This window comes from Brachyhypopomus gauderio, chromosome 12 (genome assembly GCF_052324685.1).
Source record: "Brachyhypopomus gauderio isolate BG-103 chromosome 12, BGAUD_0.2, whole genome shotgun sequence".
Taxonomy (NCBI): Eukaryota; Metazoa; Chordata; class Actinopteri; order Gymnotiformes; family Hypopomidae; genus Brachyhypopomus; species Brachyhypopomus gauderio.
In genome coordinates this window covers 359986-432074 of record NC_135222.1, presented here as the reverse complement: position 1 = coordinate 432074, position 72089 = coordinate 359986, and the positions used below count along the sequence as shown (strand labels likewise).

Genomic DNA, 72089 nt, shown 5'->3' with positions numbered 1-72089 from the left:
CATTACTGTTTTCTTCTGGGATTGTCGTATAGTATGTTAACTTATTCCTCCTTCCTGCTTAGGGTGAGGCTTGGTGAAGCTTCTGCAAGGCTTCTAATATAGTTCATAATCACATGTGCATTCACCACTGGCTTTATTGAAAATTGCCTAAACATTTGTTAACTGTCCTCCAGATTTCCATCAGCAGTCTGAGAGAACTGCAGGTGGTTCAGATATTTTTGGATGACAAATCATTTTTGACCAGGGCTGAAAGACATGTGCTTTCGTATCAAAATCATGATGTAGAAAAAGGCAGTTTTATTAATAGCAAAATATGCTATTTTAATTACTTGTTATTAATAGTATTATCAAGATTAACAAGACTCCGTTTGTGCCTGATATTCTGTACTCTATAAACGTTCCATAATCACTCTATAATAATTCAATCTACATAAACAGTAGTGGTAATTACATCATTCCGTCATTTTCTTTTCATGTAGGAACAAGATACGTTTGTAATTATGTTTGTTACGTATCTGATACTTTGTAGACAATGAACACACATTGCTAGCAGACTTACACAACATCGTCACAACGCATAGATAGCCATGGCAGTTTAGCACGGGTGAGGGAAATAATAATTTTTAAAAGATTCTTGAACCTTCTCAAATCGTTCAGCCCTACTTTGAACCCAGCAGTGACTCGGGTCAGCACACTACCAGGCCGTTATCACGCCAGCAGGCCAGTGACACTGAGAACACCCTGCCTCTCAAAGAGGGTCTGGTCAACAGACGTCCTGCAGTCAAAACTATGAAGTAAACAAAAACCACCTCTAAAGTGTACTTATTAGGTTCACATAAAGAAGTGGACAGTGTAAGTGAAGGGCAGGGGGTTTTAATAAAGCAGTGGTAAATGTATGGCATACTTATGTTATTGCTGATAAAAAATAAGCATTTGCAATGTCTCCTTTAACCAACTGTTGTAATATACACTATATTTTTACATGACTGCAGTAGACAGTTAGGATTTCTAAACCAAAATGCATGTTCGCCTCAGCTAGCTTTTTTAAGTCTTTTCTGACATAATGGGGAAAAAAAAAAAATCAAATTACAACTTTTGTTTAGAACCGTTTGTGCCTTCAGGTTTGACAACAGGTTTGATTTTTTTTATTTACTTTTGTTTTTTTTCTGATCTGTGATCGTGACAGGATATTGCTTCTAACGTGTTCGATACTACCTAATTACAGAGAGATCAGGATTTCTGCAAAACACAGACATTTACAGTGTGCATCCACTGTAGGGTGTACATCCCCTACACCGTGTTCATACGAGGGACTTGCTGGAAGCAAACTGGTCTGGTCAACGTGAACAAGAGTCACTCCCGTGAACATGTGTTCGTGCGTGTGTGTGCACATAGATGTGTGTTCGTGTGTGACCACAACACACATCATCCAACAGGACTGCGTTTTACAGCTTGTGTACTGGGATGTTTTGAATTATGTGCTTCTATTAAGTCACACTAACATTTTTTCCATTCAACATTTTGCAAATAGAGCATTTAATATATTTCAGTCTTTGGGATAAGATGGTAGACACATGGTGTTATGGTCAGCCACTTCTATAAGGCTCTGTGGTCATAACCTAGCCACAACATTAATACTCTGATGCCAAACATTGCTCGGTGTGTACAGGAAGTCTACAGTCACTAGCCACTGGCCGGGTTCTTGCTGTGCTGATGAGGGGTGTCCAATCAGGAGTATTGTCCAAGTCATGCTCAAACGAGCACAGAGACATGCCGTCTATACAAGTTGTGAAGGGTCTTGTTTTTTGTCTGATTGTAGCAAAAGAGAAATATCCATGAGTAATAATATATTCACCAACCAAAAGGACTACATTCCTCTTTATGTGTGTCGATTACACCAGTTTATCAGCAAAACTCTGCTGCATTCTCTGACCATCAGTACTGCTGTCAAATATAGATAGATATGTTAATACGTGCATAATCTGGTCATTTACACTGGATTGGTATGTACTTTTAGTAAAGCACCCCTCTACAGCGCTACTCAATGACATCCAAAACACATAAACAAACCTTGGAAAAATGCTCTCATTTCTCTGCATAAACCCCTACTGCTCTAGAAGCTCTGAAAAGTTATTGAGGTTATTGAGGCTTATTAAAGAGCATTACAACACACTGCTACTTACAGTAATTATAATTCCACTACTGTGTAGGTACTGACATGAAAGAGGTTCCTCCCCTAATGTTAACCTCTCATGTCTACTAATACAATACCTAATGGAGTAGGTGACAATGGAAGCTATGAATGGTATGAACATGACCAGGTGTAAGGTGTTTGATATAATAGACCTCCCACACCCTATAAAGAACCTGGCCTCCTGATCTGAAAGGGCTTTGCGGGAGCCCTATTCAGAGAGCGAGTCTTGCGGCATGGGAGGGCTGTGGTCCTTTCAGCCGCAGAGTGGATCTGGAGGAATCAAAAGGGCGCATGAGAAGGACCGACCTGCCCATTGTGCCGTCAGGTGAAATCACTCCACATGGACGTGGCCCCCGTCACGTGCTCTGGTTGGCCACTGCAGATCAGGTCAGGTTAACAAAGATGCCCACCGGGGTTTTAGAAGACAGACAGGTATCAAGTTTCAATTTGTACATGCTACATACAAAATCTCTGGGTCTTTGTCAAAGAGGGAAGAGACTTTCAGGACTGAGGTGGGGACATTTTCCTAAATTCCAAGGTTTGAGGTTGAGGCTTGCTGGCACTTTACAGAGAGGAGAATCAAAGTTGCAGAAAATTAAAAAGAACTTAATAGCCTATGTTACAACATGCAATCTGCTATATTAATCCAATTTTCTGCCTGCACTCTCTATCTGATTGTCAATCTGATAGTCAAAGGCTTATTCCTCCTGTCTTCTTACCCCCCACAACAGTGCAGGAATTCAGTCCTCTCTCTTTCCCTCCTTCTCCTTGGCTTTAAGGTAAGGCCATGTGTTTATGCCAGTCTTCTGCTCCAAAAGCACAGAAACAAAATGAGGAGCCTGTAATTATCATTGTTGCTCTACTGTCCTGTCAGTTCCTTCGCCAGAGAGACCAGAGTGATCTCTTGGCAGCTCTGGAGCTAAAGATCAAAGCCATGGACCTTTGATCCACATCAGACCCCCCCCCCCAACCCCCAACCCCCAACCCCTCTCCGAAAACCTCTCTGTGGAAAATCAAGGTAAAATGCTTCCACAAAAGGAGTGCAGAGAGAGACACGCAGTGCCCTTGCGAACATGTCCTCCACCAGCTTTAGGACTGCGTGTCTGGAGGCCTTCTCAGGTGCTGCGTAGAGCAGTGTTTTGGTTCACCTGGGTGATGGCTTCGTTGGTTAAACGGATCGTTGAGATATTCACTCTCTTGAGTACTGCATGGAGAGGTGTTGGTGATGTCATTAGCAGATGGGGGTATCATACATGTGCTATTGACCTTTACTGATGTCCTAGGCCCTTGGCCGGTACAGATGAAGGCATTACCTCTGAGAAACAGCTCATTTATTGACCTTGCTAAGTTGTGACCGCTTGGACACCAAAGCCAAAAATTTGACAGGCTTACAGTATGCTTGGATGCAGCTAAATGTCATTCTGGGCATTAGGTTAGGTAACTACCTCCTATGCAAACTTCACATTGGCCTCCATCCACTTTACTGGAACCAAGACAGGCTCCCTGAACGACTGTTCCAACATCAATTTTCCTGAACGACTGTTCCAATGTCAATTTTCTTTCTTTTTTTTTGGGGGGGGGGGGGTTACCTTGTTTCATTTCTTAGGACAAAAGGCTGGACGTGCATGCTGATTTGTGAATAGGGGGACATAAAGGTGAGTTTGTTCTGAAGCATTTATAGAAGTGGCTTGTCTTAGTGAGCTCCAGCACAGGAAAGTGGCAGACACCCTGAGAGACCCAGAGGCCCTGAGAAACGTGAGGACCACCGGAGATCATTAGTGAGGCTCTCGCTCTGAGAGACCCACTAATCCTCCTATTTGTTCAGGCCCATTCAAAGTTCTATGAATTTAGGATTAGTTGTTTTGTTACAAAAACAGACAAAGTTACTCTGTTGAATAGCTTTGCCTGTGGGGGTGAACCTCGTTCTCTTCTCCTCTCTCCTCTTCTCCTCTCTCCTCTTCTCCTCCCTCCTCTTCTCTATCAACAAGATCAACATTTGCAACTAATAACCAGCCAACCTGTTTGGTCCCTTTGAATATAAATCATGTTTGACTCACATGGACGAGCATTGTCCAAATTGTCCTCCGGTTTTTAAGGCACTTATCGGTTTCTCTTTGAAACCAGTCCAGTTCTGTAAGTAATCAAATATTCCTTTGCCTTCGATGTCCTTGCTTCATTTTCTGCATTTAATTGTGGCCAGTGTACATTTAGTCAGGGTTTAATATGTCCGCTACATGTAGTGGGCATTTTTGCAGTCTATGAGAGGCACAGTTTAACTCCTGTGCAGGAAAATTCCGATGAGCACTTAAAAACGAGTTGTTGAATGACACACACAAAAAAGAATGAAATTCCCAAGCCCCAGAAGGACTGTCCTGCCCATGGTCCCTGTTTCGGCCTTGGCAGACGGGGGGTGAGGGGGAGGGGGGGGTGTGTCTCACATCTATCACAACAGGCCTTGTCATCACGCCACGGATTACTGCGTGCTGTCTGAAGCGACTGGACGCACATGAGAAGCAGCGGCTCTCTGCAGCAAGCGCGCCCCGCACAACCCCGGTGCTCCCCGACTGAGGTATGCGGCACCGCCACCGAGCTCACGGCAGCCTTCGACCCCAAGCCGCCGTTTCCCAGCATGCCTGTGGGCAGATCGCACGAATGGAGTGGGCCTCGGAGGCCAGGTCGGTAGGCAGAGAGGGGCCCACGCGCTCTCCCTCCACCGCTGGAGAGCCCAGGTCAGCTGAAGAAGGCCAGGTTCTTGGCGGCTGTCCCAGGCCACATCGTGAGGTTGTCTTTGGCTTTTGGGGGATTGGAAAAGGTAGTCAGGATGGGTTCAGGTGAAAAAAAGAGTGCAAAAAAACTGAGAGTGTGTGTGTGTGTGTGTGTGTGTGTGTGTGTGTGTGTGTGTATGCCTGTGTGTAGAGATTTCTGTTAGGTCTACATGGTCTCTGTCTTTTGTCATCATTTGGCCTGTGATATTTTCCTACTGCTACAACAGTGGCACACACCAGCTCTTGTGGCTTAGAGATTTCTGGGGTGTTTTCATTCTTGGGTGTTGTGTTTTTCACCCTACATGCTTAAAGGTGGGTTTTCATGTTTTCATCAACCTCACACATTTGGTACTGTGTTGATTTGTTTTGGATTCCTTCCAAGGTATCTATAACACATCCACAAAGAAATAGCAACTTCAGCTCAAACTGTCAAACAATTTATATAATGCAGACTTAGCAAATTGTTGAACTAAACAATGGCAATAATTATGACAAATTAATGGGTATGACAGCAAATAAATATTTCAGCCTTATTTTTTAGATTAGAGTAGATTAGATGCAACTTTATTGTCATTACACATGTACAGGCACAAGGCAACGAAATGCAGTTTAGCATCTAACCACACGTGCAATAAGTAGCAAGTGCAGGATGTTCAGTATCTACATTATGAAGTATGTAGATAATCTACATTATAAAGTATGTAGAGAATCTACATTATGAAGTATGTACAGAACCTACATTATGAAGTATGTAGAGAATCTACATTATGAAGTATGTACAGAACCTACATTATGAAGTATGTAGAGAATCTACATTATGAAGTATGTAGAGAATCTACATTATGAAGTATGTAAAGAACCTACATATGAAGTATGTACAGAATCTGCATTATGAAGTATGTACAGAATCTACATTATGAAGTATGTACAGAATCTACATTATGACGTGTGTACAGTATTTACATTGTGAAGTATGTAAGGAATGCAGGAAGAGGTATGTACAAAGTAGACATCTGATATATTATTGAGTGTACATTATAATCAATCATACATTTACTATAGTACTATGAACAAGTATGTAGCACGGAAGAGATAGTACTCTTAGGGCTCTTGTAATGTTTACTGGCAACTTATCAGACATCCCAGTTTCTGATCTAGTCAGCTCATCAGACACCCCAGTGTCTGATCCAAATAATTCATTAGACATCCCAGTGTCTGATCCAGTCAACTCATCAGACATTCCAGAGTCTGATACAGAGCCTAATCCAGTCAACTCATCATACATCCCAAACTCTGATCCAGTCAAGACGAAGAGCCTCTCCTAATCTATACTGCTGTCCAGTTATAGTATTAGAGGGTCCTCCGTGTGCATGGAAAGTGTTTGAAGATCAAGGGGTCAATAGATGTCACAGAAACAAAAAAATAATGTTAAGGAGCTTTACACACCTGTAGTTTGAATCTACTGCGAGCAATATTAATTTATTAATTTATCTGGGATATTTTCAGGATACGTTTTTCAGGAATACGTTTACAAAAAGCATTATAGCTCAAAGATGACTTCAATTTTAAAGCAAAGAAATGTCAGTTCAAATGATCTCAATTTGTTATGCTTTTGTAAAACTCGTGTTCGTGGTGATCAAAGCCCTACAAAACCAATCAATCATTGTTAAATTAAAACTCATTAAATTTCATTTTCATTCCAAGGCGTGACAAGCAAGTAGCCTACTCCTTGCTACTTCTGTGGCCCCATCTATTGGTTGAATGGGTGTATTACAATTGTGTATTACATTGCTGACTATATCATAGTCGGCTGACAATACTGTTTATAATAATTAGAGAATTGGTGTGAGAATTAGTGAGTAGAGAATTAGTGATTAGAGTCCTCTGGTTTGTACAGTGGAAGGACCTTCATTATGAAGGTAAATCTGTTGCAAAACTTGAAAACGTGAAGGACATGATTTGAGAACTTGTAAAACTAAATCTGCACTGTATTTTTAATTTGAGAGCTTTGTTAACCAGCTGGTTAATTTCCCTTCACATTTTCTTAAGACAGGCCAACTCTATTATAATGTGTCTGGACAATATTAGTGTAGCTAGCAATCTAGCTAAGATAAAGTCATAACAACATTATTAACAGAGAATAATCAGGGATAATTTCTCTAAATCAATATTTTTTTAAGCGCTTCAGTTTGAAGTTGTGATGAATGCGTGTAGAAAAATACAAGTGCATCTTTAAGTTTAGAAGTTCTCAAATTAAAAATACAAGCACAAATTTCGTTTTACATGTTCTCAAATCATGTCCTTCACGCTCTCAAGTTTTGCCACCGATTTACCTTCAAACTTCATTTTCACAATCAGAAATGTCCCACATACCATTTATATGCCTTTTACAGCATTTGGCATTCGCTCATACCTAGAGAAACGTGCACATTGATCAGTATGATGCTGCTACCTGGGCGGGTGGGGGGTGGCGGCGAGTGTAAGCTGTCGGGGGGGGGGGGGGGGGGGGGGGTGGCTAGTGTAAAATGGAGACAAATTGAGTATTATATCGCGATCGATTCTTAGTGTTGACTTGTAACTCCCGCGGTAGCCCAACTCAAAAGTATCCCAAAAAACCGGACTCCACGACCCCAGAATTTTTACCCGCGGGTGGATTTTCCTACAAGCCCAAGTTGGCGTGAAAACCGCGAACCTGGCAACTATGCCTGAGAATCAAACCAACGTCGATCGATGAGACTCAAGGTGGTGCAGCAGGAAGGGCTCCCCCTGGTGTACAGTGTGCAGATGCTCCTCTGTTCCTGATGGGTTTGTCATAGAAATATGAGCCAATCATGACCGCATCTCTGCACGAAACATAAGAGCCGTGATAACCCGACTGATAAATGAATATCTTTTTGTCAATCAGTACTAGAGAGCAAGTTGAAAGAGAGAGAGAGAGAGAGAGAGGCAGAGAGCAGTTCTATATCCTTGAGTCTCACTCAACACTGTAGATGTGACAGGAGTCAAACGTTAGACCATTTTCTTTCTGCTCATGGCTTGCAAACACGAGCTGACATCAGGATGCCAGCAGCCTGTGTATCAGGAATAATCACATTTTTTAATGTCGATGATTTGGAATTCAAGTGCTTTGAAGAAAATGATGCAACATGCTTTTGCACCTCCTCATTACTGAAATGTGGATGAAAAAGTATTACAAGAAACTTCACTTCAAATCTCTGGCACAATTACCCCCGTGTCTATTCTCCCGTAGACTACTTTTCGACACTGACGTCGAGAGCCCTGAACTTGACTTTGAGATCTGTTTTGTAAATAAAACACCCGTGATTATCTGCAAAAGTCTGGCTCGTCGTGTATATGTTACATACACACCAATCAGCATTGTGTTGTTCATTGGTTTTCTTATCTGTGAACAAAAATACAGTAGTGGGGAGTTTCCATGACTTGAAAGACAGTAATTGTACCCACAGACTCATACATGCAGCCCATGGAGATGAGTCATACCTGTGCAATGACATCATGCTTTTGCAAGTAAACAATCATTACTGGCAAACTCAAATACCCTTTCATCTATTTAGGAGATGGTTCCACTGCCAGGATTGAATCCACATTGTTCCTCCTGAATGGAAGGATCAATGTTTAGATGATGTCTTCTCTTAACCTTCATACACTTTGCATAGACATAGACCAGGACGGCCAAGAAGTGTGATCCCTCTATAAGTTCTTTAATATATGAATTACCAGTGACTCCAGCCAGGGAAATGGAATATGACCCCCAGAAGCCCCAGGCGCCACTGACTGCAGGAGGTATGGTTCTCAGGTTAAGGATTCCCTCAAAGATTCCCAAACTTTTCCTCCCAGTCAAGTTTAGAACTTCTCCTCCCTTTCCTCCCGCTCGTGAGCTGTTGTTTTCCAGAACCTCTTTGAACCTTCAGTTGAATCATGAGCTCCCTAAACCAGCTTGCGGGGGGCAGGGGGCGGGGGTATAGACTTGGGACTAGTCTTAAGTCAGGGTCATCAGCAAGACCTTGGTAATACCTCAAAAAAGAAATTAATAGTGATAAATAAATTATAAGTAAAGAAAGCAGAAACAGTATGCTGGTGTAATTAAGTTGTGCATGTTATGCTCATTACATCAGGGCAGATAAACTATTTAAAAGGAAAATTGAGGTAGGCACAAATCTTTCATTCACCACTTACCTTTGCATAACACACCACATCAGAATTACAATACCATTTCACAGATGGCACAAATGCCCACTTAGATATACATTCAACAATCATTTTCTGAACTAGTGATTTGCTCTTCCCTGGGGGGTAATTTGGTGTGTAATAAAACTGCAGTTGGCTTTGCATATATTTAACAATAGAGCAAAGGTACAGGGCCCTGTTGGTGACATCCCTTCTTAATAAAATTAGGGAATGGCCTTGTGGAAATGAGGTCTGAATACATGTGAATGGAGTTATTAAGGTGTGGGTGTGCATGGGGTTAAATGTATGGAAGAAGGGTAAGGCTGGCTTTTAGTCATTAAAATCTCTGTCAACTTACATTTGCATTAGTTGTGAGGAGAAGGAGAAATTCTTTAGAGCAGGGGTGGCCAACCCCTCAGAGACCAAGAGCCACATCATACACATGGACACGCTTGAGCATTACCCATCCCTTCCTCTCTCTCTCTCTCTCTCCCTCTCTCTCTCTCAGACACACACACACACACACACTCAAAACACACACACACACACACACGCACGCACACACGCACGCACACACAGACGCACTCATGCACGCAGAGAGACCTCTGTGACTGCTTGTGACCAGAGGGTCCTGGGATCGATTCCCGGGCCTGAGGCCATGACTGAGGTGCCCTTGAGCAATACACCTAACCCAACTGCTCCCCGGGTGCCGGGCTAGGGCAGCCTACTCTGTTAATTTAACTCATAAAATGAGACAGCAACCGTAACGCCCCCTGGTGGCAGAAATACCGCATTGCAGCTCCAGCCACTTTCATTAGGCCAGAAGTTGTCGTGTATGATGGTTTGTGGGCTTTTGCGCGTATGTCAAAGCATGAGAAATCTGATTTGGCAGTTGACTTAACGGGAGCTTTGTTTAGAGAGCAAACAGCATCGCAGTTCCCGGAAACATTTCCAAATCACTGAAAGAGAACTATGAATGGACGTTGTGTAGTAATTTTAAATACTCAAATCACTTGTTGTAAATTTAAATACTCAAATAATTTTGCTGAATGATTCATGGTACCTGATACTCAAATATAACAAACAGAACAATACGTATGTGTACTGTTTAAGTTTACACCACTGTGAAATACAACATTGTCTTTTATTATTGTATTATATTGATAAATGTCTTCCATCTGATAAAAACCCAAAACAAAAAAAGGAACAAAACAAAGCAAAATACAACGAACGAAAAATGATGTCAATAAAAAAGTATATACAAGAGAATGAACATATTTATCCAATCTGTATGGTACTCTACACAGCCGAATTAGAGGGGGTACAGGCTACTGTCACATATGCAGCACTTGCGTTACATTTCTGTTCAGCAGTTCACTTCCGAGGACATTATGGGGGGGTATACACTCCTGGGGGGTATTCCAGAAAGCGGGTTTAACAAACTCTAAACTTAACCCTGAACTCTGGCTCTGTTTGAAATAGACTATATACTGGATACTGCATACTTCCATACGTCCTCGTAGTAGTATGCAGTACAGTTTCCAGTATGTGACAAAAGCAAAGCATACTACGGGGTCACGTGAACGTAGCGTTGCATGGTGGGATGCAGTACACCACGAAGATAGCTCTGTTCGCGTATTGGAACTTTTCATTTTGGTCACATACTGCATACGGCATACTGATTTGGGGCTCGATCAGTAGGCCAGTAGTATGTAGGCTATTTCGAACACAGCCTCTGAGTTGTCTTACCCCGATCTGACGTCCTCAGAGTTTTTGCTTCCAAAACGGCTGATCGGAGTTAAAGTAATCAGGGTCGCTCAACTCTGAGTAGGTTGACACAGACAGAAGCACGTTCACGCGTAACAGGCATTCTTAATGGAAAGCAGATAAATAGGATTTATCATGGACTTAATGGAAAGCAGATAAATAGGATTTATCATGGACTTAAACGCGAAAATCAGCCGAGTATCGTATTTCACACCACTGTAGCTTGAAGTATTAATGACTGCGTATGCAGAATATTTAGATATTATATAAACGTAAATGTAATACTGCGGTATCTGCTAAAGAAAGGCAGTCAGCATGTAAAAAAAATTGCCAACAGAGTTAATGCGGGAGTGAAAATGATATTTTTTATATTTAGCAGAAGGGCGTGATTATATTATTATATTCTCCACATTTATAATACTGTATTGAGTTTTTAAATATATTTTTAATTGAACACTTAACTAATTCCAGGTCTAATCTGAGTGGTGTGAAACACACATGGCATCAGATAAAAATGAAGTATAAGAATATTGTACAAAGTGGTATGGCTGTACATAACTATATCTTATTCTTAAAATATATTCAAAAATATATTTATTTACAGGAAAAATGAAATAATGAAACATAACAGTGAATTTGACTGTAATGTATATTAAAAGGTTACAGGGTGGATAATGGGGTGGGTGGTGGTGCATGATTTAATGTGGAAAGCAGTAATTCCAGATGGAGTCTCTGACAACTCCACCATCTCTGTTGTCACCCACATGCATGTAAGGTTCCTCATCTGTGGGCATGTCAGAGATGGTAGACTGTCGCTCATCCTGGATGGTTGCAATGTTGTGTAATACCACATATGCCATTATTATGTGGCACGCCCTATCAGGGGTTACTCTGAGCCCCTTCAGGCACTGGAACCTGGCCTTGAGGATTCCTAGGGTCATTTCAATTCTTGCCCTGGTTTTGCTGTGGGCCTGATTGTAGCGGGACTGTGGTCCAGGTGCAGGATTTGAATAGGGAGTCATAAGGTATAGGCAAGGATACCCTCTGTCTTCATGAAGGAGGCCGTCATAGTGTCCTATATAATCGCACTAGGGTTTGCAATGATTTAACTATTACACTGCATGTGAACAACTAGCAAAACTACCACAGGCCTACTCTGTTCAGATTTGTTGTACAGTGTGGAATCATACACGGATCCTGGCCATATGGCTTCAACATTTGTGATGAGGTGGGAAGCATCACATATGATCTTGATGGGGAGAACGGTCAGTTACAATAGCTACGTTATTTTTGTTACCATTAAAGATAAGTACATTATTCATTAAGGATTATAAAGGTTAGTACCTGTACATTATGTAATCGCCTTCATGTTCTAATGGTGCTGTAAGGTAGCATAAACGGCTTACAGGAGGGAAGTGGCTGACCTGGTGACCTGGTGTCACAACAACAACCTTTCCCTGAATACTGACAAGACCAAAGAAATGGTTATTGATCCCAGGAGAAAGCAGGAGCCACACTCACCCCTGTACATCGGTGAGACTGAGGTCGAGAGGGTGAAAACCTTCAAGTTCCTCGGTATCCACATCAGTGAGGATCTCACCTGGTCTCACAACACACACACCATTATCAGGAAGTCCCAGCAGCGCCTGTATTTTCTGAGAAGGCTGAGGAAGTTTGGCATGCCATCTACAATTCTCAGCACCTTCTACAGAAGAACCATCCAGAGTGTCCTTAGCAGCTCCATCACGGTCTGGAATGGAAACTGTACTGTGCAGGACAGGAAGGCTCTCCAGCGGGTAATCAAAACGGCACAGTCCATTTCAGGAACTACCTTCACACCCTTACAGGACATCTATCACTCCAGAGTAATCAGGAGATCACACAACATAATCAAGGACAGTACACACCCACAGCACTCACTCTTTATACTCCTCCCTTCAGGCAGACGCTACAGGAGTGTGAAGTCCAGGACTAAAAGACTGACAATCAGACTCTTTAACGCCTCTCAAGCCCCCCTCAACGCTCCACATGTTCCTGCACCTTACCACATTTAAATGCCCTTAATGTGAAATGTTTACAAATACATCTCGAATATTTTACGTCAGTAACTCCCAATGTTCACATGTCCACAGTCTTTTTGCACAGAATTTGCACACACTTTGCACAAAACACTTTAAATATTTAGCCATCGTGCGAAATATTCAAATTCACTTTATTTTCTGTATTTAATTACTTATTTACTCTTGTATTATTTCTTACTATCGTATTGTTAAATATTTTTATTTTTTAATGGTGAATGGAGGAACACCAAAGTAAGAATTTCATTGCACAGTGTAACTGCCTGTTTCTGCTGGGCACATGACAATAAATCTCTTGAATCATATGTAGGCAGGGGAGTAGCAGTTATTTCTGGGCCCTGTACACTCTTAATGTCAGTGGGTCCCTATAAATGGCAGAAAATGAGGCACATGAGCAAAGTGGGCCCCTCTCTCTACTCGGGCCCTGGGTAGCCAGGTCCATTTCCCCCCCCACTACCACGCCCATGTATGTAGGTTCCATCAATGCAGCCAATCACTCTAGGGAATCCTTAAAATGTAAATGGAATGAAGTTCGTTATATATTGCTTCTCCTTTGCTTAATTTTTTTATTTATTGTCCGTGTGAATTAAAGACAAACCAATGATGCTGTGGAATTCCTCTTTGATGTCCATAACTGGCTTAAGCCCAGGAAACACCACAAAACTGGGCACTAGTCATTTTAATGCCAGACATACTTTAAAGACCAACATACAGTAGCTTTGCTGACAGATTCCGCATCTCCTACACTATAAAGAAAACTTCCACTAGCAAAAAAACGAAGAGCGATGTATAACAATCTGGAGAGAATTTAGGGCTGATCCGCGATGTGTAATATTTGAAATTTGACGCTAATAATGTTATTGATGTAAGTAATGGATTGTGCTGAAAAACAATAACGTTCATTAAAAAATAATCCGAAAATGATAGTAGGCCTATGTCTATTCTGGGTTTTATAAGGTGTTCCCGATGAAGAACTCAGCGAATAAACTGAGCTTCAATATCCACATGATCCTCGAGGTCATGATGACGCGTTTGTAACTCTGGGTCAGGTCCAAGTTAACCTGCCAGCGAGCAGGTTAGTTTCAGAGCATAAGTTGCTATAGTAACTGACTCAGGTTCTCTCTAAGCTCGGTTTCTGGAACGGAAAACCTCGAGTTTCCGTGAACTCTGAGTTAACTTACCCGGTTTTCTCGCTTAACCCGCTTCTTGGAATACCCCCCTGGTCAAGGCGTTTGAAGGCTGTCTAACTCAGTTCCCAAAAAACAATACCCTGGAAATAATGGCATAGGGCCTATATATTTTCTATCTGAACACTGGGCTGAATAAAAGTCACAGCTACAGTACAGTGACCTAAGGCAGGAGCTCCACGCCGTCGTCCTGTTTGACAAATCGATGTTTACAGACAACAGTGTGCCGAACATCACGATGCTCTTTGTTAGGAGGCCTCAAAAATGTCAAAGAACTTGTCACGGGGAGATATTTAGAAAGCATAGAAATTCCCTGGACACGTGTCATATTTCAAAGAGAACTGATAATTAGGCATATGTATTTTTATCCCAACGAAAACACCGAGACTTCAACCCTTCATAGGCCAGCTAACTAGTTCCTTTCTCTGACCAGCAGGGGGCACTATACTGTTAATCAATAAGGCAACTCAGATAGCAGAGAAATAAAAGCTGGACGTGCAATAAATACATCAAACCCGCAGTCTCTCCCCAACCAATATTAATGGCATACGAGAAATCTGGGGAGTAAATGGGAATATTTTTTGCTCAGAACAACACGAACCTACAGCTATACTGTATAAATATAATGTAACCACATGAAATGTGCCAATCGAAATATTGCTGAAGCACCTTACTTTGTTTTTTAAGCGCTTCCAAATCTGATAACCTGCACATAAAATGCGGGTTTTTAGCCCTGTACCATTATAGCTACACCATTCTGATTCTGATTTTTATTGACAGGTGCAAGGTTAAGCAAGTTTATGTCGGTAATGTCTGTGCACATGCACACGTTAAAATTAACGAAACCGCAGTGCACGTGGTGAAATGTTAGTGTTGTCCCGTTTACCATTAAAAGCACACGCCACTAGGTGAGATTGGTTAGCCATCTGCAGTTTGATATACACTGTGCTGTAAATCGCTTGTTGGTAAATACTCAAAGATTATACCGATTCCCTCCTTTCTAAAGTAAAAATGCAACAGGAAAAATAAAAAAGGAGCATATTTATCAGCATCAGCACCTCTTTTCCTATACTTTCTCCAGTAAATTCTACATTTTTTGTGTTAAATCAAAATCAATCTAATACTCTTCTCATTTGGATAAAATAGCAAAGGTTCCCCTTAATTTTCATTATGTAATGATTTAATGAACTGGAAATAAACGAGCGCATGCACACAATTTCCTTTGCTTTGTAATGCCCGCACAATCACTTAAAACGGCATGTCATTCCTGATTAAACTGGCATATGTTCAACCCTTCAGCAGAGGAAACAAGAGGCACCCCAGACACAAACTTTCAAATTTCAAGTAATCACAGAATAAACAAAACAAGCCAACAAACCTGTTTAAAGTATCAACCTGCAGCACAGCTTGGTTACATTTCATTTGCAACCCGTCACCAAACATAACGTAAGTAAAGAGAGAAATACTCGCATTTGTTCTGGAAGGTCATATAATCAAAGCAGGAGTGAAGCGGTACGTGTAAGATGCTGAGATAGTTACAGGGGAGCCGTTTCCTGAACTCTGACCTCTGACACTCCAGTAAAACAGTCAAGCACACACCTCATGTCCTTCACACAGTCCCGTACACACTGCATGTCTGTCCTAAAAATCACTAACAATCAGAAAACACTTGGCCAAAAAGAAAGAACCCAACCCAAGCAAATCCATAAATGAACAGAAAGAAATATTTTTTAATCATGTCAGCAAGATTCATGCAAGATGGCTGCCAAGGAACAGTCACATAGTTTGGCCAGTCCTAAGTGTTGGATTAAAAAGTCAACCCAAAAGCACAGTGGATCTTGGATTGTGCTACCAAAGTATTATTCTGTTGTTTGGATAACCCTTTATCTTCTGTTAAGTTCAACTTGTCCAAGAAAAAGGGACACTTTAATTTTTTATCCAGCAAGATGGAGCCAGCACATGTTATTTACACAGGTACTGGATTATGGACATGCTAGGCTGCCCTCAGGTGAGCAGGAAAAGGCTGTTGATGGCAAACCTCTCTTGGGTATGTTCAATCTCTTGCTGATTCTTCTTCTGGCTGGTGATATTGAACTAAACCCTGGGCCAGTGCCAGCTGGGTCTTCACCCTTACTAGCTGGGCCAACATCCCTGCTAATGGGGCCTTTACCTCAGGCAGCCGGGCTAACAACACTGCTAGAACAACCAATGACAATGTTATCTGGGACCTCATCTCTGCTACCTGGGCCATCACCACTGCTAGCTGCGTTCCCACTTCGGCTACCTGGGCCTTTACCATTGCCATCAGGGCCACCAGTGCTAGCTGGGCCTTCACCTCTGATAGCTGGACCAATACCACAGCTACCTGGGTCAACATCACTGCTACCTGGGATTCCTCCTCTGCTTGCTGGGACTTCATTGTCGCCACTAACAGCTGGGCCTCTACCTATGCTAGCTGGTATTCTTTCAATGCCTGCACCACTTCTATCTGGATCTCCATCACTGCCAGCTGGGCACTCTCCATTGCAAGCTAGACCTCCACCTCTGCTAGCTGGGCCTCCACCTCTGCTAGCTGTGCCTCCACCTCTGCTAGCCGGGCTTGTACCTATGATAGCTGGACATTCACCTATGCCAGCCGGGCCTTTCCCTGTGCTAGCTGGGCCTTCACCTGTGCTAGCTGGGCCTTCACCTATGTTAGCTGGGCCTGCACCTGTGCTAGCTGGGCCTTCACCTATGCTAGCAGGGCTTTTACCTATGCCAGCAGGGCCCTTACCTATGCTAGCAGGGTCTTCACCTATGCTAGCAGGGTATCCACCTCTGCTACCTGTACTTCTACTACTGCCAGCTGGGCACTCACCATCGCTAGCTAGACTTCTACCTCCGCTAGCAGGGCCTCCACCTCTGCTAGTTGTGCCTCCAGCTCTGGTAGCTGGGCATTTACCTTTGTTATTTGGGTCTTCATCTATGCAAACTGGGCCTTCAACTATGCAGGCTGGGCCTTTACCTGTGCCGGCTGGGCTTTCACCTGTGCCGGTTGGGCCTTCACCGGTGCCGGCTGGGCCTTCACCTGTGCTAACTGGGCCTCCACCTGTACTAGCTGGGCCCTCACCTAAGCTAGCTGGGCCTTCACCTATGCTAGCAGGGCCTCCACCATTGCTATCTGGACCTCTACCATTGCTAGCTGGGCTCTCTCCACTGCTAGCCAGGCATTCGACTCTGCTAGTTGGATCTCCATTTGTGGAAGAAAGCAGTACTAAGCTAACTGCAAACATTGCCAATAAAAGAAACAGGAGACTGCCAAATCCTGCAATATTAAAACATCGAAAGCTCAGGGTGCTTCAAACTGTTAATAACTCTAAATTAATATGGGATTCAACACACAAGCCAAAGGGCATTCTCTGTGCACATTTAAATATACGAAGTATTCTATCGAAAAGTGACCAGGTCCACCATCTTCTCACTGACTCTAATATTGATTTTCTTTGCTTATCTGAGACATGGCTTTGTGAACATTCGCCTTCAGCAATACTATCTGTACCTGGATATAGCATTTTTAGAAAAGAGGTGACAGGGTTCTAAGGGAGGAGGTGTTATGATTTATGCCAAGAACACTTTTAATTGTAATGAGATAATTGTTTCAGATGAGATTGGATTAGAATATGTTGCCCTAACCGTTTCTTTGTCACAACAAATGTCTTTTACTCTTGTAGTTATGTATAGGCCCCCTTCTGCAAATGTGGAATTTTTTGAAAAGTTGAAAGTCTTACTAAAACAACTTAATCTTGCAAAAGAGGTAATTATAATGGGTGACTTAAATGTAAATTGGGAAGTTAACAAACTTAGAAAAAACTTGAAAAATGTTATGGATGACATGGATATGACCCAGGTAATCAACGGTCCTACAAGAATCACAAACTCCACCAGCACCCAAATTGATTTAGCTTTTACCAATATGCCAGAAAGGATATGCTTACAGGATTGTCTGATCACAATCTTATAATGGTCACAAGAAAAAACAAACAAAAAACAAAAAAACAAAAAACGCTTTAAACCCTTGGCTGGTACAGAACTTTATGGGATACCAAGACAGGAACAACAAAACTTCCAAGACTCAATAAATGATGTAAACTGGGATGAACTGCTCACTGGCATAAATCTAGACATGGATTGTTCTAATATGGTCAACAAAATACAAGAAATTATTAAACAATTTTCAAGAACAATTAAACTAAAAGCTAAAAAGAATGGCGTTCCCTGGCTAAATACACATATTCTAAAACTTATGAAAGAACGAGATCACTCTTTGAAGTTGGCAAATAAATTAGGACACAGCAGACATCAATTTATCTCATTAAGGAATAGGGTAGTGAAAGAAATAAGAAAATCTAAAGCTGACTTCTTCATTACTGTCTTGAATAGTGCGAGAGGGAATTCTAAATTAACCTGGAACTACATTAAAAAACTTTTGGGTGAATCCCAAAACAAAAATAAATCAAAACTAATGCAAATTAACTTAAATGGAATCATTTTGACAGAGCCTCAAGTAATGGCTGATGCCTTCAACAACTACTTTATTGAGTCTGTATCAGAAATATCTGATAAGTTTACAGTTAAACAAAGGAGGGATTACCCCACATTGTCTACAACACAGTCATTTATAATTACAAATATTACTGAGACTAAAGTTATTGATTTAATCCAATCACTCAAGTCATCTAAAGCAAAGGATGTTTTTGGAATGGACCCGAACATGCTTAAAGATCTCGACCCAGCACTTGCCGCTCCTATTGCTTCAATCATTAATCTTTCAATCTCATCATACTGCTTTCCAAAGGCCTGGAAATCTGCTATTATCACCCCCGTCTTTAAATCTGGTGAATCCACTTCTTTAAATAACTACCGTCCAATAAGTATTCTACCAGTCATTTCTAAAATAGCAGAAAAATGGGTTGCAAAGCAGATTGTCCATCACTTAAACAGCAGTTCCCCCTCTCTTCATCCCATGCAGTTTGGATTTAGATCCAAGCATTCCACTGAAATGGCTACATGCCTCTTTATTGAAAAAATAAAAATTTTTCTCGATAAGGGTGGAGTTGTAGGGGCGGTGTTCCTGGACCTTAGAAAAGCATTTGATACAGTAAATCATTCTGTTCTTCTTAATAAGCTTTCAAAATTTAACTTCTCTCTAAATGCTGTGACCTGGATTGAATCATACCTGACTGATCGAGCTCAATATGTATCGGTTAACAACAGCAGATCTGACTCTCTTAGGCTTACCTGCGGAGTTCCTCAGGGGTCAATTTTAGGCCCACTTTTATTTAGTCTTTACATTAATGATTTGCCCTCAGTTTGTCCGGAAGCTGATTGCCTTATGTATGCAGACGATACAGTTTTCTTTGTACATGGACACACCAAAGACATTGTTGCGGCCAAACTCATAAAAACAATGTCATGTGTTACTACTTGGATGCAGAAGTGCTGTCTGGAGCTAAACACTTCTAAAACTGTAGGTATGTATTTCACTAAAACACACAGAGTATCAGCTGACCCTGACATCCATGTTAATGGAGAACGATTAAAAATTGTCAACCAATATAAGTATTTGGGGTTAATAATAGATTCAGAGCTCTCCTTTAAAGCCCATATCGGAAAATTGTGTAAAACAATAAAATTTAATCTCGCAAATTTTCGTGCGATTCGCAATAATATGTCAACTGAAGCGGCAAAAATTTATTTGCATTCAAAGATTTTTAGCCACTTCAATTATTGCATAACCAGCTGGTCCCAGGCTTGTCAAAGCTCAAAAAAACCTTTGGAAATCTTGTATAAGCAAGCAATTAAAGTAATGGATAAAAAACCCAGGTACTATCATCACTGTGCAATTAAAAAAAAATACAATATCTTAGATTGGGACAGACTTCACACATTTGCAGACCTAAAACTGACATACAAAGTACTGCATAACTTGGCTGCAGATCCTCTGGCGGAGTTCATCAGCCAAAGAAATAGCCTTGAGCGCGTCACTCGAGGCTCTGTCAGAGGTGACTGCAATATTCCCTTGCGCAGAAGCGCTTTTAGTAAATCGGCCTGGTCAGTAAGGAGTGCAAGTGTGTGGAACTCAGTACCTGAGGAGGTTAAGCTCCTCACAACATACAAGAATTTCACAAAAAAAATTGAAAATGTGGCTTATTAATACCTATAGTTGCCAACATTAAAAGATAAGCCTGCTGTTTTAGTGATATGATAAACTGTTGTCTTTCTTTTAAATTGTATACCAAGTGTTTTTTCTGTATTATACTGTATTGTAGTCTGTCCTCCCCTTCTTACTCTCTTCTTTTTAAACTGTAATTTCTAATTTGTTTTTTCCTTTTTGTAAATTAATTACTGCCTTTTTACATCATGGCCCGGGGACTACAGATGAAAACTAGCCTTTTGGCTAATTCTGGCTTTTTTAACCATGTATAATCATGTGTTTTAGGAAAATGCATTGTCCCCTTTTAAATAAATAAATAAATAAATAATAAATTTAATTCTAGAAATCAAGCTGTAAAATCCTCCCTTAAAACCCCGTAAAAGGGGACGTCGAATCGCTGCAGTTTGTGTACAGTTTGTCCGATGCTGGGACAAGTGCACTCCGAGACGCTCAGTCGAATTTCACGCCTTGCTTGTGTGCCTTCTGTGGTCGAATCCAAAACACGACACGCATCATTCATCTGTATAATTGATCTAGAGCTAGGCAGTTTAATCACATGTCGACAGATTTCATTGGACTTCACCACTTTTTTTTGTCCTAAATTTCTTGGAACATTACATTGTTGGCATTACACAACAGTGAAAGTGTCTGATCTACTCCATGTACAAAATTCAATAACAAAGAAGAAGAAAAAAAAGAAAAAAGAAAATTATTATACTGTAGCCATTGCACAAAATATACAACTCTACCGGATCAGTGACCTGCTCTTTTTAGGAAAGAGAAGTGTACACCTTTAGAACTGAGAACTACTTTTCTAAAACAAGCTTAGATATCAAGATCTAAAGCTTCCAGGAAACACTAGGTCAAAACTATGCAACAGTTAGGATGGACAGTTTTGGGGGTGCACTAGCTTGTTAAAGGTGCTTATGAAATTAAAGAATAAAGGCAGTACAATACAAAGTCACTTGTAATTAGGAGTAAAGCCACAGAGAATTTTGGTAATGGTTCCACCAATAAATAATTTACTTTAATACCATCCTATGTACAAGTCTAATCCCGGTTGTTCTATAACAGAACCATTTAAGAACTATTTAAGATATATATTAAAAAATATATATCAAACTCTATTCCAGAGAACCCATTTAAATGTGCCTTACGAGTAGAGAGCCGAGTGGATGTGGAGGGGAGGAATATATTTGAACATGTGACAGAATCCTTGGATTAAAAAGATTTCCCCCATTCACAAATTTTTCTGAGCTTTAAAGTTTTGGTGCTCTGAGCAACTTTCACACAAGCAAAGTGAACCTGAATCCACCATAGATGCTCCCAACACACGGTGGGCTGTACAGTACAGAATGAGCCATCGAACCCCCACACTGTCTAATAAAACTGAGAGCAGGGGGAATGTTACCTGCTGCTTGAGCAGAGGAGGATGGCTTCATCTAGTCTGAGCCCAACTGAAATCTGCAAAGGGAACTGGGAGCAGAAGGCACGCCGTCATTGACCAGTTGAAAGTGAGAGGAGGTGAGACAGGCTGTGGAGGCTGTGGTGAGACAGGTAGAGGAGGCTGTGGTGAGACAGGTAGAGGAGGCTGTGGTGAGACAGGTAGAGGAGGCTGTGGTGAGACAGGTAGAGGAGGCTGTGGTGAGACAGGTAGAGGAGGCTGTGGTGAGACAGGTAGAGGAGGATGAGGTGGGAATCGCAAGCTCGCCTCAAGCTTGGTGGCATTCTCATTTCCAGAAACAAAAAGACAGACAAAGGGGGAGTGGGTGTACGCGCGCACACACACACACACACACACACACACACACACACACACACACACACACCCCTCTGTGTCCTCCAGCACAGGACAGAGTATGGCGGGTGGGTGTTGTCTGCGTGATGATCCTTAGAGCCCCCTAGTGGCTCTCTAAGCAAATTACAGCTAATGCATTGGCCTTCTGCCAGAAGGCCGCATCCACGGCACACCCAGGCCTGCCCGGATGAGGGCTTACGGATTTCAGATAGAGGATCACAGGGTTGCTTGAACACGGTTCGCTGGGAGAGGCTTCTCGTATCTACCGTGACTCAAACACACCAACATAGCCAGTCCCAAACAGCCCTGCCTCACAAATCACTGAAGCAGGTGCCGGTCCGATCTAAAAGGAGTCTCCAGCCCATCACATTCAGGTCCGGGCCTTAAGGCCACAGGTCCACGGGAGGAGAAGAGGTCGGGGGTCATACGAAGACTTTGGCGAGGGCGTCGGCACCGGTAGCCGATGTAGCACTTGGTGGGGTGGAACACCACGTCATGGATGGACTCCTCCAGCTTCTTGCGGTGGGCCGTGAACTCCTGGACGCACGTCTTGCTCTCCATATCTGTCATGTTTGTAGTCGTCGCCATCACCTCTGCGATGTGTCCTTATAGTTGAGGTTTTACTGGATGTGCCATTAGGATCGCATACTTGGGGCTTCATCCGTGATCTGATCATTTGAGTAATATCATCTGCTCTTCGTTTAGGTTTCGAGAAGCCATCAGCGATCCAAAGAGCAAACAAATAATAAAGGGGAGAGATGTAATTGCTCAGTACGTTTCTCAGCTACTTTTGACCTCTTGTCTTTCTGCCATGTCTTTCTTATAAGTGATCTTATTTTCAAAACGCAGCGATACGTATTTATATTACCGCCGAGAGTGGCTTCCCTATTTAAGCTGAAATATCTTCCCGTTCCTCTCTCCAGGTCGCAGTCCGGTAAAACGGCGACGTTTTGCATGTCGGTGCTGCAGTGTCTGGACATTCAGGTATTTAAAGAGGTTTTTTTTTCTGAGTGGCTAACTTTTAATGTAAATGTACTGTAAACGTACACAAGTGGCTCTTCAATGCTTTTCATTTGCTCACTTCATCCTCTTATCCCTGCCCCAAAAGGTTCATGAGACACAGGCACTAATTTTGGCTCCAACTAGAGAATTGGCTGGACAAATTCAAAAGGTTAATGTTTAAAGTACATTTGTTTAAAATACATTGGGTGCATTTATTGGTGTCAAACCACCTTCCACCAAACGACTTGCACAAGTGTCTCATTGTAGTGTCTCTTGTACTGATCTGCATTATAGGTTCTTCTCGCTCTGGGCGACTACATGGATGTCCAGTGCCATGCCTGTATTGGTGGCACAAACGTGGGTGAAGACATCCGGAAGCTGGTTGTTGGAAGCACGTTGTAGCGGGAACATCTGGCAGAGTGTTTGGTGAGTTCATTGTTGGGATCTTAATTTGGATGTGCTTCGTGTCACCACTAAGGTGAGTATGAACTTCATTACCCTTCCTCTCTTAGATATGATCCGCAGGAGAAGTCTGAGGACCCGTGCTATTAAAATGCTGGTTCTCGATGAAGCTGATGAAATGCTCAACAAAGGTATGGACTCTAGATAAAAAAAAAAACAAAAAAAAAGATGGGCTGTCGGGCTCATGACTGGAGAGTCTTGAATGAAACGGACTCTGGGTGCTGAATTGCGTTTGTCTATTCCCTCTCTGTGTTTAGGTTTTAAAGAGCAGATCTATGAGCAGATCTATCCGGTACCTGCCTCCTGCCACTCAGGTGTGTCTGATCAGTGCTACCCTGCCACACGAGATCCTGGAAATGACAAACACGTTCATGACAGACCCCATCCGCATTCTGGTCAAGCGGTAAGAATAAAATGTCTGCTTGCACTGTACCTAATTCAAGAGCACTAATAGGTTTGTGTATATGTGTCACTTACATTTTAAAATTTAAATTCAGCTCGATGGGCATTAATGTAAAATTCTCTGCACTGTTTGCAGTCATGAGTTGACGCTGGAGGGTATTAAGCAGTTCTTTGTAGCTGTGGAGAGGGAAGAGTGGAAGTTTGACACACTGTGTGACCTGTATGATACTCTTACCATCACACGGTCATCTTTTGCAACACCAAACAGAAGGTCAGTATCACACGCTCTCTCACTCGGACACTAAGGGACTCAGTACAAGACTCGAATGTTCTACATATCTTCGGTTACCCCTGATTTACTAAAAAAAAATTATTTAAAAATTAACTATTTAAATTTTTTGAGGTGGACTGGCTGACTGAAAAGATGAGAGAGGCAAACTTCACGGTGTCCTCTATGCACGGAGACATGCCGCAAGGGTGTGGCCATCAACTTTGTGAAAAATGATGACATCCGCATCCTTCGTGACATTGAGCAGAACTATTCACACCAGAGACATGAACTCTCTTCAGCAAGATCACAGCCTCCAACATCTTTCAAGCAATTCCATCACATAAACCAAGCCGTTTGGGCTAGTGTAATTGTTTCTATCATTTAGTTTACCTTGCCTTGTGTCTGTTTATGTGACTGTACAGTCATTGTCACACCCACCATGTGTGTGTGTCGCCCTGTCATTTATGCCATTCATATATGTGTTTTATGTGTAAGTTGAATCACAGCAAACGTTCCTGCATATAGAGCATGTGTGCTGCAATATTCCACACACCACAATTATGTCTGTCATCCTTTTAAGAACGCACTTGTCTACCAACTTTTACTCCAGTGCAAACCACAATATAGCAAATTGCACATGTTTAATCATTTATTAAGCTGATTAGTCTTTGCAATACATTATTCTTATCATTCTTCCGTCATGCAGCTAGGCTACTTCCGTTATGCTTTCCATTCCACAATCTATAGTCTTAAAGAATTCAAATTCCTGCCGCACGACATTCAGAGTCGCCTGCTTCACAACTCGTCTACAAGCACAGAGGTGCTTGACTCTGGTAACGTTATTTACATGTGGCAAGGGCAGCATATTTCTCCAGCAACTTCTTTAGGGTTTGGCTAGGACCACTGTAAGAGACCATTCTCTGCACTAAAGAGTCACAAGCATGTTTTTACAATGACAATGATTGCCACCTTTCATGACACTTTTAAAGCCATCTGTGTTGAAAATCGTGGGCATGTCTCTAAGCAGCCATGTCTCAACACAGAGGATACTTCTCCAAAGCTCATCCATACCAGAGACATGAACTCTCTTCAGCAAGATCACAGCCTCCAACATCTTTCAAGCAATTCCATCACATAAACCAAGCCGTTTGGGCTAGTGTAATTGTTTCTATCATTTAGTTTACCTTGCCTTGTGTCTGTTTATGTGACTGTACAGTCATTGTCACACCCACCATGTGTGTGTGTCGCCCTGTCATTTATGCCATTCATATATGTGTTTTATGTGTAAGTTGAATCACAGCAAACGTTCCTGCATATAGAGCATGTGTGCTGCAATATTCCACACACCACAATTATGTCTGTCATCCTTCTAACACTGGAACTCCTGAGATTTCAAGGTTCTGAGGACATCACCCCTCCTTCTCCTGCCCAATTAGCAGGACCATACATATGTTAATTTCAGAGCAAGACAGGAGCAGAAAGACAGGCAGGAGCTCTGTGGCAGGAGCTCTGTGGTGCACCAGGTCTAGTCTGTGTGCAGTGTGTGTGCACCAGGTCTAGTTTGTAGTCTAAAATAAATAAATAAAGTTTAGCCCTGTTTCGGCGTTATGTGTGAAGCGCTACATATTGACATAAGTATTATTTAGAGCGGTGAACCATTATCATTAGCGTGGTATTGGCGTTATGTATGAAGCAAGCGTCTCAGATTTTCTTGTGCATGCACTTCAATAGCGCCACACATTTACATGGCTGAACCAACCATTATCACGGGTCCATATTGTTCCCGTGAAACACATTATCATTAGCGTGGTATTGGCGTTATGTATGAAGCAAACGTCCCAGATTTTCTTGTGTATGCACTTCAATAGCGCCACACATTTACATGGCTGAACCAACCATTATCACGGGTTCATATTGTTCCCGTGAAACACATTATCATTAGCGTGGTATTGGCGTTATGTATGAAGCAAGCGTCCCAGATTTTCTTGTGTATGCACTTCAATAGCAGCAACAAAGTAATAAAGGTATAGTAAAGTAATATTTATTTTTACATTTACTTATTTTTACTCATACAGCATAGTAACATAATATTTTTTTGCAGTGTTTATGCTTGTGTTTGACTGATATTTCGTTTGTGTAAATAAGATATTTCGTTCATGTAAATAACTTAGCGTCATTTATTTATTTTTACTCATACAGCATAGTAATATAATATTTTTTGCAGTGTTTATGCTTGTGTTTGACTGATATTTCGTTCGTGTAAATAAGATATTTCGTTTGTGTAAATAACTTAGCGTCATTTATTTATTTTTACTCATACAGCATAGTAATATAATATTTTTTGTGTTTTCTTGTGTTTGACTGATATTTCGTTCGTGTAAATAAGATATTTCGTTTGTGTAAATAACTTAGCGTCATTTATTTATTTTTACTCATACAGCATAGTAATATAATATTTTTTGCAGTGTTTATGCTTGTGTTTGACTGATATTTCGTTTGTGTAAATAAGATATTTCGTTTGTGTAAATAACTTAGCGTCATTTATTTATTTTTACTCATACAGCATAGTAATATTATATTTTTTGCAGTGTTTATGCTTGTGTTCGACTGATATTCACGGATTGCCGTGAACCATTATCACGGGTCCAATCAACTTTTATTGTTCCCGTGTATGCAGGGGATTAGCCCGGTTTCGGTTTCGGCGTTATGTGTGAAGCGCCACCTATTATAATAAAGTATAATTAGTATGCGCTGTTGTGGGTGTGTTCTTCAGAGTCATGATAAAAGCTGAAACCCAAAGGCAGGCGACTTACATTTTCACTACTATCCTGTGTGGAGACGACGCAAAACACCATGGCAAGACAGAGGACGTTCACCGGTCAAGAAGTTGCGGCTTTGCTGACCAACGAGGACTGCTGTGAGTCCGATGCGGGAGAAGGACCCTCCTGTTTTTTGACCAGCGATTCATCCGATGAAGAAAGAAGCAGTACATCGGATGAGGTACAACAGAGCCCTCCAAGGAAGAGACGGACACAGGCTGACACCACACCTGCACCAACCGTACGGGCAAAAGATGGAACTGTTTGGGAGAAGGTTGGCATCGCACGCTCTCGTGTCAGCAGCTGTTCGCCTAATTCAACATTTGTTGAGCCGTCCGGGCCTACAGAGCATGCAAAGGTATAGTAACTTCATATTTCTTTCCAGTGTTTCTGCTTGTGTTTGAATGATATTTAGTACGTGTAATTTACCTAGCGTCATTTGTTTACTTTTACTAATACAGCGTAGGATCACAAGCAGACTGCAGAGTTTTCTGTGTTTGCTCGACATGGAGATGCTGCGAATCATCACAGACTGCACTGTCCATGAAGCCCGCAGAACAGACAGCAGCTGGAGTTTGTCGGTCAGCGAGTTTATGGCATTCGTAGCAATCCTATTTCTACGAGCAGTCCTCTGTCCAGTTGGAGCGATGTCGGACTGTTGGTCGGCAAAATATAACATGTACTTCTTTGTATTTGTTCTTTGCAGTGCGCCGTTGACATCATGGACCAGAAGGCGCGTGCATACACAGTGCGCGCAGGAACACGCCGGTGGCCCGTTGCAGTGTTTTATAACATACTTGACCTGGCAGCGATGAACGCGCATGTTTTGTACACGGCATGTACGGGGTCCACAGAGAGTAGGAGAGTTTTTATGTGTACTCTTGCTGAGGAACTCCGTCTTCGTTTCCTACAGGAAAAGGAGTTGAAGAGAACGCCACGTCCTTCGCCTGCTCCTGGAAAGAAGACTACGTGTCAGGTGCAGACAAACTGCAACCGGAACCACAGCATAACCCCGTGCGCTGCATGCGGCAAGTACACCTGCCGCAAGTGTAGGGCAGAGTGTCCCTGGCTGTGTGGCAACTGTGTACCTAAAACTACATGAAGGTACGTCGATAAGTATATTTATATATATATGAATGAATTAATGTTTCAATTTATATAGCGCCTTATCTAAATACCCAAGGCGCTTTACAATTGTTAACACAGCTACGTTACAGACAACCAATCACACACACATATATATACACACACACTATTATTTGAACATAACCAAAAATCTCTTCTCTTTCTGTTCCACAGTCGCACATCATGAAACCCGGTGTCACGGTCTGCCCCGCATCTCCTGCCATTTCATGTCTGTTTCCGTGTTAGTCCTCTGTTTATTTCTCGTCGTGGTTGCTGGTTATTTTTCTCATGGTTGCTGGAATTGGATTCCCGTTCTGTTATGACCCATGCCTGTGATATTTTCACAGAATCAATTTATACATGAATGAATTCGTTCTAAATATAACATGTACTTCTGTGCGTGCATACACAGTGCGCGCAGGAACACGCCGGTGGCCCGTTGACCTTGGCAGCGATGAACGATGAACCTGCCGCAAATGTAAGAAAGAGGGTCCCTGGCTGGTACACATGAATAAATTCGTTCAAAATATAACATGTACTTTGTTCTTTGCAGTGCGCCGTTGACAGACATCATGAAGGTGCGTGCATACACAGTGCGCGCAGGAACACGCCGGTGGCCCGTTGCATGCAGCGAGTACACCCTGGCTGTGTAGCAACTGTTGGCTACAACTACATGAAGGTACGTTGATAAGTAGGCCTACATACGTAACACCACATATGTTACGTATTTTTGTCTTCTGAAAGATTTTATTCAAAATGTAAGGTGTACCTTGAATTGTTCTCCACAGCATCAACGCGTGTGTTGCATGCGGCAAGTGCATCTGGCGAGTACACCCTCAACTTCAAGACACCCTCAACTTTCTTGACATTCCACTTCAAGAAACCCGGAATAGACATCCATGTTTGATCAAAATAAAGTTGTTTTACAGCACATGAATTTGTTCTTCCTGTCTTTTCCTCTCCTTTTCCAGTCTGCTGTTTAGATCACAACATTTATCAGCCATATATATAATTGCGCCATATAATTTCTTAGCTTTTCAAACGCGAATTCAAACGCGGAAACAGAAAGTGTAACAAATATTATATAGTGTAGTAAATATACAAAGAGCTTCAAACAATATACAAAGAGGTTCAGACAATTTTATTTATTTTTATTGTTTGACGGGACTCATTTGAGAAACTCTCTACGTGCGCTTGAATTGTATCTTTTGAAACACGAGTCTACAAAATTTCCGCTGTTTGTTGTAGGATCGGTAACATATACAGTCTGCTTGTTTGTAACCAAGTTTTTCGTGAAGTATCACGTTTGGTGCCTTGTATGAGCTTGGAGGTGAGCCGCTTGTGCTTTGGCAGGCGTATGAGCTGGGGGTGAGACGCTTCCACCGCATTACCAAGACAATGGGCGTTAATCTCTTCACAGCAGGGGAGTGGGCTACATGGACCTTACTAAGCCTTGCGAAAATTTTCGCGGCCGTCGGGTTCCTAGTGCTAAGAACGCACTTGTCTACCAACTTTTACTCCAGTGCAAACCACAATATAGTAAATTGCACATGTTTAATCATTTATTAAGCTGATTAGTCTTTGCAATACATTATTCTTATCATTCTTCCGTCATGCAGCTAGGCTACTTCCGTTATGCTTTCCATTCCACAATCTATAGTCTTAAAGAATTCAAATTCCTGCCGCGCGACATTCAGAGTCGCCTGCTTCACAACTCGTCTACAAGCACAGAGGTGCTTGACTCTGGTAACGTTATTTACATGTGGCAAGGGCAGCATATTTCTCCAGCAACTTCTTTAGGGTTTGGCTAGGACCACTGTAAGAGACCATTCTCTGCACTAAAGAGTCACAAGCATGTTTTTACAATGACAATGATTGCCACCTTTCATGACACTTTTAAAGCCATCTGTGTTGAAAATCGTGGGCATGTCTCTAAGCAGCCATGTCTCAACACAGAGGATACTTCTCCAAAGCTCATCCATACCAGAGACATGAACTCTCTTCAGCAAGATCACAGCCTCCAACATCTTTCAAGCAATTCCATCACATAAACCAAGCCGTTTGGGCTAGTGTAATTGTTTCTATCATTTAGTTTACCTTGCCTTGTGTCTGTATATGTGACTGTACAGTCATTGTCACACCCACCATGTGTGTGTGTCGCCCTGTCATTTATGCCATTCATATATGTGTTTTATGTGTAAGTTGAATCACAGCAAACGTTCCTGCATATAGAGCATGTGTGCTGCAATATTCCACACACCACAATTATGTCTGTCATCCTTTTAAGAACGCACTTGTCTACCAACTTTTACTCCAGTGCAAACCACAATATAGCAAATTGCACATGTTTAATCATTTATTAAGCTGATTAGTCTTTGCAATACATTATTCTTATCATTCTTCCGTCATGCAGCTACGCTACTTCCGTTATGCTTTCCATTCCACAATCTATAGTCTTAAAGAATTCAAATTCCTGCCGCGCGACATTCAGAGTCGCCTGCTTCACAACTCGTCTACAAGCACAGAGGTGCTTGACTCTGGTAACGTTATTTACATGTGGCAAGGGCAGCATATTTCTCCAGCAACTTCTTTAGGGTTTGGCTAGGACCACTGTAAGAGACCATTCTCTGCACTAAAGAGTCACAAGCATGTTTTTACAATGACAATGATTGCCACCTTTCATGACACTTTTAAAGCCATCTGTGTTGAAAATCGGGGGCATGTCTCTAAGCAGCCATGTCTCAACACAGAGGATACTTCTCCAAAGCTCATCCATACCAGAGACATGAACTCTCTTCAGCAAGATCACAGCCTCCAACATCTTTCAAGCAATTCCATCACATAAACCAAGCCGTTTGGGCTAGTGTAATTGTTTCTATCATTTAGTTTACCTTGCCTTGTGTCTGTTTATGTGACTGTACAGTCATTGTCACACCCACCATGTGTGTGTGTCGCCCTGTCATTTATGCCATTCATATATGTGTTTTATGTGTAAGTTGAATCACAGCAAACGTTCCTGCATATAGAGCATGTGTGCTGCAATATTCCACACACCACAATTATGTCTGTCATCCTTTTAAGAACGCACTTGTCTACCAACTTTTACTCCAGTGCAAACCACAATATAGCAAATTGCACATGTTTAATCATTTATTAAGCTGATTAGTCTTTGCAATACATTATTCTTATCATTCTTCCGTCATGCAGCTAGGCTACTTCCGTTATGCTTTCCATTCCACAATCTATAGTCTTAAAGAATTCAAATTCCTGCCGCGCGACATTCAGAGTCGCCTGCTTCACAACTCGTCTACAAGCACAGAGGTGCTTGACTCTGGTAACGTTATTTACATGTGGCAAGGGCAGCATATTTCTCCAGCAACTTCTTTAGGGTTTGGCTAGGACCACTGTAAGAGACCATTCTCTGCACTAAAGAGTCACAAGCATGTTTTTACAATGACAATGATTGCCACCTTTCATGACACTTTTAAAGCCATCTGTGTTGAAAATCGGGGGCATGTCTCTAAGCAGCCATGTCTCAACACAGAGGATACTTCTCCAAAGCTCATCCATACCAGAGACATGAACTCTCTTCAGCAAGATCACAGCCTCCAACATCTTTCAAGCAATTCCATCACATAAACCAAGCCGTTTGGGCTAGTGTAATTGTTTCTATCATTTAGTTTACCTTGCCTTGTGTCTGTTTATGTGACTGTACAGTCATTGTCACACCCACCATGTGTGTGTGTGTCGCCCTGTCATTTATGCCATTCATATATGTGTTTTATGTGTAAGTTGAATCACAGCAAACGTTCCTGCATATAGAGCATGTGTGCTGCAATATTCCACACACCACAATTATGTCTGTCATCCTTTTAAGAACGCACTTGTCTACCAACTTTTACTCCAGTGCAAACCACAATATAGCAAATTGCACATGTTTAATCATTTATTAAGCTGATTAGTCTTTGCAATACATTATTCTTATCATTCTTCCGTCATGCAGCTAGGCTACTTCCGTTATGCTTTCCATTCCACAATCTATAGTCTTAAAGAATTCAAATTCCTGCCGCGCGACATTCAGAGTCGCCTGCTTCACAACTCGTCTACAAGCACAGAGGTGCTTGACTCTGGTAACGTTATTTACATGTGGCAAGGGCAGCATATTTCTCCAGCAACTTCTTTAGGGTTTGGCTAGGACCACTGTAAGAGACCATTCTCTGCACTAAAGAGTCACAAGCATGTTTTTACAATGACAATGATTGCCACCTTTCATGACACTTTTAAAGCCATCTGTGTTGAAAATCGTGGGCATGTCTCTAAGCAGCCATGTCTCAACACAGAGGATACTTCTCCAAAGCTCATCCATACCAGAGACATGAACTCTCTTCAGCAAGATCACAGCCTCCAACATCTTTCAAGCAATTCCATCACATAAACCAAGCCGTTTGGGCTAGTGTAATTGTTTCTATCATTTAGTTTACCTTGCCTTGTGTCTGTTTATGTGACTGTACAGTCATTGTCACACCCACCATGTGTGTGTGTCGCCCTGTCATTTATGCCATTCATATATGTGTTTTATGTGTAAGTTGAATCACAGCAAACGTTCCTGCATATAGAGCATGTGTGCTGCAATATTCCACACACCACAATTATGTCTGTCATCCTTTTAAGAACGCACTTGTCTACCAACTTTTACTCCAGTGCAAACCACAATATAGCAAATTGCACATGTTTAATCATTTATTAAGCTGATTAGTCTTTGCAATACATTATTCTTATCATTCTTCCGTCATGCAGCTAGGCTACTTCCGTTATGCTTTCCATTCCACAATCTATAGTCTTAAAGAATTCAAATTCCTGCCGCGCGACATTCAGAGTCGCCTGCTTCACAACTCGTCTACAAGCACAGAGGTGCTTGACTCTGGTAACGTTATTTACATGTGGCAAGGGCAGCATATTTCTCCAGCAACTTCTTTAGGGTTTGGCTAGGACCACTGTAAGAGACCATTCTCTGCACTAAAGAGTCACAAGCATGTTTTTACAATGACAATGATTGCCACCTTTCATGACACTTTTAAAGCCATCTGTGTTGAAAATCGGGGGCATGTCTCTAAGCAGCCATGTCTCAACACAGAGGATACTTCTCCAAAGCTCATCCATACCAGAGACATGAACTCTCTTCAGCAAGATCACAGCCTCCAACATCTTTCAAGCAATTCCATCACATAAACCAAGCCGTTTGGGCTAGTGTAATTGTTTCTATCATTTAGTTTACCTTGCCTTGTGTCTGTTTATGTGACTGTACAGTCATTGTCACACCCACCATGTGTGTGTGTCGCCCTGTCATTTATGCCATTCATATATGTGTTTTATGTGTAAGTTGAATCACAGCAAACGTTCCTGCATATAGAGCATGTGTGCTGCAATATTCCACACACCACAATTATGTCTGTCATCCTTTTAAGAACGCACTTGTCTACCAACTTTTACTCCAGTGCAAACCACAATATAGCAAATTGCACATGTTTAATCATTTATTAAGCTGATTAGTCTTTGCAATACATTATTCTTATCATTCTTCCGTCATGCAGCTAGGCTACTTCCGTTATGCTTTCCATTCCACAATCTATAGTCTTAAAGAATTCAAATTCCTGCCGCGCGACATTCAGAGTCGCCTGCTTCACAACTCGTCTACAAGCACAGAGGTGCTTGACTCTGGTAACGTTATTTACATGTGGCAAGGGCAGCATATTTCTCCAGCAACTTCTTTAGGGTTTGGCTAGGACCACTGTAAGAGACCATTCTCTGCACTAAAGAGTCACAAGCATGTTTTTACAATGACAATGATTGCCACCTTTCATGACACTTTTAAAGCCATCTGTGTTGAAAATCGTGGGCATGTCTCTAAGCAGCCATGTGTCAACACAGAGGATACTTCTCCAAAGCTCATCCATACCAGAGACATGAACTCTCTTCAGCAAGATCACAGCCTCCAACATCTTTCAAGCAATTCCATCACATAAACCAAGCCGTTTGGGCTAGTGTAATTGTTTCTATCATTTAGTTTACCTTGCCTTGTGTCTGTTTATGTGACTGTACAGTCATTGTCACACCCACCATGTGTGTGTGTCACCCTGTCATTTATGCCATTCATATATGTGTTTTATGTGTAAGTTGAATCACAGCAAACGTTCCTGCATATAGAGCATGTGTGCTGCAATATTCCACACACCACAATTATGTCTGTCATCCTTTTAAGAACGCACTTGTCTACCAACTTTTACTCCAGTGCAAACCACAATATAGCAAATTGCACATGTTTAATCATTTATTAAGCTGATTAGTCTTTGCAATACATTATTCTTATCATTCTTCCGTCATGCAGCTAGGCTACTTCCGTTATGCTTTCCATTCCACAATCTATAGTCTTAAAGAATTCAAATTCCTGCCACGCGACATTCAGAGTCGCCTGATTCACAACTCGTCTACAAGCACAGAGGTGCTTGACTCTGGTAACGTTATTTACATGTGGCAAGGGCAGCATATTTCTCCAGCAACTTCTTTAGGGTTTGGCTAGGACCACTGTAAGAGACCATTCTCTGCACTAAAGAGTCACAAGCATGTTTTTACAATGACAATGATTGCCACCTTTCATGACACTTTTAAAGCCATCTGTGTTGAAAATCGTGGGCATGTCTCTAAGCAGCCATGTCTCAACACAGAGGATACTTCTCCAAAGCTCATCCATACCAGAGACATGAACTCTCTTCAGCAAGATCACAGCCTCCAACATCTTTCAAGCAATTCCATCACATAAACCAAGCCGTTTGGGCTAGTGTAATTGTTTCTATCATTTAGTTTACCTTGCCTTGTGTCTGTTTATGTGACTGTACAGTCATTGTCACACCCACCATGTGTGTGTGTCGCCCTGTCATTTATGCCATTCATATATGTGTTTTATGTGTAAGTTGAATCACAGCAAACGTTCCTGCATATAGAGCATGTGTGCTGCAATATTCCACACACCACAATTATGTCTGTCATCCTTTTAAGAACGCACTTGTCTACCAACTTTTACTCCAGTGCAAACCACAATATAGCAAATTGCACATGTTTAATCATTTATTAAGCTGATTAGTCTTTGCAATACATTATTCTTATCATTCTTCCGTCATGCAGCTAGGCTACTTCCGTTATGCTTTCCATTCCACAATCTATAGTCTTAAAGAATTCAAATTCCTGCCGCGCGACATTCAGAGTCGCCTGCTTCACAACTCGTCTACAAGCACAGAGGTGCTTGACTCTGGTAACGTTATTTACATGTGGCAAGGGCAGCATATTTCTCCAGCAACTTCTTTAGGGTTTGGCTAGGACCACTGTAAGAGACCATTCTCTGCACTAAAGAGTCACAAGCATGTTTTTACAATGACAATGATTGCCACCTTTCATGACACTTTTAAAGCCATCTGTGTTGAAAATCGTGGGCATGTCTCTAAGCAGCCATGTCTCAACACAGAGGATACTTCTCCAAAGCTCATCCATACCAGAGACATGAACTCTCTTCAGCAAGATCACAGCCTCCAACATCTTTCAAGCAATTCCATCACATAAACCAAGCCGTTTGGGCTAGTGTAATTGTTTCTATCATTTAGTTTACCTTGCCTTGTGTCTGTTTATGTGACTGTACAGTCATTGTCACACCCACCATGTGTGTGTGTCGCCCTGTCATTTATGCCATTCATATATGTGTTTCATGTGTAAGTTGAATCACAGCAAACGTTCCTGCATATAGAGCATGTGTGCTGCAATATTCCACACACCACAATTATGTCTGTCATCCTTTTAAGAACGCACTTGTCTACCAACTTTTACTCCAGTGCAAACCACAATATAGCAAATTGCACATGTTTAATCATTTATTAAGCTGATTAGTCTTTGCAATACATTATTCTTATCATTCTTCCGTCATGCAGCTAGGCTACTTCCGTTATGCTTTCCATTCCACAATCTATAGTCTTAAAGAATTCAAATTCCTGCCGCGCGACATTCAGAGTCGCCTGCTTCACAACTCGTCTACAAGCACAGAGGTGCTTGACTCTGGTAACGTTATTTACATGTGGCAAGGGCAGCATATTTCTCCAGCAACTTCTTTAGGGTTTGGCTAGGACCACTGTAAGAGACCATTCTCTGCACTAAAGAGTCACAAGCATGTTTTTACAATGACAATGATTGCCACCTTTCATGACACTTTTAAAGCCATCTGTGTTGAAAATCGTGGGCATGTCTCTAAGCAGCCATGTCTCAACACAGAGGATACTTCTCCAAAGCTCATCCATACCAGAGACATGAACTCTCTTCAGCAAGATCACAGCCTCCAACATCTTTCAAGCAATTCCATCACATAAACCAAGCCGTTTGGGCTAGTGTAATTGTTTCTATCATTTAGTTTACCTTGCCTTGTGTCTGTTTATGTGACTGTACAGTCATTGTCACACCCACCATGTGTGTGTGTCGCCCTGTCATTTATGCCATTCATATATGTGTTTTATGTGTAAGTTGAATCACAGCAAACGTTCCTGCATATAGAGCATGTGTGCTGCAATATTCCACACACCACAATTATGTCTGTCATCCTTTTAAGAACGCACTTGTCTACCAACTTTTACTCCAGTGCAAACCACAATATAGCAAATTGCACATGTTTAATCATTTATTAAGCTGATTAGTCTTTGCAATACATTATTCTTATCATTCTTCCGTCATGCAGCTAGGCTACTTCCGTTATGCTTTCCATTCCACAATCTATAGTCTTAAAGAATTCAAATTCCTGCCGCGCGACATTCAGAGTCGCCTGCTTCACAACTCGTCTACAAGCACAGAGGTGCTTGACTCTGGTAACGTTATTTACATGTGGCAAGGGCAGCATATTTCTCCAGCAACTTCTTTAGGGTTTGGCTAGGACCACTGTAAGAGACCATTCTCTGCACTAAAGAGTCACAAGCATGTTTTTACAATGACAATGATTGCCACCTTTCATGACACTTTTAAAGCCATCTGTGTTGAAAATCGTGGGCATGTCTCTAAGCAGCCATGTCTCAACACAGAGGATACTTCTCCAAAGCTCATCCATACCAGAGACATGAACTCTCTTCAGCAAGATCACAGCCTCCAACATCTTTCAAGCAATTCCATCACATAAACCAAGCCGTTTGGGCTAGTGTAATTGTTTCTATCATTTAGTTTACCTTGCCTTGTGTCTGTTTATGTGACTGTACAGTCATTGTCACACCCACCATGTGTGTGTGTCGCCCTGTCATTTATGCCATTCATATATGTGTTTTATGTGTAAGTTGAATCACAGCAAACGTTCCTGCATATAGAGCATGTGTGCTGCAATATTCCACACACCACAATTATGTCTGTCATCCTTTTAAGAACGCACTTGTCTACCAACTTTTACTCCAGTGCAAACCACAATATAGCAAATTGCACATGTTTAATCATTTATTAAGCTGATTAGTCTTTGCAATACATTATTCTTATCATTCTTCCGTCATGCAGCTAGGCTACTTCCGTTATGCTTTCCATTCCACAATCTATAGTCTTAAAGAATTCAAATTCCTGCCGCGCGACATTCAGAGTCGCCTGCTTCACAACTCGTCTACAAGCACAGAGGTGCTTGACTCTGGTAACGTTATTTACATGTGGCAAGGGCAGCATATTTCTCCAGCAACTTCTTTAGGGTTTGGCTAGGACCACTGTAAGAGACCATTCTCTGCACTAAAGAGTCACAAGCATGTTTTTACAATGACAATGATTGCCACCTTTCATGACACTTTTAAAGCCATCTGTGTTGAAAATCGTGGGCATGTCTCTAAGCAGCCATGTCTCAACACAGAGGATACTTCTCCAAAGCTCATCCATACCAGAGACATGAACTCTCTTCAGCAAGATCACAGCCTCCAACATCTTTCAAGCAATTCCATCACATAAACCAAGCCGTTTGGGCTAGTGTAATTGTTTCTATCATTTAGTTTACCTTGCCTTGTGTCTGTTTATGTGACTGTACAGTCATTGTCACACCCACCATGTGTGTGTGTCGCCCTGTCATTTATGCCATTCATATATGTGTTTTATGTGTAAGTTGAATCACAGCAAACGTTCCTGCATATAGAGCATGTGTGCTGCAATATTCCACACACCACAATTATGTCTGTCATCCTTTTAAGAACGCACTTGTCTACCAACTTTTACTCCAGTGCAAACCACAATATAGCAAATTGCACATGTTTAATCATTTATTAAGCTGATTAGTCTTTGCAATACATTATTCTTATCATTCTTCCGTCATGCAGCTAGGCTACTTCCGTTATGCTTTCCATTCCACAATCTATAGTCTTAAAGAATTCAAATTCCTGCCGCGCGACATTCAGAGTCGCCTGCTTCACAACTCGTCTACAAGCACAGAGGTGCTTGACTCTGGTAACGTTATTTACATGTGGCAAGGGCAGCATATTTCTCCAGCAACTTCTTTAGGGTTTGGCTAGGACCACTGTAAGAGACCATTCTCTGCACTAAAGAGGCACAAGCATGTTTTTACAATGACAATGATTGCCACCTTTCATGACACTTTTAAAGCCATCTGTGTTGAAAATCGTGGGCATGTCTCTAAGCAGCCATGTCTCAACACAGAGGATACTTCTCCAAAGCTCATCCATACCAGAGACATGAACTCTCTTCAGCAAGATCACAGCCTCCAACATCTTTCAAGCAATTCCATCACATAAACCAAGCCGTTTGGGCTAGTGTAATTGTTTCTATCATTTAGTTTACCTTGCCTTGTGTCTGTTTATGTGACTGTACAGTCATTGTCACACCCACCATGTGTGTGTGTCGCCCTGTCATTTATGCCATTCATATATGTGTTTTATGTGTAAGTTGAATCACAGCAAACGTTCCTGCATATAGAGCATGTGTGCTGCAATATTCCACACACCACAATTATGTCTGTCATCCTTTTAAGAACGCACTTGTCTACCAACTTTTACTCCAGTGCAAACCACAATATAGCAAATTGCACATGTTTAATCATTTATTAAGCTGATTAGTCTTTGCAATACATTATTCTTATCATTCTTCCGTCATGCAGCTAGGCTACTTCCGTTATGCTTTCCATTCCACAATCTATAGTCTTAAAGAATTCAAATTCCTGCCGCGCGACATTCAGAGTCGCCTGCTTCACAACTCGTCTACAAGCACAGAGGTGCTTGACTCTGGTAACGTTATTTACATGTGGCAAGGGCAGCATATTTCTCCAGCAACTTCTTTAGGGTTTGGCTAGGACCACTGTAAGAGACCATTCTCTGCACTAAAGAGTCACAAGCATGTTTTTACAATGACAATGATTGCCACCTTTCATGACACTTTTAAAGCCATCTGTGTTGAAAATCGTGGGCATGTCTCTAAGCAGCCATGTCTCAACACAGAGGATACTTCTCCAAAGCTCATCCATACCAGAGACATGAACTCTCTTCAGCAAGATCACAGCCTCCAACATCTTTCAAGCAATTCCATCACATAAACCAAGCCGTTTGGGCTAGTGTAATTGTTTCTATCATTTAGTTTACCTTGCCTTGTGTCTGTTTATGTGACTGTACAGTCATTGTCACACCCACCATGTGTGTGTGTCGCCCTGTCATTTATGCCATTCATATATGTGTTTTATGTGTAAGTTGAATCACAGCAAACGTTCCTGCATATAGAGCATGTGTGCTGCAATATTCCACACACCACAATTATGTCTGTCATCCTTTTAAGAACGCACTTGTCTACCAACTTTTACTCCAGTGCAAACCACAATATAGCAAATTGCACATGTTTAATCATTTATTAAGCTGATTAGTCTTTGCAATACATTATTCTTATCATTCTTCCGTCATGCAGCTAGGCTACTTCCGTTATGCTTTCCATTCCACAATCTATAGTCTTAAAGAATTCAAATTCCTGCCGCGCGACATTCAGAGTCGCCTGCTTCACAACTCGTCTACAAGCACAGAGGTGCTTGACTCTGGTAACGTTATTTACATGTGGCAAGGGCAGCATATTTCTCCAGCAACTTCTTTAGGGTTTGGCTAGGACCACTGTAAGAGACCATTCTCTGCACTAAAGAGTCACAAGCATGTTTTTACAATGACAATGATTGCCACCTTTCATGACACTTTTAAAGCCATCTGTGTTGAAAATCGTGGGCATGTCTCTAAGCAGCCATGTCTCAACACAGAGGATACTTCTCCAAAGCTCATCCATACCAGAGACATGAACTCTCTTCAGCAAGATCACAGCCTCCAACATCTTTCAAGCAATTCCATCACATAAACCAAGCCGTTTGGGCTAGTGTAATTGTTTCTATCATTTAGTTTACCTTGCCTTGTGTCTGTTTATGTGACTGTACAGTCATTGTCACACCCACCATGTGTGTGTGTCGCCCTGTCATTTATGCCATTCATATATGTGTTTTATGTGTAAGTTGAATCACAGCAAACGTTCCTGCATATAGAGCATGTGTGCTGCAATATTCCACACACCACAATTATGTCTGTCATCCTTTTAAGAACGCACTTGTCTACCAACTTTTACTCCAGTGCAAACCACAATATAGCAAATTGCACATGTTTAATCATTTATTAAGCTGATTAGTCTTTGCAATACATTATTCTTATCATTCTTCCGTCATGCAGCTAGGCTACTTCCGTTATGCTTTCCATTCCACAATCTATAGTCTTAAAGAATTCAAATTCCTGCCGCGCGACATTCAGAGTCGCCTGCTTCACAACTCGTCTACAAGCACAGAGGTGCTTGACTCTGGTAACGTTATTTACATGTGGCAAGGGCAGCATATTTCTCCAGCAACTTCTTTAGGGTTTGGCTAGGACCACTGTAAGAGACCATTCTCTGCACTAAAGAGTCACAAGCATGTTTTTACAATGACAATGATTGCCACCTTTCATGACACTTTTAAAGCCATCTGTGTTGAAAATCGTGGGCATGTCTCTAAGCAGCCATGTCTCAACACAGAGGATACTTCTCCAAAGCTCATCCATACCAGAGACATGAACTCTCTTCAGCAAGATCACAGCCTCCAACATCTTTCAAGCAATTCCATCACATAAACCAAGCCGTTTGGGCTAGTGTAATTGTTTCTATCATTTAGTTTACCTTGCCTTGTGTCTGTTTATGTGACTGTACAGTCATTGTCACACCCACCATGTGTGTGTGTCGCCCTGTCATTTATGCCATTCATATATGTGTTTTATGTGTAAGTTGAATCACAGCAAACGTTCCTGCATATAGAGCATGTGTGCTGCAATATTCCACACACCACAATTATGTCTGTCATCCTTTTAAGAACGCACTTGTCTACCAACTTTTACTCCAGTGCAAACCACAATATAGCAAATTGCACATGTTTAATCATTTATTAAGCTGATTAGTCTTTGCAATACATTATTCTTATCATTCTTCCGTCATGCAGCTAGGCTACTTCCGTTATGCTTTCCATTCCACAATCTATAGTCTTAAAGAATTCAAATTCCTGCCGCGCGACATTCAGAGTCGCCTGCTTCACAACTCGTCTACAAGCACAGAGGTGCTTGACTCTGGTAACGTTATTTACATGTGGCAAGGGCAGCATATTTCTCCAGCAACTTCTTTAGGGTTTGGCTAGGACCACTGTAAGAGACCATTCTCTGCACTAAAGAGTCACAAGCATGTTTTTACAATGACAATGATTGCCACCTTTCATGACACTTTTAAAGCCATCTGTGTTGAAAATCGTGGGCATGTCTCTAAGCAGCCATGTCTCAACACAGAGGATACTTCTCCAAAGCTCATCCATACCAGAGACATGAACTCTCTTCAGCAAGATCACAGCCTCCAACATCTTTCAAGCAATTCCATCACATAAACCAAGCCGTTTGGGCTAGTGTAATTGTTTCTATCATTTAGTTTACCTTGCCTTGTGTCTGTTTATGTGACTGTACAGTCATTGTCACACCCACCATGTGTGTGTGTCGCCCTGTCATTTATGCCATTCATATATGTGTTTTATGTGTAAGTTGAATCACAGCAAACGTTCCTGCATATAGAGCATGTGTGCTGCAATATTCCACACACCACAATTATGTCTGTCATCCTTTTAAGAACGCACTTGTCTACCAACTTTTACTCCAGTGCAAACCACAATATAGCAAATTGCACATGTTTAATCATTTATTAAGCTGATTAGTCTTTGCAATACATTATTCTTATCATTCTTCCGTCATGCAGCTAGGCTACTTCCGTTATGCTTTCCATTCCACAATCTATAGTCTTAAAGAATTCAAATTCCTGCCGCGCGACATTCAGAGTCGCCTGCTTCACAACTCGTCTACAAGCACAGAGGTGCTTGACTCTGGTAACGTTATTTACATGTGGCAAGGGCAGCATATTTCTCCAGCAACTTCTTTAGGGTTTGGCTAGGACCACTGTAAGAGACCATTCTCTGCACTAAAGAGTCACAAGCATGTTTTTACAATGACAATGATTGCCACCTTTCATGACACTTTTAAAGCCATCTGTGTTGAAAATCGTGGGCATGTCTCTAAGCAGCCATGTCTCAACACAGAGGATACTTCTCCAAAGCTCATCCATACCAGAGACATGAACTCTCTTCAGCAAGATCACAGCCTCCAACATCTTTCAAGCAATTCCATCACATAAACCAAGCCGTTTGGGCTAGTGTAATTGTTTCTATCATTTAGTTTACCTTGCCTTGTGTCTGTTTATGTGACTGTACAGTCATTGTCACACCCACCATGTGTGTGTGTCGCCCTGTCATTTATGCCATTCATATATGTGTTTTATGTGTAAGTTGAATCACAGCAAACGTTCCTGCATATAGAGCATGTGTGCTGCAATATTCCACACACCACAATTATGTCTGTCATCCTTTTAAGAACGCACTTGTCTACCAACTTTTACTCCAGTGCAAACCACAATATAGCAAATTGCACATGTTTAATCATTTATTAAGCTGATTAGTCTTTGCAATACATTATTCTTATCATTCTTCCGTCATGCAGCTAGGCTACTTCCGTTATGCTTTCCATTCCACAATCTATAGTCTTAAAGAATTCAAATTCCTGCCGCGCGACATTCAGAGTCGCCTGCTTCACAACTCGTCTACAAGCACAGAGGTGCTTGACTCTGGTAACGTTATTTACATGTGGCAAGGGCAGCATATTTCTCCAGCAACTTCTTTAGGGTTTGGCTAGGACCACTGTAAGAGACCATTCTCTGCACTAAAGAGTCACAAGCATGTTTTTACAATGACAATGATTGCCACCTTTCATGACACTTTTAAAGCCATCTGTGTTGAAAATCGTGGGCATGTCTCTAAGCAGCCATGTGTCAACACAGAGGATACTTCTCCAAAGCTCATCCATACCAGAGACATGAACTCTCTTCAGCAAGATCACAGCCTCCAACATCTTTCAAGCAATTCCATCACATAAACCAAGCCGTTTGGGCTAGTGTAATTGTTTCTATCATTTAGTTTACCTTGCCTTGTGTCTGTTTATGTGACTGTACAGTCATTGTCACACCCACCATGTGTGTGTGTCACCCTGTCATTTATGCCATTCATATATGTGTTTTATGTGTAAGTTGAATCACAGCAAACGTTCCTGCATATAGAGCATGTGTGCTGCAATATTCCACACACCACAATTATGTCTGTCATCCTTTTAAGAACGCACTTGTCTACCAACTTTTACTCCAGTGCAAACCACAATATAGCAAATTGCACATGTTTAATCATTTATTAAGCTGATTAGTCTTTGCAATACATTATTCTTATCATTCTTCCGTCATGCAGCTAGGCTACTTCCGTTATGCTTTCCATTCCACAATCTATAGTCTTAAAGAATTCAAATTCCTGCCACGCGACATTCAGAGTCGCCTGATTCACAACTCGTCTACAAGCACAGAGGTGCTTGACTCTGGTAACGTTATTTACATGTGGCAAGGGCAGCATATTTCTCCAGCAACTTCTTTAGGGTTTGGCTAGGACCACTGTAAGAGACCATTCTCTGCACTAAAGAGTCACAAGCATGTTTTTACAATGACAATGATTGCCACCTTTCATGACACTTTTAAAGCCATCTGTGTTGAAAATCGTGGGCATGTCTCTAAGCAGCCATGTCTCAACACAGAGGATACTTCTCCAAAGCTCATCCATACCAGAGACATGAACTCTCTTCAGCAAGATCACAGCCTCCAACATCTTTCAAGCAATTCCATCACATAAACCAAGCCGTTTGGGCTAGTGTAATTGTTTCTATCATTTAGTTTACCTTGCCTTGTGTCTGTTTATGTGACTGTACAGTCATTGTCACACCCACCATGTGTGTGTGTCGCCCTGTCATTTATGCCATTCATATATGTGTTTTATGTGTAAGTTGAATCACAGCAAACGTTCCTGCATATAGAGCATGTGTGCTGCAATATTCCACACACCACAATTATGTCTGTCATCCTTTTAAGAACGCACTTGTCTACCAACTTTTACTCCAGTGCAAACCACAATATAGCAAATTGCACATGTTTAATCATTTATTAAGCTGATTAGTCTTTGCAATACATTATTCTTATCATTCTTCCGTCATGCAGCTAGGCTACTTCCGTTATGCTTTCCATTCCACAATCTATAGTCTTAAAGAATTCAAATTCCTGCCGCGCGACATTCAGAGTCGCCTGCTTCACAACTCGTCTACAAGCACAGAGGTGCTTGACTCTGGTAACGTTATTTACATGTGGCAAGGGCAGCATATTTCTCCAGCAACTTCTTTAGGGTTTGGCTAGGACCACTGTAAGAGACCATTCTCTGCACTAAAGAGTCACAAGCATGTTTTTACAATGACAATGATTGCCACCTTTCATGACACTTTTAAAGCCATCTGTGTTGAAAATCGTGGGCATGTCTCTAAGCAGCCATGTCTCAACACAGAGGATACTTCTCCAAAGCTCATCCATACCAGAGACATGAACTCTCTTCAGCAAGATCACAGCCTCCAACATCTTTCAAGCAATTCCATCACATAAACCAAGCCGTTTGGGCTAGTGTAATTGTTTCTATCATTTAGTTTACCTTGCCTTGTGTCTGTTTATGTGACTGTACAGTCATTGTCACACCCACCATGTGTGTGTGTCGCCCTGTCATTTATGCCATTCATATATGTGTTTCATGTGTAAGTTGAATCACAGCAAACGTTCCTGCATATAGAGCATGTGTGCTGCAATATTCCACACACCACAATTATGTCTGTCATCCTTTTAAGAACGCACTTGTCTACCAACTTTTACTCCAGTGCAAACCACAATATAGCAAATTGCACATGTTTAATCATTTATTAAGCTGATTAGTCTTTGCAATACATTATTCTTATCATTCTTCCGTCATGCAGCTAGGCTACTTCCGTTATGCTTTCCATTCCACAATCTATAGTCTTAAAGAATTCAAATTCCTGCCGCGCGACATTCAGAGTCGCCTGCTTCACAACTCGTCTACAAGCACAGAGGTGCTTGACTCTGGTAACGTTATTTACATGTGGCAAGGGCAGCATATTTCTCCAGCAACTTCTTTAGGGTTTGGCTAGGACCACTGTAAGAGACCATTCTCTGCACTAAAGAGTCACAAGCATGTTTTTACAATGACAATGATTGCCACCTTTCATGACACTTTTAAAGCCATCTGTGTTGAAAATCGTGGGCATGTCTCTAAGCAGCCATGTCTCAACACAGAGGATACTTCTCCAAAGCTCATCCATACCAGAGACATGAACTCTCTTCAGCAAGATCACAGCCTCCAACATCTTTCAAGCAATTCCATCACATAAACCAAGCCGTTTGGGCTAGTGTAATTGTTTCTATCATTTAGTTTACCTTGCCTTGTGTCTGTTTATGTGACTGTACAGTCATTGTCACACCCACCATGTGTGTGTGTCGCCCTGTCATTTATGCCATTCATATATGTGTTTTATGTGTAAGTTGAATCACAGCAAACGTTCCTGCATATAGAGCATGTGTGCTGCAATATTCCACACACCACAATTATGTCTGTCATCCTTTTAAGAACGCACTTGTCTACCAACTTTTACTCCAGTGCAAACCACAATATAGCAAATTGCACATGTTTAATCATTTATTAAGCTGATTAGTCTTTGCAATACATTATTCTTATCATTCTTCCGTCATGCAGCTAGGCTACTTCCGTTATGCTTTCCATTCCACAATCTATAGTCTTAAAGAATTCAAATTCCTGCCGCGCGACATTCAGAGTCGCCTGCTTCACAACTCGTCTACAAGCACAGAGGTGCTTGACTCTGGTAACGTTATTTACATGTGGCAAGGGCAGCATATTTCTCCAGCAACTTCTTTAGGGTTTGGCTAGGACCACTGTAAGAGACCATTCTCTGCACTAAAGAGTCACAAGCATGTTTTTACAATGACAATGATTGCCACCTTTCATGACACTTTTAAAGCCATCTGTGTTGAAAATCGTGGGCATGTCTCTAAGCAGCCATGTCTCAACACAGAGGATACTTCTCCAAAGCTCATCCATACCAGAGACATGAACTCTCTTCAGCAAGATCACAGCCTCCAACATCTTTCAAGCAATTCCATCACATAAACCAAGCCGTTTGGGCTAGTGTAATTGTTTCTATCATTTAGTTTACCTTGCCTTGTGTCTGTTTATGTGACTGTACAGTCATTGTCACACCCACCATGTGTGTGTGTCGCCCTGTCATTTATGCCATTCATATATGTGTTTTATGTGTAAGTTGAATCACAGCAAACGTTCCTGCATATAGAGCATGTGTGCTGCAATATTCCACACACCACAATTATGTCTGTCATCCTTTTAAGAACGCACTTGTCTACCAACTTTTACTCCAGTGCAAACCACAATATAGCAAATTGCACATGTTTAATCATTTATTAAGCTGATTAGTCTTTGCAATACATTATTCTTATCATTCTTCCGTCATGCAGCTAGGCTACTTCCGTTATGCTTTCCATTCCACAATCTATAGTCTTAAAGAATTCAAATTCCTGCCGCGCGACATTCAGAGTCGCCTGCTTCACAACTCGTCTACAAGCACAGAGGTGCTTGACTCTGGTAACGTTATTTACATGTGGCAAGGGCAGCATATTTCTCCAGCAACTTCTTTAGGGTTTGGCTAGGACCACTGTAAGAGACCATTCTCTGCACTAAAGAGTCACAAGCATGTTTTTACAATGACAATGATTGCCACCTTTCATGACACTTTTAAAGCCATCTGTGTTGAAAATCGTGGGCATGTCTCTAAGCAGCCATGTCTCAACACAGAGGATACTTCTCCAAAGCTCATCCATACCAGAGACATGAACTCTCTTCAGCAAGATCACAGCCTCCAACATCTTTCAAGCAATTCCATCACATAAACCAAGCCGTTTGGGCTAGTGTAATTGTTTCTATCATTTAGTTTACCTTGCCTTGTGTCTGTTTATGTGACTGTACAGTCATTGTCACACCCACCATGTGTGTGTGTCGCCCTGTCATTTATGCCATTCATATATGTGTTTTATGTGTAAGTTGAATCACAGCAAACGTTCCTGCATATAGAGCATGTGTGCTGCAATATTCCACACACCACAATTATGTCTGTCATCCTTTTAAGAACGCACTTGTCTACCAACTTTTACTCCAGTGCAAACCACAATATAGCAAATTGCACATGTTTAATCATTTATTAAGCTGATTAGTCTTTGCAATACATTATTCTTATCATTCTTCCGTCATGCAGCTAGGCTACTTCCGTTATGCTTTCCATTCCACAATCTATAGTCTTAAAGAATTCAAATTCCTGCCGCGCGACATTCAGAGTCGCCTGCTTCACAACTCGTCTACAAGCACAGAGGTGCTTGACTCTGGTAACGTTATTTACATGTGGCAAGGGCAGCATATTTCTCCAGCAACTTCTTTAGGGTTTGGCTAGGACCACTGTAAGAGACCATTCTCTGCACTAAAGAGTCACAAGCATGTTTTTACAATGACAATGATTGCCACCTTTCATGACACTTTTAAAGCCATCTGTGTTGAAAATCGTGGGCATGTCTCTAAGCAGCCATGTCTCAACACAGAGGATACTTCTCCAAAGCTCATCCATACCAGAGACATGAACTCTCTTCAGCAAGATCACAGCCTCCAACATCTTTCAAGCAATTCCATCACATAAACCAAGCCGTTTGGGCTAGTGTAATTGTTTCTATCATTTAGTTTACCTTGCCTTGTGTCTGTTTATGTGACTGTACAGTCATTGTCACACCCACCATGTGTGTGTGTCGCCCTGTCATTTATGCCATTCATATATGTGTTTTATGTGTAAGTTGAATCACAGCAAACGTTCCTGCATATAGAGCATGTGTGCTGCAATATTCCACACACCACAATTATGTCTGTCATCCTTTTAAGAACGCACTTGTCTACCAACTTTTACTCCAGTGCAAACCACAATATAGCAAATTGCACATGTTTAATCATTTATTAAGCTGATTAGTCTTTGCAATACATTATTCTTATCATTCTTCCGTCATGCAGCTAGGCTACTTCCGTTATGCTTTCCATTCCACAATCTATAGTCTTAAAGAATTCAAATTCCTGCCGCGCGACATTCAGAGTCGCCTGCTTCACAACTCGTCTACAAGCACAGAGGTGCTTGACTCTGGTAACGTTATTTACATGTGGCAAGGGCAGCATATTTCTCCAGCAACTTCTTTAGGGTTTGGCTAGGACCACTGTAAGAGACCATTCTCTGCACTAAAGAGTCACAAGCATGTTTTTACAATGACAATGATTGCCACCTTTCATGACACTTTTAAAGCCATCTGTGTTGAAAATCGTGGGCATGTCTCTAAGCAGCCATGTCTCAACACAGAGGATACTTCTCCAAAGCTCATCCATACCAGAGACATGAACTCTCTTCAGCAAGATCACAGCCTCCAACATCTTTCAAGCAATTCCATCACATAAACCAAGCCGTTTGGGCTAGTGTAATTGTTTCTATCATTTAGTTTACCTTGCCTTGTGTCTGTTTATGTGACTGTACAGTCATTGTCACACCCACCATGTGTGTGTGTCGCCCTGTCATTTATGCCATTCATATATGTGTTTTATGTGTAAGTTGAATCACAGCAAACGTTCCTGCATATAGAGCATGTGTGCTGCAATATTCCACACACCACAATTATGTCTGTCATCCTTTTAAGAACGCACTTGTCTACCAACTTTTACTCCAGTGCAAACCACAATATAGCAAATTGCACATGTTTAATCATTTATTAAGCTGATTAGTCTTTGCAATACATTATTCTTATCATTCTTCCGTCATGCAGCTAGGCTACTTCCGTTATGCTTTCCATTCCACAATCTATAGTCTTAAAGAATTCAAATTCCTGCCGCGCGACATTCAGAGTCGCCTGCTTCACAACTCGTCTACAAGCACAGAGGTGCTTGACTCTGGTAACGTTATTTACATGTGGCAAGGGCAGCATATTTCTCCAGCAACTTCTTTAGGGTTTGGCTAGGACCACTGTAAGAGACCATTCTCTGCACTAAAGAGGCACAAGCATGTTTTTACAATGACAATGATTGCCACCTTTCATGACACTTTTAAAGCCATCTGTGTTGAAAATCGTGGGCATGTCTCTAAGCAGCCATGTCTCAACACAGAGGATACTTCTCCAAAGCTCATCCATACCAGAGACATGAACTCTCTTCAGCAAGATCACAGCCTCCAACATCTTTCAAGCAATTCCATCACATAAACCAAGCCGTTTGGGCTAGTGTAATTGTTTCTATCATTTAGTTTACCTTGCCTTGTGTCTGTTTATGTGACTGTACAGTCATTGTCACACCCACCATGTGTGTGTGTCGCCCTGTCATTTATGCCATTCATATATGTGTTTTATGTGTAAGTTGAATCACAGCAAACGTTCCTGCATATAGAGCATGTGTGCTGCAATATTCCACACACCACAATTATGTCTGTCATCCTTTTAAGAACGCACTTGTCTACCAACTTTTACTCCAGTGCAAACCACAATATAGCAAATTGCACATGTTTAATCATTTATTAAGCTGATTAGTCTTTGCAATACATTATTCTTATCATTCTTCCGTCATGCAGCTAGGCTACTTCCGTTATGCTTTCCATTCCACAATCTATAGTCTTAAAGAATTCAAATTCCTGCCGCGCGACATTCAGAGTCGCCTGCTTCACAACTCGTCTACAAGCACAGAGGTGCTTGACTCTGGTAACGTTATTTACATGTGGCAAGGGCAGCATATTTCTCCAGCAACTTCTTTAGGGTTTGGCTAGGACCACTGTAAGAGACCATTCTCTGCACTAAAGAGTCACAAGCATGTTTTTACAATGACAATGATTGCCACCTTTCATGACACTTTTAAAGCCATCTGTGTTGAAAATCGTGGGCATGTCTCTAAGCAGCCATGTCTCAACACAGAGGATACTTCTCCAAAGCTCATCCATACCAGAGACATGAACTCTCTTCAGCAAGATCACAGCCTCCAACATCTTTCAAGCAATTCCATCACATAAACCAAGCCGTTTGGGCTAGTGTAATTGTTTCTATCATTTAGTTTACCTTGCCTTGTGTCTGTTTATGTGACTGTACAGTCATTGTCACACCCACCATGTGTGTGTGTCGCCCTGTCATTTATGCCATTCATATATGTGTTTTATGTGTAAGTTGAATCACAGCAAACGTTCCTGCATATAGAGCATGTGTGCTGCAATATTCCACACACCACAATTATGTCTGTCATCCTTTTAAGAACGCACTTGTCTACCAACTTTTACTCCAGTGCAAACCACAATATAGCAAATTGCACATGTTTAATCATTTATTAAGCTGATTAGTCTTTGCAATACATTATTCTTATCATTCTTCCGTCATGCAGCTAGGCTACTTCCGTTATGCTTTCCATTCCACAATCTATAGTCTTAAAGAATTCAAATTCCTGCCGCGCGACATTCAGAGTCGCCTGCTTCACAACTCGTCTACAAGCACAGAGGTGCTTGACTCTGGTAACGTTATTTACATGTGGCAAGGGCAGCATATTTCTCCAGCAACTTCTTTAGGGTTTGGCTAGGACCACTGTAAGAGACCATTCTCTGCACTAAAGAGTCACAAGCATGTTTTTACAATGACAATGATTGCCACCTTTCATGACACTTTTAAAGCCATCTGTGTTGAAAATCGTGGGCATGTCTCTAAGCAGCCATGTCTCAACACAGAGGATACTTCTCCAAAGCTCATCCATACCAGAGACATGAACTCTCTTCAGCAAGATCACAGCCTCCAACATCTTTCAAGCAATTCCATCACATAAACCAAGCCGTTTGGGCTAGTGTAATTGTTTCTATCATTTAGTTTACCTTGCCTTGTGTCTGTTTATGTGACTGTACAGTCATTGTCACACCCACCATGTGTGTGTGTCGCCCTGTCATTTATGCCATTCATATATGTGTTTTATGTGTAAGTTGAATCACAGCAAACGTTCCTGCATATAGAGCATGTGTGCTGCAATATTCCACACACCACAATTATGTCTGTCATCCTTTTAAGAACGCACTTGTCTACCAACTTTTACTCCAGTGCAAACCACAATATAGCAAATTGCACATGTTTAATCATTTATTAAGCTGATTAGTCTTTGCAATACATTATTCTTATCATTCTTCCGTCATGCAGCTAGGCTACTTCCGTTATGCTTTCCATTCCACAATCTATAGTCTTAAAGAATTCAAATTCCTGCCGCGCGACATTCAGAGTCGCCTGCTTCACAACTCGTCTACAAGCACAGAGGTGCTTGACTCTGGTAACGTTATTTACATGTGGCAAGGGCAGCATATTTCTCCAGCAACTTCTTTAGGGTTTGGCTAGGACCACTGTAAGAGACCATTCTCTGCACTAAAGAGTCACAAGCATGTTTTTACAATGACAATGATTGCCACCTTTCATGACACTTTTAAAGCCATCTGTGTTGAAAATCGTGGGCATGTCTCTAAGCAGCCATGTCTCAACACAGAGGATACTTCTCCAAAGCTCATCCATACCAGAGACATGAACTCTCTTCAGCAAGATCACAGCCTCCAACATCTTTCAAGCAATTCCATCACATAAACCAAGCCGTTTGGGCTAGTGTAATTGTTTCTATCATTTAGTTTACCTTGCCTTGTGTCTGTTTATGTGACTGTACAGTCATTGTCACACCCACCATGTGTGTGTGTCGCCCTGTCATTTATGCCATTCATATATGTGTTTTATGTGTAAGTTGAATCACAGCAAACGTTCCTGCATATAGAGCATGTGTGCTGCAATATTCCACACACCACAATTATGTCTGTCATCCTTTTAAGAACGCACTTGTCTACCAACTTTTACTCCAGTGCAAACCACAATATAGCAAATTGCACATGTTTAATCATTTATTAAGCTGATTAGTCTTTGCAATACATTATTCCAGAGGTGGGACCAAGTCAGTGTTTTGCAAGTCTCAAGTAAGTCCAAGTCTTTATACCTCAAGTCCCGAGTCAAGTCTCAAGCAAAGACACTCAAGTCAAGTCAAGTCTCGAGTCAAGACAGGCAATAGTCAAGTCAAGTCCCAAGTCTGAAACCTTCAATTTCAAGTCCTTTCGAGTCTTTTTTTTTTTTTTTTTTACCAATGTTGCAGGTATATTTTAAATGTAAATAATAGACATGCGTTCTTTTTTAAATCTGTATTCTCCTCAAATCTTGATAAAACATGTGCAACTGAAAACACGAAGTATAAAAAAAAATTAAAATTACACCTCTTTATTGCACAGTTCAATTTGTTAAACTTAGCTGCAAAAATATTCATACTTTAAACTACAATTTTCCAGAAATAAATATTCTGTGAAAAAGTCATAAGTAGAACTCCATGTTCAAATAAAAAGTGCTGATATTTTCACAGTACAATACAAAGAACCATAACAGCATTTTCCCTCTCTTCTCTTATCTGGTTTCTTGGAGAACATGAGTGACACAAGACAAACAAATATAAGAACTGAAGAATTAACAGGAATCTGCAACTTTAGACATTTCAGTAAACTATTCTGCATTGCATTTGCTGGCCAAAAGTCTGTATGTCATTTGTGCACGATGAATGATGTCCCCATAGCTGAAAACTCGCTCCACTTTTGTCAATATATTTTTTTCTCGACGTAGATGTCTTCAAATACACAATCCATGCTGAGATAGAACTGGATATTATGATGGTGACAGAGAGAGGCTCTCTTCCCCGAGTTCAGATACAGAACCCAGGGTTGCCAACTCTCACGCATTGAGAGTGAGACACACGCATTTGACCGTCTTCACACGCTCTCACGCCACACATCCGATTTCTCACGCCGGAAAAAATCTAGTTTATTTACCTCTGATCCACATCTATGATTCAATGAGTTACTAGTTCGCTCTGGCACCAACCACTGGCGATCGATCGATCGCGATATAATACTTAATTTGTGTCCATTTTACACCCCGCCCGGTAAAAATTTACGTTCGCCAACCCCCCATTTGATTGGTTGTGCTGCAGCTCATGCACACACACGCGTACAGAGTATGGAAAAGCAGAGGACTGGTCTGCGTCAGAAGGACGGAAATGAAATTAATGGGGCGCACTTTATAAATATTAATATGCGTTTTAAAAATTAGATTTGGGGTAAAAAAAATCAAGTCTTTGCAAGTAAACAGGTTCAAGTCCAATTCAAGTACCAAGTTATTGGTGTAAAAGTCCAAGTCAAGTCTAAGTCTCTGAATATTTTTTCAAGTCAAGTCTAAAGTCTTAATATTAATGACTCGAGTCTGACTCGAGTCCAAGTCATGTGACTCGAGTCCCCACCTCTGCATTATTCTTATCATTCTTCCGTCATGCAGCTAGGCTACTTCCGTTATGCTTTCCATTCCACAATCTATAGTCTTAAAGAATTCAAATTCCTGCCGCGCGACATTCAGAGTCGCCTGCTTCACAACTCGTCTACAAGCACAGAGGTGCTTGACTCTGGTAACGTTATTTACATGTGGCAAGGGCAGCATATTTCTCCAGCAACTTCTTTAGGGTTTGGCTAGGACCACTGTAAGAGACCATTCTCTGCACTAAAGAGTCACAAGCATGTTTTTACAATGACAATGATTGCCACCTTTCATGACACTTTTAAAGCCATCTGTGTTGAAAATCGTGGGCATGTCTCTAAGCAGCCATGTCTCAACACAGAGGATACTTCTCCAAAGCTCATCCATACCAGAGACATGAACTCTCTTCAGCAAGATCACAGCCTCCAACATCTTTCAAGCAATTCCATCACATAAACCAAGCCGTTTGGGCTAGTGTAATTGTTTCTATCATTTAGTTTACCTTGCCTTGTGTCTGTTTATGTGACTGTACAGTCATTGTCACACCCACCATGTGTGTGTGTCGCCCTGTCATTTATGCCATTCATATATGTGTTTTATGTGTAAGTTGAATCACAGCAAACGTTCCTGCATATAGAGCATGTGTGCTGCAATATTCCACACACCACAATTATGTCTGTCATCCTTTTAAGAACGCACTTGTCTACCAACTTTTACTCCAGTGCAAACCACAATATAGCAAATTGCACATGTTTAATCATTTATTAAGCTGATTAGTCTTTGCAATACATTATTCTTATCATTCTTCCGTCATGCAGCTAGGCTACTTCCGTTATGCTTTCCATTCCACAATCTATAGTCTTAAAGAATTCAAATTCCTGCCGCGCGACATTCAGAGTCGCCTGCTTCACAACTCGTCTACAAGCACAGAGGTGCTTGACTCTGGTAACGTTATTTACATGTGGCAAGGGCAGCATATTTCTCCAGCAACTTCTTTAGGGTTTGGCTAGGACCAGTGTAAGAGACCATTCTCTGCACTAAAGAGTCACAAGCATGTTTTTACAATGACAATGATTGCCACCTTTCATGACACTTTTAAAGCCATCTGTGTTGAAAATCGTGGGCATGTCTCTAAGCAGCCATGTCTCAACACAGAGGATACTTCTCCAAAGCTCATCCATACCAGAGACATGAACGCTCTTCAGCAAGATCACAGCCTCCAACATCTTTCAAGCAATTCCATCACATAAACCAAGCCGTTTGGGCTAGTGTAATTGTTTCTATCATTTAGTTTACCTTGCCTTGTGTCTGTTTATGTGACTCTACAGTCATTGTCACACCCACCATGTGTGTGTGTGTGTGTGTGTGTGTCGCACTGTCATTTATGCCATTCATATATGTGTTTTATGTGTAAGTTGAATCACAGCAAACGTTCCTGCATATAGAGCATGTGTGCTGCAATATTCCACACACCACAATTATGTCTGTCATCTTTTTAAGAACGCACTTGTCTACCAACTTTTACTCCAGTGCAAACCACAATATAGCAAATTGCACATGTTTAATCATTTATTAAGCTGATTAGTCTTTGCAATACATTATTCTTATCATTCTTCCGTCATGCAGCTAGGCTACTTCCGTTATGCTTTCCATTCCACAATCTATAGTCTTAAAGAATTCAAATTCCTGCCGCGCGACATTCAGAGTCGCCTGCTTCACAACTCGTCTACAAGCACAGAGGTGCTTGACTCTGGTAACGTTATTTACATGTGGCAAGGGCAGCATATTTCTCCAGCAACTTCTTTAGGGTTTGGCTAGGACCACTGTAAGAGACCATTCTCTGCACTAAAGAGTCACAAGCATGTTTTTACAATGACAATGATTGCCACCTTTCATGACACTTTTAAAGCCATCTGTGTTGAAAATTGTGGGCATGTCTCTAAGCAGCCATGTCTCAACACAGAGGATACTTCTCCAAAGCTCATCCATACCAGAGACATGAACTCTCTTCAGCAAGATCACAGCCTCCAACATCTTTCAAGCAATTCCATCACATAAACCAAGCCGTTTGGGCTAGTGTAATTGTTTCTATCATTTAGTTTACCTTGCCTTGTGTCTGTTTATGTGACTGTACAGTCATTGTCACACCCACCATGTGTGTGTGTCACCCTGTCATTTATGCCATTCATATATGTGTTTTATGTGTAAGTTGAATCACAGCAAACGTTCCTGCATATAGAGCATGTGTGCTGCAATATTCCACACACCACAATTATGTCTGTCATCCTTTTAAGAACGCACTTGTCTACCAACTTTTACTCCAGTGCAAACCACAATATAGCAAATTGCACATGTTTAATCATTTATTAAGCTGATTAGTCTTTGCAATACATTATTCTTATCATTCTTCCGTCATGCAGCTAGGCTACTTCCGTTATGCTTTCCATTCCACAATCTATAGTCTTAAAGAATTCAAATTCCTGCCGCGCGACATTCAGAGTCGCCTGCTTCACAACTCGTCTACAAGCACAGAGGTGCTTGACTCTGGTAACGTTATTTACATGTGGCAAGGGCAGCATATTTCTCCAGCAACTTCTTTAGGGTTTGGCTAGGACCAGTGTAAGAGACCATTCTCTGCACTAAAGAGTCACAAGCATGTTTTTACAATGATAATGATTGCCACCTTTCATGACACTTTTAAAGCCATCTGTGTTGAAAATCGTGGGCATGTCTCTAAGCAGCCATGTCTCAACACAGAGGATACTTCTCCAAAGCTCATCCATACCAGAGACATGAACTCTCTTCAGCAAGATCACAGCCTCCAACATCTTTCAAGCAATTCCATCACATAAACCAAGCCGTTTGGGCTAGTGTAATTGTTTCTATCATTTAGTTTACCTTGCCTTGTGTCTGTTTATGTGACTGTACAGTCATTGTCACACCCACCATGTGTGTGTGTCGCCCTGTCATTTATGCCATTCATATATGTGTTTTATGTGTAAGTTGAATCACAGCAAACGTTCCTGCATATAGAGCATGTGTGCTGCAATATTCCACACACCACAATTATGTCTGTCATCCTTTTAAGAACGCACTTGTCTACCAACTTTTACTCCAGTGCAAACCACAATATAGCAAAATACACGTGGCAAGCCATACATGACCCATGAGTAGTCCATATACTGTTCACTAATCATATTACTTATTACATTATATCCAGTCATCTTACAACAGTCCTCAGGACACGTATACTTCAAAAAAGATAATAATTATCATTGGTCATTCTACAAAAAGAAGAAAATGTGAAATGTATTCTCACTATACCTGTTCAGAACAGTTGGTAGACGTCAAAACTCATTACAAAGGCACAAACTTTATTATAATGACAAACTTTAGAGGATAGAAAGTTACCACTATTTAATTTGTAAATGAACAAAAACGCACGAGTGGCGCTTTTGTTTGTATTTCTTTTGAATTTGTTGTGCCGTTGCCTTGGTAATATGCCTAAAGCCTAAGGGCACCGCCTCCTTTTGATTATTCTTTTTATAATCTACAAAATAAAACATTTCAGTCACATAAACACACATAGGGCAAGGTAAACTAAATGACACAAATAATTACACACATATTTAATCATTGTACATTATCATAACGAAATGCAGATCAATACCGAAGCCACGGGGGCTCATGGGTAAGTCGGGTAGTCCCCCATTCGACCGACGCAAATTACCCATAAAACCCGCCGCGGCTCCGGAATTGATATGTTTTACATTATAATTTATGTTGTACAAATATTATATACGTGTATAGTCGTTTGTATCATTTATTTTACTTTGCCTCATGTCTGTTTATGTGACTGTACAGTCGTTGTGACTCCCGCCATGTGTGTGTGTCGCCAGGGACTTACCGCCCTTCAAATATCTTTTATGGCTAATTTAAATAAAGGCGGAGTCATCACGTTTTCACCGCGTGTTCTGCTATTTTTCAGTCACTACAATCAAGTCCGTCTCCCTTTTCATTTGTAAATGAACTAAAACGCACGAGTGGCTCTTTTGTTTGTATTTCTTTTCTATTTGTTGTGCTGTTGCCTTGGTAATATGCCTAAAGCCAAAGGGCACCACCTCCTTTTCATTATTCTTTTTATAATCTACAAAATAAAACATTTCAGTCACATAAACACACATAGGGCAAGGTAAACTAAATGACACAAATAATTACACACATATTTAATCATTGTACATTATCATAACGAAATGCAGATCAATACCGAAGCCACGGGGGCTCATGGGTAAGTCGGGTAGTCCCCCATTCGACCGACGCAAATTACCCATAAAACCTGCCGCGGCTCCGGAATTGATATGTTTACATTATATTTATGTTGTACAAATATTATATACGTGTATAATTGTTTGTATCATTTAGTTTACTTTGCCTCGTGTCTGTTTATGTGACTGTACAGTCGTTGTGACTCCCGCCGTGTGTGTGTCGCCAGGGACTTACCGCCCTTCAAATATCTTTTATGGCTAATTTACATAAAGGCGGAGTCATCACGTTTTCACCGCGTGTTCTGCTATTTTTCAGTCACTACAATCAAGTCCGTCTCCTTTTTCATTTGTAAATGAACTAAAACGCACGAGTGGCTCTTTTTGTTTGTATTTCTTTTCTATTTGTTGTGCCGTTGCCTTGGTAATATGCCTAAAGCCAAAGGGCACCACCTCCTTTTCATTATTCTTTTTATAATCTACAAAATAAAACATTTCAGCCGCGGCTCCGGTATTGATGTGTTTTACATTATGGTTATATTCTACAATTATTAAATACGTGTATAATTGTTTCTATCATTTAGTTTACCTTGCCTTGTGTCTGTTTATGTGACTCTACAGTCATTGTCACACCCACCATGTGTGTGTGTGTGTGTGTGTGTGTGTCGCACTGTCATTTATGCCATTCATATATGTGTTTTATGTGTAAGTTGAATCACAGCAAACGTTCCTGCATATAGAGCATGTGTGCTGCAATATTCCACACACCACAATTATGTCTGTCATCTTTTTAAGAACGCACTTGTCTACCAACTTTTACTCCAGTGCAAACCACAATATAGCAAATTGCACATGTTTAATCATTTATTAAGCTGATTAGTCTTTGCAATACATTATTCTTATCATTCTTCCGTCATGCAGCTAGGCTACTTCCGTTATGCTTTCCATTCCACAATCTATAGTCTTAAAGAATTCAAATTCCTGCCGCGCGACATTCAGAGTCGCCTGCTTCACAACTCGTCTACAAGCACAGAGGTGCTTGACTCTGGTAACGTTATTTACATGTGGCAAGGGCAGCATATTTCTCCAGCAACTTCTTTAGGGTTTGGCTAGGACCACTGTAAGAGACCATTCTCTGCACTAAAGAGTCACAAGCATGTTTTTACAATGACAATGATTGCCACCTTTCATGACACTTTTAAAGCCATCTGTGTTGAAAATCGTGGGCATGTCTCTAAGCAGCCATGTCTCAACACAGAGGATACTTCTCCAAAGCTCATCCATACCAGAGACATGAACTCTCTTCAGCAAGATCACAGCCTCCAACATCTTTCAAGCAATTCCATCACATAAACCAAGCCGTTTGGGCTAGTGTAATTGTTTCTATCATTTAGTTTACCTTGCCTTGTGTCTGTTTATGTGACTGTACAGTCATTGTCACACCCACCATGTGTGTGTGTCGCCCTGTCATTTATGCCATTCATATATGTGTTTTATGTGTAAGTTGAATCACAGCAAACGTTCCTGCATATAGAGCATGTGTGCTGCAATATTCCACACACCACAATTATGTCTGTCATCCTTTTAAGAACGCACTTGTCTACCAACTTTTACTCCAGTGCAAACCACAATATAGCAAATTGCACATGTTTAATCATTTATTAAGCTGATTAGTCTTTGCAATACATTATTCTTATCATTCTTCCGTCATGCAGCTAGGCTACTTCCGTTATGCTTTCCATTCCACAATCTATAGTCTTAAAGAATTCAAATTCCTGCCGCGCGACATTCAGAGTCGCCTGCTTCACAACTCGTCTACAAGCACAGAGGTGCTTGACTCTGGTAACGTTATTTACATGTGGCAAGGGCAGCATATTTCTCCAGCAACTTCTTTAGGGTTTGGCTAGGACCACTGTAAGAGACCATTCTCTGCACTAAAGAGTCACAAGCATGTTTTTACAATGACAATGATTGCCACCTTTCATGACACTTTTAAAGCCATCTGTGTTGAAAATCGTGGGCATGTCTCTAAGCAGCCATGTCTCAACACAGAGGATACTTCTCCAAAGCTCATCCATACCAGAGACATGAACTCTCTTCAGCAAGATCACAGCCTCCAACATCTTTCAAGCAATTCCATCACATAAACCAAGCCGTTTGGGCTAGTGTAATTGTTTCTATCATTTAGTTTACCTTGCCTTGTGTCTGTTTATGTGACTGTACAGTCATTGTCACACCCACCATGTGTGTGTGTCGCCCTGTCATTTATGCCATTCATATATGTGTTTTATGTGTAAGTTGAATCACAGCAAACGTTCCTGCATATAGAGCATGTGTGCTGCAATATTCCACACACCACAATTATGTCTGTCATCCTTTTAAGAACGCACTTGTCTACCAACTTTTACTCCAGTGCAAACCACAATATAGCAAATTGCACATGTTTAATCATTTATTAAGCTGATTAGTCTTTGCAATACATTATTCTTATCATTCTTCCGTCATGCAGCTAGGCTACTTCCGTTATGCTTTCCATTCCACAATCTATAGTCTTAAAGAATTCAAATTCCTGCCGCGCGACATTCAGAGTCGCCTGCTTCACAACTCGTCTACAAGCACAGAGGTGCTTGACTCTGGTAACGTTATTTACATGTGGCAAGGGCAGCATATTTCTCCAGCAACTTCTTTAGGGTTTGGCTAGGACCACTGTAAGAGACCATTCTCTGCACTAAAGAGTCACAAGCATGTTTTTACAATGACAATGATTGCCACCTTTCATGACACTTTTAAAGCCATCTGTGTTGAAAATCGTGGGCATGTCTCTAAGCAGCCATGTCTCAACACAGAGGATACTTCTCCAAAGCTCATCCATACCAGAGACATGAACTCTCTTCAGCAAGATCACAGCCTCCAACATCTTTCAAGCAATTCCATCACATAAACCAAGCCGTTTGGGCTAGTGTAATTGTTTCTATCATTTAGTTTACCTTGCCTTGTGTCTGTTTATGTGACTGTACAGTCATTGTCACACCCACCATGTGTGTGTGTCACCCTGTCATTTATGCCATTCATATATGTGTTTTATGTGTAAGTTGAATCACAGCAAACGTTCCTGCATATAGAGCATGTGTGCTGCAATATTCCACACACCACAATTATGTCTGTCATCCTTTTAAGAACGCACTTGTCTACCAACTTTTACTCCAGTGCAAACCACAATATAGCAAATTGCACATGTTTAATCATTTATTAAGCTGATTAGTCTTTGCAATACATTATTCTTATCATTCTTCCGTCATGCAGCTAGGCTACTTCCGTTATGCTTTCCATTCCACAATCTATAGTCTTAAAGAATTCAAATTCCTGCCGCGCGACATTCAGAGTCGCCTGCTTCACAACTCGTCTACAAGCACAGAGGTGCTTGACTCTGGTAACGTTATTTACATGTGGCAAGGGCAGCATATTTCTCCAGCAAATTCTTTAGGGTTTGGCTAGGACCACTGTAAGAGACCATTCTCTGCACTAAAGAGTCACAAGCATGTTTTTACAATGACAATGATTGCCACCTTTCATGACACTTTTAAAGCCATCTGTGTTGAAAATCGTGGGCATGTCTCTAAGCAGCCATGTCTCAACACAGAGGATACTTCTCCAAAGCTCATCCATACCAGAGACATGAACTCTCTTCAGCAAGATCACAGCCTCCAACATCTTTCAAGCAATTCCATCACATAAACCAAGCCGTTTGGGCTAGTGTAATTGTTTCTATCATTTAGTTTACCTTGCCTTGTGTCTGTTTATGTGACTGTACAGTCATTGTCACACCCACCATGTGTGTGTGTGTCACCCTGTCATTTATGCCATTCATATATGTGTTTTATGTGTAAGTTGAATCACAGCAAACGTTCCTGCATATAGAGCATGTGTGCTGCAATATTCCACACACCACAATTATGTCTGTCATCCTTTTAAGAACGCACTTGTCTACCAACTTTTACTCCAGTGCAAACCACAATATAGCAAATTGCACATGTTTAATCATTTATTAAGCTGATTAGTCTTTGCAATACATTATTCCAGAGGTGGGACCAAGTCAGTGTTTTGCAAGTCTCAAGTAAGTCCAAGTCTTTATACCTCAAGTCCCGAGTCAAGTCTCAAGCAAAGACACTCAAGTCAAGTCAAGTCTCGAGTCAAGACAGGCAATAGTCAAGTCAAGTCCCAAGTCTGAAACCTTCAATTTCAAGTCCTTTCGAGTCTTTTTTTTTTTTTTTTTTACCAATGTTGCAGGTATATTTTAAATGTAAATAATAGACATGCGTTCTTTTTTAAATCTGTATTCTCCTCAAATCTTGATAAAACATGTGCAACTGAAAACACGAAGTATAAAAAAAAATTAAAATTACACCTCTTTATTGCACAGTTCAATTTGTTAAACTTAGCTGCAAAAATATTCATACTTTAAACTACAATTTTCCAGAAATAAATATTCTGTGAAAAAGTCATAAGTAGAACTCCATGTTCAAATAAAAAGTGCTGATATTTTCACAGTACAATACAAAGAACCATAACAGCATTTTCCCTCTCTTCTCTTATCTGGTTTCTTGGAGAACATGAGTGACACAAGACAAACAAATATAAGAACTGAAGAATTAACAGGAATCTGCAACTTTAGACATTTCAGTAAACTATTCTGCATTGCATTTGCTGGCCAAAAGTCTGTATGTCATTTGTGCACGATGAATGATGTCCCCATAGCTGAAAACTCGCTCCACTTTTGTCAATATATTTTTTTCTCGACGTAGATGTCTTCAAATACACAATCCATGCTGAGATAGAACTGGATATTATGATGGTGACAGAGAGAGGCTCTCTTCCCCGAGTTCAGATACAGAACCCAGGGTTGCCAACTCTCACGCATTGAGAGTGAGACACACGCATTTGACCGTCTTCACACGCTCTCACGCCACACATCCGATTTCTCACGCCGGAAAAAATCTAGTTTATTTACCTCTGATCCACATCTATGATTCAATGAGTTACTAGTTCGCTCTGGCACCAACCACTGGCGATCGATCGATCGCGATATAATACTTAATTTGTGTCCATTTTACACCCCGCCCGGTAAAAATTTACGTTCGCCAACCCCCCATTTGATTGGTTGTGCTGCAGCTCATGCACACACACGCGTACAGAGTATGGAAAAGCAGAGGACTGGTCTGCGTCAGAAGGACGGAAATGAAATTAATGGGGCGCACTTTATAAATATTAATATGCGTTTTAAAAATTAGATTTGGGGTAAAAAAAATCAAGTCTTTGCAAGTAAACAGGTTCAAGTCCAATTCAAGTACCAAGTTATTGGTGTAAAAGTCCAAGTCAAGTCTAAGTCTCTGAATATTTTTTCAAGTCAAGTCTAAAGTCTTAATATTAATGACTCGAGTCTGACTCGAGTCCAAGTCATGTGACTCGAGTCCCCACCTCTGCATTATTCTTATCATTCTTCCGTCATGCAGCTAGGCTACTTCCGTTATGCTTTCCATTCCACAATCTATAGTCTTAAAGAATTCAAATTCCTGCCGCGCGACATTCAGAGTCGCCTGCTTCACAACTCGTCTACAAGCACAGAGGTGCTTGACTCTGGTAACGTTATTTACATGTGGCAAGGGCAGCATATTTCTCCAGCAACTTCTTTAGGGTTTGGCTAGGACCACTGTAAGAGACCATTCTCTGCACTAAAGAGTCACAAGCATGTTTTTACAATGACAATGATTGCCACCTTTCATGACACTTTTAAAGCCATCTGTGTTGAAAATCGTGGGCATGTCTCTAAGCAGCCATGTCTCAACACAGAGGATACTTCTCCAAAGCTCATCCATACCAGAGACATGAACTCTCTTCAGCAAGATCACAGCCTCCAACATCTTTCAAGCAATTCCATCACATAAACCAAGCCGTTTGGGCTAGTGTAATTGTTTCTATCATTTAGTTTACCTTGCCTTGTGTCTGTTTATGTGACTGTACAGTCATTGTCACACCCACCATGTGTGTGTGTCGCCCTGTCATTTATGCCATTCATATATGTGTTTTATGTGTAAGTTGAATCACAGCAAACGTTCCTGCATATAGAGCATGTGTGCTGCAATATTCCACACACCACAATTATGTCTGTCATCCTTTTAAGAACGCACTTGTCTACCAACTTTTACTCCAGTGCAAACCACAATATAGCAAATTGCACATGTTTAATCATTTATTAAGCTGATTAGTCTTTGCAATACATTATTCTTATCATTCTTCCGTCATGCAGCTAGGCTACTTCCGTTATGCTTTCCATTCCACAATCTATAGTCTTAAAGAATTCAAATTCCTGCCGCGCGACATTCAGAGTCGCCTGCTTCACAACTCGTCTACAAGCACAGAGGTGCTTGACTCTGGTAACGTTATTTACATGTGGCAAGGGCAGCATATTTCTCCAGCAACTTCTTTAGGGTTTGGCTAGGACCACTGTAAGAGACCATTCTCTGCACTAAAGAGTCACAAGCATGTTTTTACAATGACAATGATTGCCACCTTTCATGACACTTTTAAAGCCATCTGTGTTGAAAATCGTGGGCATGTCTCTAAGCAGCCATGTCTCAACACAGAGGATACTTCTCCAAAGCTCATCCATACCAGAGACATGAACGCTCTTCAGCAAGATCACAGCCTCCAACATCTTTCAAGCAATTCCATCACATAAACCAAGCCGTTTGGGCTAGTGTAATTGTTTCTATCATTTAGTTTACCTTGCCTTGTGTCTGTTTATGTGACTCTACAGTCATTGTCACACCCACCATGTGTGTGTGTGTGTGTGTGTGTGTCGCACTGTCATTTATGCCATTCATATATGTGTTTTATGTGTAAGTTGAATCACAGCAAACGTTCCTGCATATAGAGCATGTGTGCTGCAATATTCCACACACCACAATTATGTCTGTCATCTTTTTAAGAACGCACTTGTCTACCAACTTTTACTCCAGTGCAAACCACAATATAGCAAATTGCACATGTTTAATCATTTATTAAGCTGATTAGTCTTTGCAATACATTATTCTTATCATTCTTCCGTCATGCAGCTAGGCTACTTCCGTTATGCTTTCCATTCCACAATCTATAGTCTTAAAGAATTCAAATTCCTGCCGCGCGACATTCAGAGTCGCCTGCTTCACAACTCGTCTACAAGCACAGAGGTGCTTGACTCTGGTAACGTTATTTACATGTGGCAAGGGCAGCATATTTCTCCAGCAACTTCTTTAGGGTTTGGCTAGGACCACTGTAAGAGACCATTCTCTGCACTAAAGAGTCACAAGCATGTTTTTACAATGACAATGATTGCCACCTTTCATGACACTTTTAAAGCCATCTGTGTTGAAAATCGTGGGCATGTCTCTAAGCAGCCATGTCTCAACACAGAGGATACTTCTCCAAAGCTCATCCATACCAGAGACATGAACTCTCTTCAGCAAGATCACAGCCTCCAACATCTTTCAAGCAATTCCATCACATAAACCAAGCCGTTTGGGCTAGTGTAATTGTTTCTATCATTTAGTTTACCTTGCCTTGTGTCTGTTTATGTGACTGTACAGTCATTGTCACACCCACCATGTGTGTGTGTCGCCCTGTCATTTATGCCATTCATATATGTGTTTTATGTGTAAGTTGAATCACAGCAAACGTTCCTGCATATAGAGCATGTGTGCTGCAATATTCCACACACCACAATTATGTCTGTCATCCTTTTAAGAACGCACTTGTCTACCAACTTTTACTCCAGTGCAAACCACAATATAGCAAATTGCACATGTTTAATCATTTATTAAGCTGATTAGTCTTTGCAATACATTATTCTTATCATTCTTCCGTCATGCAGCTAGGCTACTTCCGTTATGCTTTCCATTCCACAATCTATAGTCTTAAAGAATTCAAATTCCTGCCGCGCGACATTCAGAGTCGCCTGCTTCACAACTCGTCTACAAGCACAGAGGTGCTTGACTCTGGTAACGTTATTTACATGTGGCAAGGGCAGCATATTTCTCCAGCAACTTCTTTAGGGTTTGGCTAGGACCACTGTAAGAGACCATTCTCTGCACTAAAGAGTCACAAGCATGTTTTTACAATGACAATGATTGCCACCTTTCATGACACTTTTAAAGCCATCTGTGTTGAAAATTGTGGGCATGTCTCTAAGCAGCCATGTCTCAACACAGAGGATACTTCTCCAAAGCTCATCCATACCAGAGACATGAACTCTCTTCAGCAAGATCACAGCCTCCAACATCTTTCAAGCAATTCCATCACATAAACCAAGCCGTTTGGGCTAGTGTAATTGTTTCTATCATTTAGTTTACCTTGCCTTGTGTCTGTTTATGTGACTGTACAGTCATTGTCACACCCACCATGTGTGTGTGTCACCCTGTCATTTATGCCATTCATATATGTGTTTTATGTGTAAGTTGAATCACAGCAAACGTTCCTGCATATAGAGCATGTGTGCTGCAATATTCCACACACCACAATTATGTCTGTCATCCTTTTAAGAACGCACTTGTCTACCAACTTTTACTCCAGTGCAAACCACAATATAGCAAATTGCACATGTTTAATCATTTATTAAGCTGATTAGTCTTTGCAATACATTATTCTTATCATTCTTCCGTCATGCAGCTAGGCTACTTCCGTTATGCTTTCCATTCCACAATCTATAGTCTTAAAGAATTCAAATTCCTGCCGCGCGACATTCAGAGTCGCCTGCTTCACAACTCGTCTACAAGCACAGAGGTGCTTGACTCTGGTAACGTTATTTACATGTGGCAAGGGCAGCATATTTCTCCAGCAACTTCTTTAGGGTTTGGCTAGGACCAGTGTAAGAGACCATTCTCTGCACTAAAGAGTCACAAGCATGTTTTTACAATGATAATGATTGCCACCTTTCATGACACTTTTAAAGCCATCTGTGTTGAAAATCGTGGGCATGTCTCTAAGCAGCCATGTCTCAACACAGAGGATACTTCTCCAAAGCTCATCCATACCAGAGACATGAACTCTCTTCAGCAAGATCACAGCCTCCAACATCTTTCAAGCAATTCCATCACATAAACCAAGCCGTTTGGGCTAGTGTAATTGTTTCTATCATTTAGTTTACCTTGCCTTGTGTCTGTTTATGTGACTGTACAGTCATTGTCACACCCACCATGTGTGTGTGTCGCCCTGTCATTTATGCCATTCATATATGTGTTTTATGTGTAAGTTGAATCACAGCAAACGTTCCTGCATATAGAGCATGTGTGCTGCAATATTCCACACACCACAATTATGTCTGTCATCCTTTTAAGAACGCACTTGTCTACCAACTTTTACTCCAGTGCAAACCACAATATAGCAAAATACACGTGGCAAGCCATACATGACCCATGAGTAGTCCATATACTGTTCACTAATCATATTACTTATTACATTATATCCAGTCATCTTACAACAGTCCTCAGGACACGTATACTTCAAAAAAGATAATAATTATCATTGGTCATTCTACAAAAAGAAGAAAATGTGAAATGTATTCTCACTATACCTGTTCAGAACAGTTGGTAGACGTCAAAACTCATTACAAAGGCACAAACTTTATTAAAATGACAAACTTTAGAGGATAGAAAGTTACCACTATTTAATTTGTAAATGAACAAAAACGCACGAGTGGCGCTTTTGTTTGTATTTCTTTTGAATTTGTTGTGCCGTTGCCTTGGTAATATGCCTAAAGCCTAAGGGCACCGCCTCCTTTTGATTATTCTTTTTATAATCTACAAAATAAAACATTTCAGTCACATAAACACACATAGGGCAAGGTAAACTAAATGACACAAATAATTACACACATATTTAATCATTGTACATTATCATAACGAAATGCAGATCAATACCGAAGCCACGGGGGCTCATGGGTAAGTCGGGTAGTCCCCCATTCGACCGACGCAAATTACCCATAAAACCCGCCGCGGCTCCGGAATTGATATGTTTTACATTATAATTTATGTTGTACAAATATTATATACGTGTATAGTCGTTTGTATCATTTATTTTACTTTGCCTCATGTCTGTTTATGTGACTGTACAGTCGTTGTGACTCCCGCCATGTGTGTGTGTCGCCAGGGACTTACCGCCCTTCAAATATCTTTTATGGCTAATTTAAATAAAGGCGGAGTCATCACGTTTTCACCGCGTGTTCTGCTATTTTTCAGTCACTACAATCAAGTCCGTCTCCCTTTTCATTTGTAAATGAACTAAAACGCACGAGTGGCTCTTTTGTTTGTATTTCTTTTCTATTTGTTGTGCTGTTGCCTTGGTAATATGCCTAAAGCCAAAGGGCACCACCTCCTTTTCATTATTCTTTTTATAATCTACAAAATAAAACATTTCAGTCACATAAACACACATAGGGCAAGGTAAACTAAATGACACAAATAATTACACACATATTTAATCATTGTACATTATCATAACGAAATGCAGATCAATACCGAAGCCACGGGGGCTCATGGGTAAGTCGGGTAGTCCCCCATTCGACCGACGCAAATTACCCATAAAACCTGCCGCGGCTCCGGAATTGATATGTTTACATTATATTTATGTTGTACAAATATTATATACGTGTATAATTGTTTGTATCATTTAGTTTACTTTGCCTCGTGTCTGTTTATGTGACTGTACAGTCGTTGTGACTCCCGCCGTGTGTGTGTCGCCAGGGACTTACCGCCCTTCAAATATCTTTTATGGCTGATTTACATAAAGGCGGAGTCATCACGTTTTCACCGCGTGTTCTGCTATTTTTCAGTCACTACAATCAAGTCCGTCTCCTTTTTCATTTGTAAATGAACTAAAACGCACGAGTGGCTCTTTTTGTTTGTATTTCTTTTCTATTTGTTGTGCCGTTGCCTTGGTAATATGCCTAAAGCCAAAGGGCACCACCTCCTTTTCATTATTCTTTTTATAATCTACAAAATAAAACATTTCAGCCGCGGCTCCGGTATTGATGTGTTTTACATTATGGTTATATTCTACAATTATTAAATACGTGTATAATTGTTTCTATCATTTAGTTTACCTTGCCTTGTGTCTGTTTATGTGACTCTAAAGTCATTGTCACACCCACCATGTGTGTGTGTGTGTGTGTGTGTGTGTGTCGCACTGTCATTTATGCCATTCATATATGTGTTTTATGTGTAAGTTGAATCACAGCAAACGTTCCTGCATATAGAGCATGTGTGCTGCAATATTCCACACACCACAATTATGTCTGTCATCTTTTTAAGAACGCACTTGTCTACCAACTTTTACTCCAGTGCAAACCACAATATAGCAAATTGCACATGTTTAATCATTTATTAAGCTGATTAGTCTTTGCAATACATTATTCTTATCATTCTTCCGTCATGCAGCTAGGCTACTTCCGTTATGCTTTCCATTCCACAATCTATAGTCTTAAAGAATTCAAATTCCTGCCGCGCGACATTCAGAGTCGCCTGCTTCACAACTCGTCTACAAGCACAGAGGTGCTTGACTCTGGTAACGTTATTTACATGTGGCAAGGGCAGCATATTTCTCCAGCAACTTCTTTAGGGTTTGGCTAGGACCACTGTAAGAGACCATTCTCTGCACTAAAGAGTCACAAGCATGTTTTTACAATGACAATGATTGCCACCTTTCATGACACTTTTAAAGCCATCTGTGTTGAAAATCGTGGGCATGTCTCTAAGCAGCCATGTCTCAACACAGAGGATACTTCTCCAAAGCTCATCCATACCAGAGACATGAACTCTCTTCAGCAAGATCACAGCCTCCAACATCTTTCAAGCAATTCCATCACATAAACCAAGCCGTTTGGGCTAGTGTAATTGTTTCTATCATTTAGTTTACCTTGCCTTGTGTCTGTTTATGTGACTGTACAGTCATTGTCACACCCACCATGTGTGTGTGTCACCCTGTCATTTATGCCATTCATATATGTGTTTTATGTGTAAGTTGAATCACAGCAAACGTTCCTGCATATAGAGCATGTGTGCTGCAATATTCCACACATCACAATTATGTCTGTCATCCTTTTAAGAACGCACTTGTCTACCAACTTTTACTCCAGTGCAAACCACAATATAGCAAATTGCACATGTTTAATCATTTATTAAGCTGATTAGTCTTTGCAATACATTATTCTTATCATTCTTCCGTCATGCAGCTAGGCTACTTCCGTTATGCTTTCCATTCCACAATCTATAGTCTTAAAGAATTCAAATTCCTGCCGCGCGACATTCAGAGTCGCCTGCTTCACAACTCGTCTACAAGCACAGAGGTGCTTGACTCTGGTAACGTTATTTACATGTGGCAAGGGCAGCATATTTCTCCAGCAACTTCTTTAGGGTTTGGCTAGGACCACTGTAAGAGACCATTCTCTGCACTAAAGAGTCACAAGCATGTTTTTACAATGACAATGATTGCCACCTTTCATGACACTTTTAAAGCCATCTGTGTTGAAAATTGTGGGCATGTCTCTAAGCAGCCATGTCTCAACACAGAGGATACTTCTCCAAAGCTCATCCATACCAGAGACATGAACTCTCTTCAGCAAGATCACAGCCTCCAACATCTTTCAAGCAATTCCATCACATAAACCAAGCCGTTTGGGCTAGTGTAATTGTTTCTATCATTTAGTTTACCTTGCCTTGTGTCTGTTTATGTGACTGTACAGTCATTGTCACACCCACCATGTGTGTGTGTCACCCTGTCATTTATGCCATTCATATATGTGTTTTATGTGTAAGTTGAATCACAGCAAACGTTCCTCCATATAGAGCATGTGTGCTGCAATATTCCACACACCACAATTATGTCTGTCATCCTTTTAAGAACGCACTTGTCTACCAACTTTTACTCCAGTGCAAACCACAATATAGCAAATTGCACATGTTTAATCATTTATTAAGCTGATTAGTCTTTGCAATACATTATTCTTATCATTCTTCCGTCATGCAGCTAGGCTACTTCCGTTATGCTTTCCATTCCACAATCTATAGTCTTAAAGAATTCAAATTCCTGCCGCGCGACATTCAGAGTCGCCTGCTTCACAACTCGTCTACAAGCACAGAGGTGCTTGACTCTGGTAACGTTATTTACATGTGGCAAGGGCAGCATATTTCTCCAGCAACTTCTTTAGGGTTTGGCTAGGACCAGTGTAAGAGACCATTCTCTGCACTAAAGAGTCACAAGCATGTTTTTACAATGATAATGATTGCCACCTTTCATGACACTTTTAAAGCCATCTGTGTTGAAAATCGTGGGCATGTCTCTAAGCAGCCATGTCTCAACACAGAGGATACTTCTCCAAAGCTCATCCATACCAGAGACATGAACTCTCTTCAGCAAGATCACAGCCTCCAACATCTTTCAAGCAATTCCATCACATAAACCAAGCCGTTTGGGCTAGTGTAATTGTTTCTATCATTTAGTTTACCTTGCCTTGTG

General features: G+C 41.1%; 1 protein-coding gene, 1 long non-coding RNA gene and 1 pseudogene across 2 annotated transcripts in view; all 3 read left to right on the top strand.

Annotated features, from left to right (window-relative positions):
- fgf22 (fibroblast growth factor 22) overlaps positions 1-353 on the top strand; it is a 19364-nt gene extending 19011 nt beyond the window's left edge. Inside the window, exon 3 of the mRNA XM_077024081.1 lies at positions 1-353. This exon is cut by the window's left edge and continues 299 nt beyond it. The gene's annotated coding sequence lies outside the window, so the exon portion shown is untranslated.
- Positions 354-22738: 22385 nt separating this feature from the next.
- On the top strand, positions 22739-24587 carry LOC143528410 (eukaryotic initiation factor 4A-III-like; annotated as a pseudogene).
- A 3004-nt stretch (positions 24588-27591) lies between these two features.
- On the top strand, positions 27592-29160 carry LOC143528495 (uncharacterized). The gene is made up of 3 exons (XR_013134479.1): positions 27592-28729; positions 28805-28930; positions 29040-29160. It is a non-coding gene; the product is annotated as an uncharacterized LOC143528495 (long non-coding RNA).
- Positions 29161-72089: the final 42929 nt, after the last annotated feature.